We start from the raw sequence: 65,430 nt of genomic DNA, 5'->3' as shown, positions 1-65,430 counted from the left end.
CCCATCCCGTTCCCCCAACTCCCCATCCCATTCCCCCCCAACTCCCCATCCCATTCCCCCAACTCCCCATCCCGTTCCCCATCCCAACTCCCCATCCCATTCCCCCCAACTCCCCATCCCATTCCCCCAACTCCTCATTCCCCCAACTCTGCATCCCATTCCCCCAACTCTGCATCCCATTCCCCCAACTCCTCATTCCCCCAACTCCCTCATTCCCCCAACTCTGCATCCCATTCCCCCAACTCCCCATCACATTCCCCCAACTCCCCATCCCATTCCCCCAACTCCCCATCCCATTCCCCCAACTCCCCATCCCATTCCCCCAACTCCCCATCCCATTCCCCCAACTCCCCATCCCATTCCCCCAACTCCTCATTCCCCCAACTCCCCATCCCATTCCCCCAACTCCCAATCCCATTCCCCCAACTCCCCATCCCGTTCCCCCCAACTCCCCATCCCATTCCCCCAACTCCCCATCCCGTTCCCCCAACTCCCCATCCCGTTCCCCCAACTCCCCATCCCATTCCCCCAACTCCCCATCCCATTCCCCCAACTCCCCATCCCATTCCCCCAACTCCCCATCCCATTCCCCCAACTCTGCATCCCATTCCCCCAACTCCCATCCCATTCCCCCAACTCCCCATCCCATTCCCCCAACTCTGCATCCCATTCCCCCAACTCCCCATCCCATTACCCCAACTCCTCATTCCCCCAACTCTGCATCCCATTTCCCCAACTCCCATCCCATTCCCCCAACTCCTCATTCCCCCAACTCCCCATCCCATTCCCCCAACTCCTCATTCCCCCAACTCCCCATCCCATTCCCCCAACTCCCCATCCCATTCCCCCAACTCCCCATCCCATTCCCCCAACTCCTCATTCCCCCAACTCCCCATCCCATTCCCCCAACTCCTCATTCCCCCAACTCCCCATCCCATTCCCCCAACTCCCATCCCATTCCCCCAACTCCCATCCCATTCCCCCAACTCCTCATTCCCCCAACTCCCCATTCTAATTCCCCCAACTCCTCATCCTCCTCTGTTTATCGTTGTCTCTGATTGGGAACCATATTTAGGCAGCCATATTCTTGGATCGCAATCTACATGCTGCAGTTTGGTCCGACTCTCTTCACCACATGAAAACCGTTACAATACCATTGTTATGGTAAAATACTAAGGCAGTACACATTAATAGATGTGTTAACCCCTAATGTGACCTCATTGACCCAGTCCACTCTATCACTCCGCTGCTGAGTCAAAATAAATGTTGCAGAACTCTGATATTTCAAAATAAAAGAACTCTTGTTCCTAGACAACCTAGACTGGGAAACAACATCCCCCCTTTAAACTAACTTAATGGAATACATCTCTGTTCAGGAAATTAGTTCATGCATTTGTCATGTGTTTCTACATCTTAATTCAATTTCATGGCCAAGATGTAAACCTCACATAGCCTTCATTCTCAGGCTAAGTGATATATTTAATGAAATGGGAAGCTAACACAATGTGAACTCTATCTAAGATAAGAGGTCACATGCTAACCACAGATCGGATCAGATTACCCCATCTCCGAGCCTAAACTCAACCATAATACCAATCAAATATATCTGACCTCAGATCAGTGGTTACAGGCAGCTTCCATCCACTCCAACCAGCACATCTGGCATCTCTCTGTGTTTTTGGTTCTGTGACGCTGACAACACATGGCCGTATGCTGACAGCGATATTATGTTGGATTTATGCTGGCTCTCTGGCCTCATGCACCTGCCTGCCGGTGCTTTGGTTATCCCCCTTGATCCCTGGAGGAATCTGTCCGACACATTTACTGCCGCAGCTAATATAATGCATTCATTCCCACAAGTAGCCCAGAGGGGTATACTACATAGCAGGGTCAAGGAGCTAGACAGCCAACTTGGCTAAATATTTTCAAATAACTTTTTTATTTCTTTTGAAAAATAAGCTTGAAATTAGCATGATTTATTTTATCCAGCAACCAAAAACACATATCAAGTTTAGCATTCTAATGAACCAGAACATGTGTGGTTATTTCTGGTTGTTGATTAAAGTTAGTTGGATAACTCATTGATGCTTTGTAGTATAACCCCACAGGAGCCCCATTCAGCAGCTCTGAGGTCTGACTGAGGACCACTGGGAGAAGGTCCAGACTAGTCCAGACCCCAGGTAACAGGCAGTCTAGAATAGGTCTAGTCCTAGACCCCAGGTAACAGGCAGTCTAGAATAGGTCTAGTCCTAGACCCCAGGTAACAGGCAGTCTAGAATAGGTCTAGTCCTAGACCCCAGGTAACAGGCAGTCTAGAATAGGTCTAGTCCTAGACCCCAGGTAACAGGCAGTCTAGAATAGGTCTAGTCGTAGACCCCAGGTAACAGGCAGTCTAGAATAGGTCTAGTCCTAGACCCCAGGTAACAGGCAGTCTAGAATAGGTCTAGTCCTAGACCCCAGGTAACAGGCAGTCTAGAATAGGTCTAGTCCTAGACCCCAGGTAACAGGCAGTCTAGAATAGGTCTAGTCCAGACCCCAGGTAACAGGCAGTCTAGAATAGGTCTAGTCCTAGACCCCAGGTAACAGGCAGTCTAGAATAGGTCTAGTCCTAGACCCCAGGTAACAGGCAGTCTAGAATAGGTCTAGTCCTAGACCCCAGGTAACAGGCAGTCTAGAATAGGTCTAGTCCTAGACCCCAGGTAACAGGCAGTCTAGAATAGGTCTAGTCCTAGACCCCAGGTAACAGGCAGTCTAGAATAGGTCTAGTCCTAGACCCCAGGTAACAGGCAGTCTAGAATAGGTCTAGTCCTAGACCCCAGGTAACAGGCAGTCTAGAATAGGTCTAGTCCAGACCCCAGGTAACAGGCAGTCTAGAATAGGTCTAGTCCTAGACCCCAGGTAACAGGCAGTCTAGAATAGGTCTAGTCCAGACCCCAGGTAACAGGCAGTCTAGAATAGGTCTAGTCCAGACCCCAGGTAACAGGCAGTCTAGAATAGGTCTAGTCCAGACCCCAGGTAACAGGCAGTCTAGAATAGGTCTAGTCCATACTAGTCCAGACCCCAGGTAACAGGCAGTCTAGAATAGGTCTAGTCCAGACTAGTCCAGACCCCAGACCATGTCCTTGTATAGACCCAGTCCAGATCTAGTCTAGACAAAGTAGACCAAGTCAAAACTAAAACAGTCCAAATCTTTCCAGACCAAGTCTAGACCATAGAATCTCATTCTAGATCTCTGGTCCCGATCTAGTCCAGGCCATGTTTAGACAGACAAACCAGATCAAGTCTAGACCAAGTCTGGACCTAGTCCAAATCCATTCCAAGTCTTATCTGGACCCAATCCACACAGAAAGGTCAGATCTGGTCCAGGCCTAGTCTAAACCCAGTACAGACCCAGACCACTTTCAGTCTCATGACTCCACAGGCAGGTGAGGAGGAGTTGCATTTACACACATGCATCAGTTTACACAGGGCCTACGGCACTTCCTTGTACTGTACATCAACCGTATTTATTCATAGCTAAGCCTCCCAGCATTTTCACACATATTGAGTGCAGGTGTAGGCCTACTGCTCGGACAATGGTTGTGTTGTAAAGTGCCATGATATATTATATGTGTTGAGGACAAAACCCATTTCTGACATCAGATATATGTCACAATGACATCATCATACACTGAGTTCCACATGGCATAGGAATCAATATGGGTCATTTATAAAAAATGACTCCTATTCAAGCAGCATATTATCAATGTAAAAAGATATCCAGACCAGAAGTGTATGTGTGTCTGTGTGTGTGCATACGCCTGCGAGTGAGTGTATGTGTGTGTACAATATGGTATGTAGAGATGGAGAGAGTGTGTGTTAGTAGCTGACTGCTGGATATCTCCTCTGCATCGTCCATACCCTGGCTGTCAGAGGGTGAGATATGGGAGAGAAAGAAACGTCCACCCCTGGCTGTCAGAGGGTGAGATATGGGAGTGGGTGTGTCTGAATGATGTGGATGTTGTGCAGAGTCCACTATGGGAGGAGTGTATCTCCAGCTGCTTCCAATTCACCCCCATATGTCGGCCCCAGCAATGTGTGTGTAAAGCACGCTGTGTGTGTGTGTGTGTGTGTGTGTGTGTGTGTGTGTGTGTGTGTGTGTGTGTGTGTGTGTGTGTGTGTGTGTGTGTGTGTGTGTGTGTGTGTGTGTGTGTGTGTGTGTGTGTGTGTGTGTGTGTGTGTGTGTGTACAGTATGTGTGTGTCCACATTAAAATATACTATAGTATACTACGGCTAAATACTATAGTATTTACAGTAGTTTTTGCAGACTTTACTGTAGGATTCACTTCACTGTTTCTGCAGACTTTACTACAGTATTTACTGTAGTGTTTTGTGGACATTCCTGTAATATTTACTGTAGTGTTTTTGAGGTCTGTAGTATACTGTAGTATTTACTATAGTATACTACAAAATTATATAGTAAATCATGTGTTATTCTTTAGTAAACTGTAGTATTCTGTATTATTCTATAGTAAATACTGTATAGTAAAACTGAATGTTTTTTTCATGTGGGTGTGTCTGTGTGTTTGTAAGCTCTATCAGTGTGTGTGTGTTTATGTGTTTACAGTAGGTGTGTATGCATGCATGTACACCCTCTCTCCAGGGTGTGTGTGACATGCTGTGGAAATAGGAGCCATCCTCTGTTTGCTGATGGAGATGGAAGTACTGACAGACTGACAGACTCCCCCGGCCCCATGTCTTGGACTATGTCCCAACACTCTAAACTGGCTCCCCCTCCTCATCTCCTTCCCTAACCGACTGATGTCTTGGACTCTCCCAACACTCTAAACTGGCTCCCCCTCCTCATCTCCTTCCCTAACCGACTGATGTCTTGGACTGTCTCCCAACACTCTAAACTGGCTCCACCTCCTCATCTCCTTCCCTAACCGACTGATGTCTTGGACTGTCTCCCAACACTCTAAACTGGCTCCACCTCCTCATCTCCTTCCCTAACCGACTGATGTCTTGGACTGTCTCCCAACACTCTAAACTGGCTCCACCTCCTCATCTCCTTCCCTAACCGACTGATGTCTTGGACTGTCTCCCAACACTCTAAACTGGCTCCCCCTCCTCATCTCCTTCCCTAACCGACTGATGTCTTGGACTGTCTCCCAACACTCTAAACTGGCTCCCCCTCCTCATCTCCTTCCCTAACCGACTGATGTCTTGGACTGTCTCCCAACACTCTAAAATGTCTTCCTCTCCTTGCGTCCTTCCCTTACTGAGATATTAAAGCATTGGATCACACTGCGTTACAATGCACTCATTTAACATGTCATGTCAGATCAGTGGTTGTGAAAGAAACCAAATGAGGCAAGGGAGCTATTAAAGAATATTGGGACACATCCACAGTCATATGGTAATACCATTAACCTACAGATGAATCCTGCTATGGCCACAGCACTCTTGTATGTATACATAACGGTGTATTGAGTTGAGGGTATTTAGTTGGCATAAGTGCAAATACAGTCAGCAAGCATAGTGAAGCATCAATACTGTCAGATTGATGGAGAATCGTAGCCTTGTATTACCAGACTGATTACCTCTGAGCTATGGTTGTACGAGGTTAGGAGAATAGTAGCCTTGTATTACCAGACTGATTACCTCTGAGCTATGGTTGTACAGGGTTAGGAGAATAGTAGCCTTGTATTACCAAACTGATTACCTCTGAGCTATGGTTGTACGAGGTTAGGAGAATAGTAGCCTTGTATTACCAGACTGATTACCTCTGAGCTATGGTTGTACAGGGTTAGGAGAATAGTAGCCTTGTATTACCAAACTGATTACCTCTGAGCTATGGTTGTACAAGGTTAGGAGAATAGTAGCCTTGTATTACCAGACTGATTACCTCTGAGCTATGGTTGTACAGGGTTAGGAGAATAGTAGCCTTGTATTACCAGACTGATTACCTCTGAGCTATGGTTGTACAAGGTTAGGAGAATAGTAGCCTTGTATTACCAGACTGATTACCTCTGAGCTATGGTTGTACGAGGTTAGGAGAATAGGTGAATATAATATATATAACAATGATCATGGCTTTTAAGTTTGGATTTGAAGGATGTACTTTTGTCCTGTGAAAAATAACCTGTGAACAGAAGTGGTAATAAACATGAACATTTTCTAACTAACTGATAAATCCATACAGGAACTGAGGAAGACAAAACATCCTGGGATGATTACCTTCAAATGCTTGTCAGGGGCACAACTTTGTCTCCACCTAGTGACAACATATCACCATAACATACAATATATCCACCACAACTAGATGATTCAACCCAACCACAATCTTCCACAACATTAATAAATAATCTTATAAACAGTAATATATTCAGTAATATAGTATTCTATTTATTGAGTAAGGTTTAGAAACCATTTATATCATCATATTAGTCATACACTGCATCCCAATACCATTGTCACATCAGCTTTGACAAACACTTCCATTTGAGTCATTTAGCAGACGCTCTTATCCAGAGAGACTTACAGGAGTAATTGGGGTAAAGTTTCTTGTTCAAGGGCACATTGACAGATTAGTTTACTCTGCAACACTCTTAAAAGATAGACTACATGTCGCTGAAGATGAATGTGTCCATCCATATGCACTTCTTTCAAACATGGTCTGTGCACGTGTAACCTTCTTCATATCTCAGAGTATAAATATCAACATTTTATGATGTCTTAAAGTAGCAATAGTCATATACTGTAACAAAACATTCAAGACCTTGATGCAAAGACAACGGCAGGGAATAATAATACCAAACCACTGAATGATGTAGGAAACACAAATCAAGTTTATCCGGTTAAAGACTACCATCAACATCAATTCAAAAGCTATTATGACATTGTTGTTAAACAGACAAAGGCATACTTTGATTACTACAGTCTACAGTATAGAAAGAGCCCAGATCATATATGTTTTATTATATATTTTATATTATACTTGCTATAATGTTATATCATATTTTGACCCATTTCGATTAGAAAAATACATGAATAACAAGAACAGCTCTCTGTTGGTCACTAGGAGGAATAGAGAAAATACCATCTGTATACGTGTCTTCATCTCTTGGAAAACAGCTAAACATCCATACAACTTTGACAAAGGATTGTTGTCATTGTATCAACTGGAATTGGTCAGCTGACTTACCAGCACTCCTAAACAACAAAGACCCATGTCCTATCTTGGTAATGGGCAACCGATACTATTTGAATGTGTCCTTGACAATAGTCAAGCCACTGAAAGCTCTCTTGTGGAAACGTGTCAGACATTTTCTAAGTCGTAGTAAACAATAAAATGTAAATATATCTCCTGCCTTCAGAGGAATGTAGTTAGTCTTTAGAAGCAGTAGTCGATGCAAGGCTGCCTGGCTGCTCCACAACCGATCAGACAGAAATAGAGTTGCAAAATTTTGCCAACGTTCAAGATATTCCCTGGTTTTCCTGAAATCTCGGTTGGAGGAATCCTGGAATCTGGAGGAATAAGCAGACAATCTGGAATCCCCCAAACAGGATTTCTGGAAACCAGGGAATTTATTGAAAGTTCTCCAAATGTTGCAACCTTACACAGAATACTACAGGAGCACTGCACAGGAGTATATACCAATATCTACCACTGGATGGGGATACTAACCCACACCAGAGGAGAGGAGTCAACCATAACCCCTGAATCCTAATCTTAACCAGTAGCGTGACAGAGAAAGATCTGACCCTGTATCAGTGGTAAATGACAACATGTTTCTCCAGCATAATAAAAGTGGTCGTAAAACAAGTCAATTGGTCCTGGTATTGAAAGATGAGTGGTAGGTTTATATGGTACTGCAAGAAAGGCGATTTCGTTGACATCAACACCTTTAGCATAGCATACAACACAGGACCAGATTTGTTAGTCAAACTACAGAGGCAACACATACAGAAATGCTGCAACGTTACTGTCACGCCCTGGTCGAAGCATTTTGTGTTTATCTTCATGTATTGGGTCAGGCCAGGGTGTGGCATGGGGTTTTTGTATTGTGGTGTGTTCTGTCTTGGGGTTTTGGTGTGTATATATTGGGATTGTAGCTAGTGGGGTGATCTAGCAAAGTCTATGGCTGTCTGGAGTGGTTCTCAATCAGAGGCAGGTGTTTATCGTTGTCTCTGATTGGGAACCATATTTAGGCAGCCATATTCTTTGAGTTTGTCGTGGGTGATTGTCCTTAGTGTCCTTGTTCCTGTCTATGTTAGTTTTCACTAGTATAGGCTGTTTCGGTTTTCGTTACGTTCTTTGTTTTGTAGTGTTTGTGTTTTAGATTCGTGTTACGTTTTTTTTGTTCATTAAACATGGATCGCAATCTACACGCTGCGTTTTGGTCCGACTCTCCTTCACCACACCTAGAAAACCGTTACAGTTACTATTAGCAGCGTTTAGTGCTATTTTCATTCATATCAAGTACAGGTTTTCCCCAAATCTGCTTGATTATTCTGTGGATATCAATCAACTCATGATTGTTTTCTTTGTGACGTAGATCAAACATCGATGACCATGGGATTCCCTTTGTGGTGAACCATTCAATTGGTGTAACATTGCTATCAAAGAATACATGATAAAACAATGACAGAGGCACGTTGTGGGCCACATCCGTGACACACTGGATATAGCACTAACTGAATAACCCTTCGTAAGCAGCAACACCATGAGAGTGTGTACAGTACACTTGATTCTCAGTCACAACCACTTCGGGTTGCCTTCCAGTTGTGTGGAATGTTGTGAAATCTACAGTAAGGATTTGACTGTATTGACAACATACAGTAAAAACTACCTTAAATAAACAGCAGTAGGTTTACTACAGAAAAGAACAATACCATAATACCAAATCATCTCTTCTTCATTGGCCTTGTCTTTGAGAGAGGGGGGGGGGGGCTGTGCATGCATCCATGCTAAAGGAGAGGTGCAGAAGGATCCAGGAAGGTCCAGGCAGGGTTGGATCATAAGGTTCAGAGGTTAGGAGGGGTTAGAGGTCAAGGGTGAGTGTTCAGCAGGCATCGTTGCTCCCTGGCCCATAAGGCAGGATGGTGTTGGGGGGGCTTGACGGTAGGGTTCAGTAAGGATCCAACTTAATCCTTCTGTGTAAGCAGCATGTGAACACCATCCCACAGATCTGAAACACACACAATTACTGTGAAGGTCAATCAAGGGAAAAGGTGAGTCGTCATGGTAGCATAGTGGGATAGCATGAGGAGAGTGGGTTAGGGGTGAGGAAGTGTGTGGTTACTATGGGAACAGGAGTGCCGAGCAGCCAGCAGCAGTTGTGTAATTGGGCCTGTGGTGAATGTTATAAAGCTCCCACTATGACTGTTGTTGGAGAGAGATAATCTGTGAACAAACATTCATTTAGCAACTTCCATTTTTCAAAGGACATTTTTCTCTGAAGCCCTGCCAATGTTCTCAAAACCATAATGTAGTGTTATAATCCATTAATAATTAATCTACTAAAAATCACATGAGTAAACTGAGGAAAATATTGGGTACAATTAAATTGATGTTTTACAAAGTGAATAATGTTTTATGATGTTTTTGTCATTTTCTGTGAGGCATTTAAAATAATAAGATCTAACAAATTATGAATGTAACATATGTACATACTTAGAAAGGAGTCTATGGACACAAGGAGTGTGGCATTTTGGAGGTTTGTGATGCAAAACATTTTGCCTAGTGCACTCCCAATTCTCCCACTTGATGTTTCTTCTCCTTAAGTATTCTATAAAGTACATTCTATAAAGCACAAAGCTCCACTTGATGTTTCTTCTCCTTAAGTATTCTATAAAGTACATTCTATAAAGCACAAAGCTCCACTTGTGAGTTGGACTGCTTTAAGATCCTATGAATACTTTGTGTGTAGGAAAAAGAAAGAAGTGAAGTGATGCTGGGATACGACAGACCTGTGTAGGTACTTTGGTTGATCTGAGAACAATAAGTCATGTTCAGCTAACGGCAGGACGGTCAGAGAGCTTCAGTTGGCGCTTGTTTGGATGAAGGAGCCGACATCAATAAGATGAGATTAAGGTAGAGAAGAAATGGAAGGATACAACAGACCTTGACGCACACAACATAGCAACACACACACACACACTTGTGCTTTCACTCTGCCAAAAGCATTAAACTGTCCTTATTTCTAACAAGATCATCCCACGTCATCACTATTAAGGGATAGGGGATATGAAAGGTCTCATTGATCTGTGAGACAACAGCAGAGTTACAGTAATACACAGGGAAAAGGCTGAGAGGTTAGGACTTAGATGAGGCACATTCGCTGGACGTGTGTGTGTGTGTGTGTGTGTGTGTGTGTGTGTGTGTGTGTGTGTGTGTGTGTGTGTGTGTGTGTGTGTGTGTGTGTGTGTGTGTGTGTGTGTGTGTGTGTGTGTGTGTGTGTGTGTGTGTGTGTGACAGATGACAAACGACAAACAGAGGAGGGCTGAGATTCAATCAACGGCCCTCCTGCAAGTCTTCTCCTGTCTGAGGGTATTATCGACCGGGGTCACAACATGGGGAGGAGATTCGTCAAAGAAGGCCTTGGCGGCTCGGCACTCAGGGCGGTTTTATGATGCCTCTAACCCTGCCAGCACCACTAAGAATTCAGATGACAGAGTGAGGAGGTAGAGAATGAAACTCACAACTCACAGAGAGATGGAGGGAGCTGGAGAAGGAAGAGACGGAGGAGGAGGAGGAGGGACAAGGAGACAGGGGATCAAGGAGGAAACGGAGGAAGGAGAAGGAGGTAGGAGCAGCCAGGGGGAGGGAGGAAGCAAGGAAGGATGAAGAGACAGAAGCAAGGAGAAGGAGACAGAGGATGGAGGACAGAATGTGCTAAACTTCCTTTCTGCTCGTTAGTTTAGCATTTGGAATGACAAGGAATATATAGAAAGTAGTTTCCATGTGGCAGGTGAAGACACTGACAAGAAATAAGTTATCAAATGTGCTGCAATCATAAGAAACTATGAAGAAAGAAATCATGAAGATTACATTTAGCAGTGTCCTCTTTTCTTATTATTACCCAATTTCAGATGATGAGAAATGTATTGTAAGGGTTTCTTTCAAATCTGGTCCAGCACAGCTGTCATTCGCGTTTATTTGTGGGCATTAATCTCATAGTCTAGTCTGTGGGAGCACTTCAGTGAACTGTTTGTTTGTCCTTGGATTGTGGATAATGTTGTCAAGCCCTTTCAGCCATGCAAAGGTCAAAGGTCAACATGCATGTATCGGTCAGCATGGTGTCCCTATTGGGGTGGGCGTTGCTCGGCGGTACCGAGAATAAAGCATAGGCCAGCAATATAGCATGCATGATCTGTGATCAACTGTCTCTTTGTCTTCTTCACACACACACTCACATACAAACAGAGACACACACGCGCACGCGCGCACACACAGACACCCGCATGCACACACTCGCACACACACACACACGCACGAGTGCGCAAACACACAAACATGCAGACAACACATATCTACACAAAAGACACAATCAAAAAAATGAACACATAGACACACACAGAACACATTTCCCACAATGCCCTCCAACCTTGTCCCGTCCCCACTGAGTGTGACCAGACAGAGGCTTAGCCAATCACACGGCAGAGAAGTCCTCCTCCTCTTCTTTATACAGCAGATAGATAAAGCAGGCCGTCAACATGGCCCCCGGCCAGCTATAGAGGTCACAAACACACACAGACATACGCACACACACACACAAAGAAATACACACACATACAGACATACATAGACACAAACGTAAACACACACATGCATACATACAGACATACATAGAGATACACACACATAGACACACAGAGGGGTTAGTGACCTATATTAGACAAAGTATAGGGGAACACTGAAAGAGGATAGAGACTAAATTGATTAGCGTAATTACAACCAAACTAAGAACAAAGGTACAGAGACTATGACTATTTCAGTTATTAAAGACAGAGAGGAACAGTTGACACAGAGACGATGACTATTTCAGTTATTAAAGACAGAGAGGAACAGTTGACACAGAGACTATGACTATTTCAGTTATTAAAGACAGAGAGGAACAGTTGACACAGAGACTATTACTATTTCAGTTATTAAAGACAGAGAGGAACAGTTGACACAGAGACTATTACTATTTCAGTTATTAAAGACAGAGAGGAACAGTTGACACAGAGACGATGACTATTTCAGTTATTAAAGACAGAGAGGAACAGTTGACACAGACTATGACTATTTCAGTTATTAAAGACAGAGAGGAACAGTTGACACAGAGACTATTACTATTTCAGTTATTAAAGACAGAGAGGAACAGTTGACACAGAGACTATTACTATTTCAGTTATTAAAGACAGAGAGGAACAGTTGACACAGAGACTATGACTATTTCAGTTATTAAAGACAGAGAGGAACAGTTGACACAGACTATGACTATTTCAGTTATTAAAGACAGAGAGGAACAGTTGACACAGACTATGACTATTTCAGTTATTAAAGACAGAGAGGAACAGTTGACACAGAGACTATGACTATTTCAGTTATTAAAGACAGAGATGAACAGTTGACACAGAGACTATTACTATTTCAGTTATTAAAGACAGAGAGGAACAGTTGACACAGAGACTATTACTATTTCAGTTATTAAAGACAGAGAGGAACAGTTGACACAGAGACTATGACTATTTCAGTTATTAAAGACAGAGAGGATCATTTGACACATACTATGACTATTTCAGTTACTAAAGACAGAGAGGAACAGTTGACACAGACTATGACTATTTCAGATATTAAAGACAGAGAGGAACAGTTGACACAGACTATGACTATTTCAGTTATTAAAGACAGAGAGGAACAGTTGACACAGACTATGACTATTTCAGTTATTAAAGACAGAGAGGAACAGTTGACACAGACTATGAATATTTCAGTTATTAAAGACAGAGAGGAACAGTTGACACAGACTATGACTATTTCAGTTATTAAAGACAGAGAGGAACAGTTGACACAGACTATGACTATTTCAGTTATTAAAGACAGAGAGGAACAGTTGACACAGAGACTATGACTATTTCAGTTATTAAAGACAGAGAGGAACAGTTGACACAGACTATGACTATTTCAGTTATTAAAGACAGAGAGGAACAGTTGACACAGACTATGACTATTTCAGTTATTAAAGACAGAGAGGAACAGTTGACACATACTATGACTATTTCAGTTATTAAAGACAGAGAGGAACAGTTGACACGGACTATGACTATTTCAGTTATTAAAGACAGAGAGGAACAGTTGACACAGAGACTATGACTATTTCAGTTATTAAAGACAGAGAGGAACAGTTGACACATAGACTATTACTATTTCAGTTATTAAAGACAGAGAGGAACAGTTGACACAGAGACTATTACTATTTCAGTTATTAAAGACAGAGAGGAACAGTTGACACAGAGACTATGACTATTTCAGTTATTAAAGACAGAGAGGAACAGTTGACACAGACTATGACTATTTCAGTTATTAAAGACAGAGAGGAACAGTTGACACAGACTATGACTATTTCAGTTATTAAAGACAGAGAGGAACAGTTGACACAGACTATGACTATTTCAGATATTAAAGACAGAGAGCAACAGTTGACACAGACTATGACTATTTCAGTTATTAAAGACAGAGAGGAACAGTTGACACAGACTATGACTATTTCAGTTATTAAAGACAGAGAGGAACAGTTGACACAGACTATGACTATTTCAGATATTAAAGACAGAGAGCAACAGTTGACACAGACTATGACTATTTCAGTTATTAAAGACAGAGAGGAACAGTTGACACAGACTATGACTATTTCAGTTATTAAAGACAGAGAGGAACAGTTGACACAGAGACAGTACAGGGACATCACTGACAGACTGACATTACTGACAGACTGACATTACTGACATACAACTAACATACAATCAGACAGAGACCTTCAAGCCCAATAGAGAAGAGCCCATTTAGATCAAAAGCTGGTCTAAATTAGTTTGGGACAAGATGGGTGATTTGTCAATGAATCACTAACACATATTAAGGACGTAGCTACAGTAGTTATCTTATCTTATGCTTCATATATGTGTGTGGGAAAATGTCAGCGTTTTATTTGGGAATATTTTGTCTAATAGAGAGGGGGCTAATAAAACATTTGTTTTTCTTAGGAACCCCAAATTCCCATGTCGACAGTCGCCACGGTGACAAGATCACATGACTCCTCTGTGGAATTCCAATTGTAAAGCTATGGGAACACTGATAAGAGTGGGAACCCTGGTTGGTTGGAAGGAGTAGCCAAGAGGGAGCCAGTACCGTATGTTCAGGTTTGGTCTAAGCTCGGGTTGGGCCGATATATGATTAAATCTAATATCATGATATTTGACAATGACGATATATTGTGAAGTGCAAGACTATACTTGAATTAAAATGTACAAATCAAAACGGTGCAGTTTTATCAGTTAGGCTGTATCAAAATGTTAAATCAAATCTAAATGAATTAACAAAGCCTTGTTTTCTCGCCATACAAAGATCATTTATGGAGAATACGACAATAATATTGTAAATAAGCAAAGAAATGGTACAGTCTGGAATTATTAACAGAGTGAAGTGGTACCACAGCTCCTGACCGCAAAACATCTAGCCTGGTCCCAGATGTGTTGATGCCGTATTGTGTGCTGTATATAACTGACTGATATAGCATGACGAGAGTTGGCTACTAAACATCACCGGACTGCAATAAGAAACCTCTCAACCCGAGCATCACATCCCAAGCTTGACGAAAACACCAATCTATGAACAGCATTGGCTGAACAGTAAACCATTCTCAGGAGATTTTCAGGAGATCGTTCCATGCTGGGGGATGGAGAGTCCAGTCCCTGTGGAGATTATTTTCAGAGAGCAGATCGATGGTGGAGAGCAGCCGCCCCATCCAAGAGTTATTACAAAGCATGCTGGGAAAGAAAGGTATACAGTTTCCTGTCCATGGCCCCATCTCAATGTATCTTTCCTTGATTCTTTACATCCTATCTCCTCACTTCCTCTTCAAAACACATTGGTCTGAGGGGCGGGACCTTTTCTTCCGATACTGCTGAGAAGGGTTATATCGATCAGAAACGTTACGATACTGTAAACTACATGGGTTTCAAATATGGAAATGTGAAGCGCACATTAGGACTCACGGGTGTGTGGTTTGCTTGTATGACATCAAAGCATTATTTATTATAATCCTCAACGTCTCATCTTTCGAACATGTCGACTCCTCTCGATTTACAGCATTTCTCTCACTCAGACAACAACAAATATGCAAACGTAGCCCAATTAGCGGGAGGGATGGGGCATCTTCTTGTCGCGGGCTGTGCTCAAGTTAACGGCTGTCAGTCAAAACCCATACAGAGCTGTGAAGCAGAGACCCAGAGCTATGAAGTCAGGTATAGCATGTTACTGTACAGCCACTTCGTTCCAATTCAGGCGCTTATCAATGACAAAGTCTGCCATTTTGAAGCCGTATACGGGATGACAGGGGCTGTGAGTGGATTAGGCTACGAGCTTGGTCCATCTGAGACCGCAGCAAATTAAATCCCAGAATGTGAATGGGATCAGATTACAGCTGAGAGGATATAGGGAGGTAGAGTGCATTGAAAAGGTTGTCCGACCGGTAATAGGAGTTACTGGATGCATCTTTGAGGTAATAGGAAGATTATGGCCACATTGATGTTTATTTAAAAAATAAAATGTGGAAAGCCTTTTATCATGTGGATATATTTTGACACTGATATAAAAAATATTTTAAAAAATTCTTAAGCAATCGTCTCACCTCTTAACCCGTTACTCTACTAAGAGGAAGAAGCAAGGTTAACCTCGCCTTCTCTCTCTCTTTCTGTTCACAATCTCCCCTCCTATCCATCTAGATACTAGCTAGCATTGAAGACATTTCAACAGCAAGGTTACCAATATCCACAGTAGCAGATTATAGCCACTATTATCACTACATTATATTGATATCCACGACATCGGTGATACCCCAAATCCCCCCAAAACGAAATGATACTTTGTGATAGTCTGATAGTGATAGCTTGTGTCTGTTGTGAGGTGCTACCACAGTACTGAAATATAATAAGGCCTGGTCATTTCCTGTTAATAAAAACACTGGCCAGTGTTAGGGGACCGACCTGTAGACAGGCTACTCCTATCCCCACAGCTCCGATGATCAGCAGGTGGTCAGCCAGGAACTGCTCCAGCTTGGTGATGCAGCCACCCTGTGGGGCAAAGGTTACAGGTCAGGGGTCAAATCACTTCACACTCACACACACACACACACAAACACGCATGATGCACACATATACATTCTGAACACACACAGACACACCTGATTGGTGTAGTCAGTGTCTATCATATTTGGATCAATCCAATGCTTTTAAATCCTTGAGGGGTGTGAACAAGGAGAATTGAAATTGGGCTATGCTCTTCATTTACCATAGTATATTTATCAACCCTACCCTCTCCAGCCTTTTCTATGTCTGTCTCCAAATTGCTGCGGCAATTGTGTGTGCGTGTGATACAAAGTTACACTGCAGAGAACAAACTACAGTAAGATAAAGGACTTGGGCAGTGTAAAGATATTTTAAGGTAATATACAACACAGAGGACTAAAGGTCAAGAGGGAATTAACGATGAATGGAAATAGTGTTTTTCTGTAATAGGGAATGAATGATCAATGGGTCAGAGACATGGGAGGAATTTTGTCTATACATTGAGCCTGAAATAGGATACTTGTTATTTGGCCAGTGGCCCAGTTTATTTGCAAGGAATTCTAATTGGTCAACCCCAGGCTAGGGTTGGGTTATAAACTACATCCTGTCTCTTTGTCTGTGGAGAGAATCACTGAGGACAGGGGAGAATGAACATCTACCTCTCAGCATAACATCTATGATTTTATCTCCCCCTGATTTGCTTTGGGGTCTGTGTTATTGAAGAGTAACATCAACTGCTAACAGGCAGCCTGAGAGAAGTAGAGAGAACAGTGGGATTTATTAGGCCTCTCTCTGGAGGCTCCTTCTCTGACCACACACACACACACACACACACACACACACACACACACACACACACACACACACACACACACACACACACACACACACACACACACACACACACACACACACACACACACACACACACACACACACACACACACACACACACCACACACACAGATGTGGGTAGAGGGGGCATTGAGGAATCCATGGCTGGATGGAGTGCACGTCCATGTGCAGTCACCTCCGTACATCCAGTGTCATTCTGTTTTACCAAAGAGCTTTGACCGAGTAGGTTGTTTCAAACCATGTTGTGAGTCACAGTTCTGAGGACATTTTCAGAAACATCTCAGCTTCCTAGACAAGTGAAAACACATTGACGAGCACATTTTCAACCCAAGTGTTTTCCGAGTGTGTGGGGAGCTGTCAACCACAGCTGACTCCCTAAATGCACTGTAAATATTTCAGTTCCACCCATATAAACTTTGTTTAATTATAAAGAGATTTTATCAAAGTTGCACTCCTCTGAACTGGAGTGACATTGACAAGTGGAATGATGATAGCGGGTACCAAGGAGCGAGACGTGTGTGAGTGTGTGAAAGAAATAAACAAGCACAGACTTCTCCTGCTTGTCACAGATAAAAGCAAAAGGAGCATCTGAAATATTGTATGAAATATTCTCCGAGCTCTTACGCTCTCAGCCCTTACTGATAAGAAAGCCTGTCAAGTAGAGAAAAGTTGTTGGCTAAAGTGACTTTCCAAACCAGAGTATTTGACTGTTTCAGTTTCATTGACAGAATAAGAAAGGAGACAGTTGAGCTCTGAGGGACATATCATCTGTCTGTCCCCATTTCAGACATTAGAAATCATTTGATGCCCAATACAACCATCTGGTCCTGAAATATTTATCAATTGTTCCATGTCGAGATCCATTCATTTTTTTTGAAAGATTTATTTGAAGGAATATTTTCAGATCCAACTTGAATTGTATTGATCCATTAAATATGAACAAATGGTTAGATGTCATGATGGACCGTTCCAATCCACTGACAGTGCTGGGCTCTGCTGTCATCGCTATGACAAATGGTTAGATGTCATGATGGACCGTTCCATTCCACTGACAGTGCTGGGCTCTGCTGTCATCGCTATGACAAATGGTTAGATGTCATGATGGACCGTTCCATTCCACTGACAGTGCTGGGCTCTGCTGTCATCGCTATGACAAATGGTTAGATGTCATGATGGACCGTTCCATTCCACTGACAGTGCTGGGCTCTGCTGTCATCGCTATGACAAATGGTTAGATGTCATGATGGACCGTTCCATTCCACTGACAGTGCTGGGCTCTGCTGTCATCGCTATGACAAATGGTTAGATGTCATGATGGACCGTTCCATTCCACTGACAGTGCTGGGCTCTGCTGTCATCGCTATGACAAATGGTTAGATGTCATGATGGACCGTTCCATTCCACTGACAGTGCTGGGCTCTGCTGTCATCGCTATGACAAATGGTTAGATGTCATGATGGACCGTTCCATTCCACTGACAGTGCTGGGCTCTGCTGTCATCGCTATGACAAATGGTTAGATGTCATGATGGACCGTTCCATTCCACTGACAGTGCTGGGCTCTGCTGTCATCGCTATGACAAATGGTTAGATGTCATGATGGACCGTTCCATTCCACTGAGAGTGCTGGGCTCTGCTGTCATCGCTATGACATAGAATGACAACATAACACATTTTTACTGTGGAAGAGTCCAGTTATGACATCCTAAAGTCTGCTGGAACCCATTTGGCACATATTTGCTGTTGAATGATGATTTTCCAATGGTCCCACCCACCTCAGTCTTGTAGATGTTGGAGGGGTGGTCTCTGCGGCCACAGAGGGAGGTGATGGTCTTACAGCAGCTGTCCGGGACCACCCTGCCCTCCGACACAGCCGAGGTCATGTACACACTATGCAGCCAATCAAATGAGTTGTTGCTGCCACAGCACTTGAACTGACCAACAGAAGAAGAAAAGTGGAATTGCGTTTATCATTAGCAACACTTAGTTGATGTCTGAAAACCATCACATCTAATTCAAATCAATCAAACAACATAATGAAGAGGCACATTTGTAAACCAAGTCGTCATAACTACGTATTACAGAACCTCACATGCTTCAAGGTGAACACGGATGATTGTGTATGTGTGTGTGTCCTACAGCAGTTTTATCAGTTGAGTGTAACAACTATGTACCATAACTAGTATCAACCAGCTTTACCACTGGTGCTCCTGTCCCTTCAAGAAAAACTAAGCAAAGGCTAATGGGAGATTGAGTCCCTACATCCTGCTGTAGTCTGTCCACGGCCAGGGTGATGGCCTCTTTCCCTGGCTGGGCGTAGTTCTCTGTCATGGTCTCATTCAGGTGCTGCTTCAGCTCCTCACTGAGCTAGAGAGAGAGAGAGAGAGAGAGAGAGCTAGAGAGAGAGAGAGAGAGAGAGAGAGAGAGAGAGAGAGAGAGAGAGAGAGAGAGAGAGAGAGAGAGAGAGAGAGAGAGAGAGAGAGAGAGAGAGAGAGAGAGAGAGAGAGAGAGAGAGAGAGTGAACACCTCAGTTAGAGTTGCAGAGGAGAGTGAAGTGGGGTTGCCTTGCTTGTGTGATCAGGGCTCAGGGTTGAGCTCTGTCTGGAGATCAGGGCTCAGGGTTGAGATCTGTCTGGAGATCAGGGCTCAAGGTTGAGATCTGTCTGGAGATCAGGGCTCAGTGTTGTGATCTGTCTGGAGATCAGGGCTCAAGGTTGAGGTCTTTCTGGTGATCAGGGTTCAGAGTTGAGCTCTGTCTGGAGATCAGGGCTCAGGGTTGACCTCTTTCTGGAGATCAGGGCTCAGGGTTGAGCTCTGTCTGGAGATAAGGGCTCAGGGTTGAGTTCTGTCTGGAGATCAGGGCTCAGGGTTGAGCTTTGTCTGGAGATCAGGGCTCCAGATACATGGTCTTTACACAGGTATCATACACACACCAGGTAAGCATGCACACACATAGCCACTCAAATGCAATGGAGATCCAAGAACTGCACTCCAGACTCAATGAATAGATCAGTATTTAAAAATAAAACAAATATAGGGGGAGGGGATGGGTACACAAGAGGATAAAAGATGAAGGTGGAGAAGTAGTCACTTACCCTCTGGTAATACACGTAGGCCAGGACTCCTGCCACCAGCTCTATGAGAAAGATCAATAACAGACAGCAGAAATACTGGAGAGACAGAGAGACAGAGAGACAGAGACAGAGAAACAGAGAGACAGAGAGACAGAGAGACAGAGAGACAGAGAGAGACAGAGACAGAGAGACAGAGACAGAGAGACAGAGACAGAGAGACAGAGAGACAGAGTCAGAGAGACAGAGACAGAGACATAGAGACAGAGACAGAGAGACAGAGAGACAGAGACAGAGACAGAGAGACAGAGAGACAGAGACAGAGAGACAGAGACAGAGAGACAGAGACAGAGAGACAGAGACAGAGACAGAGAGACAGAGAGACAGAGAGACAGAGACAGAGAGACAGAGAGAGACAGAGACAGAGAGACAGAGACAGAGACAGAGAGACAGAGACAGAGACAGAGAGACAGAGACAGAGAGACAGAGACAGAGACAGAGAGACAGAGAGACAGAGAGAGACAGAGACAGAGACAGAGAGACAGAGACAGAGACAGAGACAGAGACAGAGACAGAGAGACAGAGAGACAGAGACAGAGAGACAGAGACAGAGAGACAGAGACAGAGACAGAGAGACAGAGAGACAGAGACAGAGAGACAGAGACAGAGAGACAGAGACAGAGAGACAGAGACAGAGACAGAGAGACAGAGAGACAGAGACAGAGAGACAGAGAGACAGAGACAGAGAGACAGAGAGAGACAGAGACAGAGAGACAGAGACAGAGACAGAGACAGAGAGACAGAGACAGAGACAGAGAGACAGAGAGACAGAGACAGAGACAGAGAGACAGAGAGACAGAGAGACAGAGAGAGACAGAGACAGAGACAGAGAGACAGAGAGAGAGAGATCAGTCTTAACACAGTTCAGTTCAACACTTACAGGCAAAACTCTCTCTTGAATATAAGACAAAATGCAGCATTAACTGCATGTCTCTGTTGAGAACAGTCTCACTTAACATCTTTACCAACACTCACTCTCAGACTCCTACCAAAAATCACTCAGTTATTGTGACAATGCAGATATAAAACGTTCCTTCAAGTGTCTTTGTATTGTCACGCACCCGCATTCCCAAAGCTGACAGAGAGAATGAAAAAAGACCAGAGGAATAGAGAGCAATATGACAGACTTTGCAGAATGAGGAGAAATGAATTTTGGGGTGTGAGATGTCTGTCATATATCTCCTAGCAGAGAAAGAGAGGGGGGAATAGGGAGCGAACCGAGTGTAGAGGGGGGGATACATTTAATATTTGAGAGAGAGAGCAAGAGAGATAAAAAAAATAAAAGCGAGAGAGAGGTTTTGATTTCCACCGCAGATAGCTAAATGTACTGAGAACTAAGAGAGACATAAAACACCACTATCTCATGAGGGAACAACAATGAGCAGAACACCACAAACCCTGCAACACCTCCAAACCAGTCCTCAGTAAATAACCCTGCAATACCTCCAAACCAGTCCTCAGTAAATAACCCTGCAACACCTCCAAACCAGTCCTCAGTAAATAACCTTGCAACACCTCCAAACCAGTCCTCAGTAAATAACCTTGCAACACCTCCAAACCAGTCCTCAGTAAATAACCCTGCAACACCTCCAAACCAGTCCTCAGTAAATAACCCTGCAACACCTCCAAACCAGTCCTCAGTAAATAACCTTATAACAAGCTAACAGGCTATCAAACAAGCTAAGCGTCAGTACAGAGACAAAGTGGAATCTCAATTCAATGGCTCAGACACAAGAGGCATGTGGCAGGGTCTACAGTCAATCACGGACTACAAGATGAAATCCAGCCCAGTCACGGACCAGGATGTCTTGCTCCCAGGCAGACTAAATAACTTTTTTGCCCGCTTTGAGGACAATACAGTGCCACTGACACGGCCTGCAACGGAAACATGCAGTCTCTCCTTCACTGCAGCCGAGGTGAGTAAGACATTTAAACGTGTTAACCCTCGCAAGGCTGCAGGCCCAGACGGCATCCCCAGCCGCGCCCTCCGAGCATGCGCAGACCAGCTGGCCGGTGTGTTTACGGACATATTCAATCAATCCCTATACCAGTCTGCTGTTCCCACATGCTTCAAGAGGGCCACCATTGTTCCTGTTCCCAAGAAAGCTAAGGTAACTGAGCTAAACGACTACCGCCCGTAGCACTCACTTCCGTCATCATGAAGTGCTTTGAGAGACTAGTCAAGGACCATATCACCTCCACCCTACCTGACACCCTAGACCCACTCCAATTTGCTTACCGCCCAAATAGGTCCACAGACGATGCAATCTCAACCACACTGCACACTGCCCTAACCCACCTGGACAAGAGGAATACCTATGTGAGAATGCTGTTCATCGACTACAGCTCGGCATTCAACACCATAGTACCCTCCAAGCTCGTCATCAAGCTCGAGACCCTGGGTCTCGACCCGCCCTGTGCAACTGGGTACTGGACTTCCTGACGGGCCGCCCCAGGTGGTGAGGGTAGGCAACAACATCTCCTCCCCGCTGATCCTCAACACGGGGGCCCCACAAGGGTGCGTTCTGAGCCCTCTCCTGTACTCCCTGTTCACCCACGACTGCGTGGCCACGCACGCCTCCAACTCAATCATCAAGTTTGCGGACGACACAACAGTGGTAGGCTTGATTACCAACAACGACGAGACGGCCTACAGGGAGGAGGTGAGGGCCCTTGGAGTGTGGTGTCAGGAAAATAACCTCACACTCAACGTCAACAAAACTAAGGAGATGATTGTGGACTTCAGGAAACAGCAGAGGAACACCCCCTATCCACATCGATGGAACAGTAGTGGAGAGGGTAGCTAGTTTTAAGTTCCTCGGCATACACATCACAGACAAACTGAATTGGTCCACTCACACTGACAGCGTCGTGAAGAAGGCGCAGCAGCGCCTATTCAACCTCAGGAGGCTGAAAAAATTCGGCTTGTCACCAAAAGCACTCACAAACTTCTACAGATGCACAATCGAGAGCATCCTGGCGGGCTGTATCACCGCCTGGTACGGCAACTGCTCCGCCCTCAACCGTAAGGCTCTCCAGAGGGTAGTGAGGACTGCACAACGCATCACCGGGGGCAAACTACCTGCCCTCCAGGACACCTACACCACCCGTTGTTACAGGAAGGCCATAAAGATCATCAAGGACATCAACCACCGAACCACTGCCTGTTCACCCCGCTATCATCCAGAAGGCGAGGTCAGTACAGGTGCATCAAAGCTGGGACCGAGAGACTGAAAAACAGCTTCTATCTCAAGGCCATCAGACTGTTAAATAGCCACCACTAACATTGAGTGGCTGCTGCCAACACACTGTCATTGACACTGACCCAACTCCAGCCATTTTAATAATGGGAATTGATGGGAATGATGTAAATATATCACTAGCCACTTTGAACAATGCTACCTTATATAATGTTGCTTACCCTACATTGTTCATCTCATATGCATATGTATATACTGTACTCTACAACATCGACTGCATCCTTATGTAACACATGTATCACTAGCCACTTTAACTATGCCACTTTGTTTACTTTGTCTACACACTCATCTCATATGTATATACTGTACTCGATACCATCTACTGTATGCTGCTCTGTACCATCACTCATTCATATATCCTTATGTACATGTTCCTTATCCCCTTACACTGTGTATAAGACAGTAGTTTTTTTTGGAATTGTTAGTTAGATTACTTGTTGGTTATCACTGCATTGTCGGAACTAGAAGCACAAGCATTTCGCTACACTCGCATTAACATCTGCTAACCATGTCATGCGGGTGAAAGAGGACCCAAACGCGACTTAACAGAAACAGAGTTTATTAATGTTCAAAACGGAATAACTGAAATCCTCTAGAATTGTAGAGGGGAAAACAACTGGAGAAGCGGCCACAGACTGCAGGTCGCTTCGGGTAGGCGCAGGCCGTAGTCGACTGAGACACCTGCTCACACGCAGCGTCTGAAGAAGGCACAAAACACGACAGGACAGGGTGATACACAATCACGGCAAAAAACACGACAGGACAGGGCGAAACGCAATCACAGCATGGTGAATACAATACAAGGAACCGACGGCACAGGAACGGATCACAAAGGAATAAATAGGGACTCTAATCAGGGGAAAGGATCGGGAACAGGTGTGGGAAGACTAAATGATGATTAGGGGAATAGGAACAGCTGGGAGCAGGAACGGAACGACAGAGAGAAGAGAGAGCGAGAGAGTGAGAGAGGGAGGGGGAGAGAGAGGGATAGGAGGGAAAGAACCAAACAAGACCAGCAGAGGGAAACGAATAGCATGGGGAGCACAGGGACAAGACATGACAATAAATGACAAACATGACAGTACCCCCCCACTCACCGAGCGCCTCCTGGCGCTCTCGAGGAGGAACACTGGCAGCAACGGAGGAAATCATAGATCAAACGGTCCAGCACGTCCCGAGAAAGAACCCAACTCCTCTCCTCAGGACCGTAACGAAAAACGATAAAAAGGGAAACTAGGGTACTACTCTAAAAAAAAAATGAGAACTAGGGACAGACTGAGACACAGCAAGGGCAGGGACAAGAACAGGAGAGATGCGATGGCAGGGAACAGACTGAGACCCAGCAAGACCAGGAGCAGAAGCAGAAAAAAATTACCAGACTTCTTCTGCGCGCAGTCTGAACACGCAGCCACGAAACGGCGCGTGTCACGCTCCTGAGTCGGCCACCAAAAGCGCTGGCGAATAGACGCAAGAGTGCCTCGAACACCGGGATGACCAGCTAACTTGGCAGAGTGAGCCCACTGAAGAACAGCCAGACGAGTGGAAACAGGAACGAAAAGGAGGTTACTAGGACAAGCGCGCGGCGACGCAGTGTGCGTGAGTGCTTGCTTAACCTGTCTTTCAATTCCCCAGACTGTCAACCCGACAACACGCCCATAAGGAAGAATCCCCTCGAGATCAGTAGAAGCCACAGAAGAACTAAACAGACGGGATAAGGCATCAGGCTTGGTGTTCTTGCTACCCGGACGGTAAGAAATCACAAACTCGAAACGAGCGAAAAACAACGCCCAACGAGCTTGACGGGCATTAAGTCGTTTGGCAGAACGGATGTACTCAAGGTTCTTATGGTCTGTCCAAACGACAAAAGGAACGGTCGCCCCCTCCAACCACTGTCGCCATTCGCCTAGGGCTAAGCGGATGGCGAGCAGTTCACGGTTACCCACATCATAGTTGCGCTCAGATGGCGACAGGCGATGAGAAAAATAAGCGCAAGGATGAACCTTATCGTCAGACTGGAAGCGCTGGGATAGAATGGCTCCCACGCCTACCTCTGAAGCGTCAACCTCGACAATAAATTGTCTAGTGACGTCAGGAGTAACGAGGATAGGAGCGGACGTAAAACGTTCTTTTAGAAGATCAAAAGCTCCCTGGGCGGAACCGGACCACTTAAAACACGTCTTGACAGAAGTAAGAGCTGTGAGAGGGGCAGCAACTTGACCGAAATTACGAATGAAACGCCGATAGAAATTAGCGAAACCTAAAAAGCGCTGCAACTCGACACGTGACCTTGGAACGGGCCAATCACTGACAGCTTGGACCTTAGCGGAATCCATCTGAATGCCTTCAGCGGAAATAACGGAACCGAGAAAGGTAACGGAGGAGACATGAAAAGAGCACTTCTCAGCCTTTACGTAGAGACAATTCTCTAAAAGGCGCTGTAGAACACGTCGAACGTGCTGAACATGAATCTCGAGTGACGGAGAAAAAATCAGGATATCGTCAAGATAGACAAAAACAAAAATGTTCAGCATGTCTCTCAGAACATCATTAACTAATGCCTGAAAAACAGCTGGCGCATTGGCGAGACCGAACGGCAGAACCCGGTACTCAAAATGCCCTAACGGAGTGTTAAACGCCGTTTTCCACTCGTCCCCCTCTCTGATGCGCACGAGATGGTAAGCGTTACGAAGGTCCAACTTAGTAAAGCACCTGGCTCCCTGCAGAATCTCGAAGGCTGATGACATAAGGGGAAGCGGATAACGATTCTTAACCGTTATGTCATTCAGCCCTCGATAATCCACGCAGGGCGCAGAGTACCGTCCTTCTTCTTAACAAAAAGAACCCCGCCCCGGCCGGAGAAGAAGAAGGCACTATGGTACCGGCGTCAAGAGACACAGACAAATAATCCTCGAGAGCCTTACGTTCGGGAGCCGACAGAGAGTATAGTCTACCTCGAGGAGGCGTGGTCCCTGGAAGGAGATCAATACTACAATCATACGACCGGTGAGGAGGAAGGGAGTTGGCTCGGGACCGACTGAAGACCGTGCGCAGATCATGATATTCCTCCGGCACTCCTGTCAAATCGCCAGGTTCCTCCTGAGAAGTAGGGAGAGAAGAAACGGGAGGGATGGCAGACATTAAACACTTCACATGACAAGAAACGTTCCAGGATAGGATAGAATTACTAGACCAATTAATAGAAGGATTATGACATACTAGCCAGGGATGACCCAAAACAACAGGTGTAAACGGTGAACGGAAAATCAAAAAAGAAATAGTCTCACTGTGGTTACCAGATACTGTGAGAGTTAAAGGTAGTGTCTCAAATTTGATACTGGGAAGATGACTACCATCTAAGGCAAACATGGGCGTAGGCTTGTCTAACGGTCTGAAAGGAATGTTATGTTTCCGAACCCATGCTTCGTCCATGAAACAACCTTCAGCCCCAGAGTCAATCAAGGCACTGCATGTAGCACCGAACCGGTCAGCGTAGATGGACCGACATAGTAGTACAAGATCTAGATGAAGAGGACTGAGTAGTAGCGCTCACCAGTAGCCCTCCGCTTACTGATGGGCTCTGGCCTCTTACTGGACATGAATTAACAAAATGTCCAGCAACTCCGCAATAGAGGCACAGGCGGTTGGTGATCCTCCGTTCCCTCTCCTTATTCGAGATGCGAATCCCTCCCAGCTGCATGGGCTCAGTCTCAAAGCCAGAGGAGGGAGATGGTTGCGATGCGGAGCAGGGAAACACCGTTGATGCGAGCTCTCTTCCACGAGCCCGGTGACGAAGATCTACCCGTCGTTCTATGCGGATGGCGAGAGCAATCAAAGAGTCCACATCTGAAGGAACCTCCCGGAGAGAATCTCATCCTTAACCACTGCGTGGAGTCCCTCCAGAAAACGAGCGAGCAGCGCCGGCTCGTTCCACTCACTAGAGGCAGCAAGAGTGCGAAACTCAATGGAATAATCCGTTATGGACCGTTCACCTTGGCATAAGGAAGCCAGGGCCCTAGAAGCCTCCCCACCAAAAACTGAACGGTCAAAAACCCGAATCATCTCCTCTTTAAAGTTCTGGAATTTGATAGAGCAATCAGCCCTTGCCTCCCAGATAGCTGTGCCCCATTCTCGAGCCCGGCCAGTAAGGAGTGAAATGACGTAAGCAACCCGAGCTCTCTCTCTAGAGTATGTGTTGGGTTGGAGAGAGAACACAATCTCACACTGCGTGAGAAAGGAGCGGCACTCAGTGGGCTGCCCGGAGTAGCAAGGTGGGTTATTAACCCTAGGTTCTGGAGGCTCGGCAGGCCAGGAAGTAACAGGTGGCACGAGACGTAGACTCTGGAACTGTCCAGAGAGGTCGGAAACCTGAGCGGCCAGGTTCTCCACGGCATGGCGAGCAGCGGACAATTCCTGCTCGTGTCTGCCGAGCATGGCTCCTTGGATCTCGACGGCAGTGTAACGAGCGTCTGAAGTCGCTGGGTCCATTCCTTGGTCGGTTCCTTCTGTCATGCGGTGAAAGAGGACCCAAACGCGACTTAACAGAAACAGAGTTTATTAATGTTCAAAACGGAATAACTGAAATCCTCTAGAATTGTAGAGGGGAAAACAACTGGAGAAGCGGCCACAGACTGCAGGTCGCTTCGGGTAGGCGCAGGCCGTAGTCGACTGAGACACCTGCTCACACGCAGCGTCTGAAGAAGGCACAAAACACGACAGGACAGGGTGATACACAATCACGGCAAAAAACACGACAGGACAGGGCGAAATCACAGCATGGTGAATACAATACAAGGAACCGACGGCACAGGAACGGATCACAAAGGAATAAATAGGGACTCTAATCAGGGGAAAGGATCGGGAACAGGTGTGGGAAGACTAAATGATGATTAGGGGAATAGGAACAGCTGGGAGCAGGAACGGAACGACAGAGAGAAGAGAGAGCGAGAGAGTGAGAGAGGGAGGGGGAGAGAGAGGGATAGGAGGGAAAGAACCAAACAAGACCAGCAGAGGGAAACGAATAGCATGGGGAGCACAGGGACAAGACATGACAATAAATGACAAACATGACAAACCATGTGTATGTGACAAATAAAATTTGATTTGATTTGATTTGATTTGAACACCTCCAAACCAGTCCTCGGTAAATAACCTTATAACACCTCCAAACCAGTCCTCAGTAAATAACCCTGCAACACCTCCAAACCAGTCCTCAGTAAATATACCTGCAACCCCTCCAAACCAGTCCTCAGTAAATAACCTTATAACACCTCCAAACCAGTCCTCAGTAAATAACCCTGCAACACCTCCAAACCAGTCCTCAGTAAATAACCCTGCAACACCTCCAAACCAGTACTCAGTAAATAACCCTGCAACACCTCCAAACCAATCCTAAAAAACCCTGCAACACCTCTAAACTAAACCAACACCTCCTAACAGTAAAAAACCCTGCAACACCTCCAAACCAGTAAAAAACCCTGCAACACCTCTAAACTAAAGTAAAAAACCCTGCAACACCTCTAAACTAACAGTAAAAAAACCCTGCAACACCTCTAAACTAATAGTAAAAAACCCTGCAACACCTCTAAACTAATAGTAAAAAACCCTGCAACACCTCTAAACTAACAGTAAAAAACCCTGCAACACCTCCAAACTAATAGTAAAAAACCCTGCAACACCTCTAAACTAATAGTACAAAACTAAGCAACACCTCCAAACTAATAGTAAAAAACCATACAACACCTCTAAACTAATAGTAAAAAACCCTGCAACACCTCCAAACTAATAGTAAAAAACCCTGCAACACCTCTAAACTAATAGTAAAAAACCCTGCAACACCTCCAAACTAATAGTAAAAAACCCTGCAACACCTCTAAACTAATAGTAAAAAACCCTGCAACACCTCTAAACTAATGGTAAAGAATCCTGTAACACCTCCAAACTAATAGTAAAGAATCCTGCAACACCTCTAAACTAATAGTAAAAAATCCTGCAACACCTCTAAACTAATAGTAAAAAACCCTGCAACACCTCCAAACTAATAGTAAAAACCAAGCAACACCTCCAAACTAATAGTAAAAAACCCTGCAACACCTCTAAACTAATAGTAAAGAATCCTGCAACACCTCTAAACTAATAGTAAAGAATCCTGCAACACCTCTAAACTAATAGTAAAAAACCCTGCAACACCTCCAAACTAATAGTAAAAAACCAAGCAACACCTCCAAACTAATAGTAAAAAACCCTGCAACACCTCTAAACTAATAGTAAAAAACCCTGCAACACCTCTAAACTAATAGTAAAAAACCCTGCAACACCTCTAAACTAACAGTAAAAAACCCTGCAACACCTCTAAACTAATAGTAAAAAACCCTGCAACACCTCTAAACTAATAGTAAAAAACCCTGCAACACCTCTAAACTAATAGTAAAAACCCTGCAACACCTCCAAACTAATAGTAAAAAACCCTGCAACACCTCTAAACTAATAGTAAAAACCCTGCAACACCTCTAAACTAATAGTAAAAACCCTGCAACACCTCTAAACTAATAGTAAAAAACCCTGCAACACCTCTAAACTAAAGTAAAAAACCCTGCAACACCTCTAAACTAATGGTAAAGAATCCTGCAACACCTCCAAATTAATAGTCAAGAGCCCTGCAACACCTCCAAACTAATTGTACAAAAAAGAACTGCAACACCTCTAAACTAATAGTAAAGAATCCTGCAACACCTCTAAACTAATAGTAAAGTTTCCTGCAACACCTCTAAACTAATAGTAAAAAACCCTGCAACACCTCTAAACTAATAGTAAAAAACCCTGCAACACCTCCAAACTAATAGTAAAAAACCAAGCAACACCTCCAAACTAATAGTAAAAACCCTGCAACACCTCTAAACTAATAGTAAAAACCCTGCAACACCTCTAAACTAATAGTAAAAAACCCTGCAACACCTCCAAACTAATAGTAAAAAACCCTGCAACACCTCTAAACTAATAGTAAAAAACCCTGCAACACCTCCAAACTAATAGTAAAAAACCCTGCAACACCTCCAAATTAATAGTACAGAACCCTGCAACACCTCCAAACTAATAGTAAAAAACCCTGCAACACCTCTAAACTAACAGTAAAAAACCCTGCAACACCTCTAAACTAATAGTAAAAAACACTGCAACACCTCTAAACTAATAGTAAAAAACCCTGCAACACCTCTAAACTAATAATAAAAAACCCTGCAACACCTCTAAACTAACAGTAAAAAACCCTGCAACACCTCTAAACTAACAGTAAAAAACCCTGCAACACCTCTAAACTAATAGTACAAAACCATACAACACCTCTAAACTAATAGGACAAAACCCTGCAACACCTCCAAACTAATAGTAAAAACCCTGCAACACCTCTAAACTAATAGTAAAAAACACTGCAACACCTCTAAACTAATAATAAAAAACCCTGCAACACCTCTAAACTAACAGTAAAAAACCCTGCAACACCTCTAAACTAACAGTAAAAAACCCTGCAACACCTCTAAACTAATAGTACAAAACCATACAACACCTCTAAACTAATAGGACAAAACCCTGCAACACCTCCAAACTAATAGTAAAAAACCCTGCAACACCTCTAAACTAATAGTAAAAAACACTGCAACACCTCTAAACTAATAGTAAAAAACCCTGCAACACCTCCAAACTAATAGTAAAAAACCCTGCAACACCTCTAAACTAATAGTAAAAAACCCTGCAACACCCTAAACTAATAGTAAAAAACCCTGCAACACCTCTAAACTAATAGTAAAAAACACTGCAACACCTCTAAACTAATAGTAAAAAACCCTGCAACACCTCCAAACTAATAGTAAAAAACCCTGCAACACCTCTAAACTAATAGTAAAAAACCCTGCAACACCCTAAACTAATAGTAAAAAACCCTGCAACACCTCTAAACTAATAGTAAAAAACCCTGCAACACCTCCAAACTAATAGTAAAAAACCCTGCAACACCTCCAAACTAGTAGTCAAGAGCCCTGCAACACCTCCAAACTAATAGTAAAAAACCCTGCAACACCTCCAAACTAATAGTAAAAAACCCTGCAAAACCTCTAAACTAATAGTAAAAAACCATACAACACCCTAAACTAATAGTAAAAAACCCTGCAAAACCTCTAAACTAATAGTAAAAAACCATACAACACCCTAAACTAATAGTAAAAAACCCTGCAACACCTCCAAACTAGTAGTCAAGAGCCCTGCAACACCTCTAAACTAATAGTAAAAAACCCTGCAACACCTCTAAACTAATAGTAAAAAACCCTGCAACACCTCCAAACTAATAGTAAAAAACCCTGCAAAACCTCTAAACTAATAGTAAAAAACCATACAACACCCTAAACTAATAGTAAAAAACCCTGCAAAACCTCTAAACTAATAGTAAAAAACCATACAACACCCTAAACTAATAGTAAAAACCCTGCAACACCTCCAAACTAGTAGTCAAGAGCCCTGCAACACCTCTAAACTAATAGTAAAAAACCCTGCAACACCTCCAAACTAATAGTAAAAAACCCTGCAAAACCTCTAAACTAATAGTAAAAAACCCTGCAAAACCTCTAAACTAATAGTACAAAACCCTGCAAAACCTCTAAACTAATAGTAAAAAACCCTGCAAAACCTCTAAACTAATAGTAAAAAACCCTGCAAAACCTCTAAACTAATAGTAAAAAACCCTGCAAAACCTCTAAACTAATAGTAAAAAACCCTGCAAAACCTCTAAACTAATAGTAAAAAACCATACAACACCCTAAACTAATAGTAAAAAACCCTGCAACACCTCCAAACTAGTAGTCAAGAGCCCTGCAACACCTCTAAACTAATAGTAAAAAACCCTGCAACACCTCCAAACTAATAGTAAAAAACCCTGCAAAACCTCTAAACTAATAGTAAAAAACCATACAACACCCTAAACTAATAGTAAAAAACCCTGCAACACCTCTAAACTAATAGTAAAGAATCCTGCAACACCTCTAAACTAATAGTAAAGAATCCTGCAACACCTCTAAACTAATAGTAAAAAACCCTGCAACACCTCCAAACTAATAGTAAAAAACCAAGCAACACCTCCAAACTAATAGTAAAAACCCTGCAACACCTCTAAACTAATAGTAAAAAACCCTGCAACACCTCTAAACTAATAGTAAAAAACCCTGCAACACCTCTAAACTAACAGTAAAAAACCCTGCAACACCTCTAAACTAATAGTAAAAAACCCTGCAACACCTCTAAACTAATAGTAAAAAACCCTGCAACACCTCTAAACTAATAGTAAAAAACCCTGCAACACCTCTAAACTAATAGTAAAAAACCCTGCAACACCTCTAAACTAATAGTAAAAAACCCTGCAACACCTCTAAACTAATAGTAAAAAACCCTGCAACACCTCTAAACTAACAGTAAAAAACCCTGCAACACCTCTAAACTAATGGTAAAGAATCCTGCAACACCTCCAAATTAATAGTCAAGAGCCCTGCAACACCTCCAAACTAATTGTACAAAAAAGAACTGCAACACCTCTAAACTAATAGTAAAGAATCCTGCAACACCTCTAAACTAATAGTAAAGTTTCCTGCAACACCTCTAAACTAATAGTAAAGAATCCTGCAACACCTCTAAACTAATAGTAAAAAACCCTGCAACACCTCCAAACTAATAGTAAAAAACCAAGCAACACCTCCAAACTAATAGTAAAAAACCCTGCAACACCTCCAAACTAGTAGTCAAGAGCCCTGCAACACCTCTAAACTAATAGTAAAAAACCCTGCAACACCTCCAAACTAATAGTAAAAAACCCTGCAAAACCTCTAAACTAATAGTAAAAAACCCTGCAAAACCTCTAAACTAATAGTACAAAACCCTGCAAAACCTCTAAACTAATAGTAAAAAACCCTGCAAAACCTCTAAACTAATAGTAAAAAACCCTGCAAAACCTCTAAACTAATAGTAAAAAACCCTGCAAAACCTCTAAACTAATAGTAAAAAACCCTGCAAAACCTCTAAACTAATAGTAAAAAACCATACAACACCCTAAACTAATAGTAAAAAACCCTGCAACACCTCTAAACTAATAGTAAAAAACCCTGCAACACCTCCAAACTAATAGTAAAAAACCCTGCAACACCTCCAAACTAGTAGTCAAGAGCCCTGCAACACCTCCAAACTAATAGTAAAAAACCCTGCAACACCTCTAAACTAATAGTAAAAAACCCTGCAACACCTCCAAACTAGTAGTCAAGAGCCCTGCAACACCTCTAAACTAATAGTAAAAAACCCTGCAACACCTCCAAACTAATAGTAAAAAACCCTGCAACACCTCCAAACTAGTAGTCAAGAGCCCTGCAACACCTCTAAACTAATAGTAAAAACCCTGCAACACCTCTAAACTAATAGTAAAAAACCCTGCAACACCTCTAAACTAATAGTAAAAAACCCTGCAACACCTCCAAACTAATAGTAAAAAACCCTGCAAAACCTCTAAACTAATAGTAAAAAACCATACAACACCCTAAACTAATAGTAAAAAACCCTGCAAAACCTCTAAACTAATAGTAAAAAACCATACAACACCCTAAACTAATAGTAAAAAACCCTGCAACACCTCCAAACTAGTAGTCAAGAGCCCTGCAACACCTCTAAACTAATAGTAAAAAACCCTGCAACACCTCCAAACTAATAGTAAAAAACCCTGCAAAACCTCTAAACTAATAGTAAAAAACCCTGCAAAACCTCTAAACTAATAGTACAAAACCCTGCAAAACCTCTAAACTAATAGTAAAAAACCCTGCAAAACCTCTAAACTAATAGTAAAAAACCCTGCAAAACCTCTAAACTAATAGTAAAAAACCCTGCAAAACCTCTAAACTAATAGTAAAAAACCCTGCAAAACCTCTAAACTAATAGTAAAAAACCATACAACACCCTAAACTAATAGTAAAAAACCCTGCAACACCTCCAAACTAGTAGTCAAGAGCCCTGCAACACCTCTAAACTAATAGTAAAAAACCCTGCAACACCTCCAAACTAATAGTAAAAAACCCTGCAAAACCTCTAAACTAATAGTAAAAAACCATACAACACCCTAAACTAATAGTAAAAAACCCTGCAACACCTCTAAACTAATAGTAAAGAATCCTGCAACACCTCTAAACTAATAGTAAAGAATCCTGCAACACCTCTAAACTAATAGTAAAAAACCCTGCAACACCTCCAAACTAATAGTAAAAAACCAAGCAACACCTCCAAACTAATAGTAAAAAACCCTGCAACACCTCTAAACTAATAGTAAAAAACCCTGCAACACCTCTAAACTAATAGTAAAAAACCCTGCAACACCTCTAAACTAACAGTAAAAAACCCTGCAACACCTCTAAACTAATAGTAAAAAACCCTGCAACACCTCTAAACTAATAGTAAAAAACCCTGCAACACCTCTAAACTAATAGTAAAAAACCCTGCAACACCTCCAAACTAATAGTAAAAAACCCTGCAACACCTCTAAACTAATAGTAAAAAACCCTGCAACACCTCTAAACTAATAGTAAAAAACCCTGCAACACCTCTAAACTAATAGTAAAAAACCCTGCAACACCTCTAAACTAACAGTAAAAAACCCTGCAACACCTCTAAACTAATGGTAAAGAATCCTGCAACACCTCCAAATTAATAGTCAAGAGCCCTGCAACACCTCCAAACTAATTGTACAAAAATGAACTGCAACACCTCTAAACTAATAGTAAAGAATCCTGCAACACCTCTAAACTAATAGTAAAGTTTCCTGCAACACCTCTAAACTAATAGTAAAGAATCCTGCAACACCTCTAAACTAATAGTAAAAAACCCTGCAACTGTCATGTTTGTCATTTATTATCATGTCTTGTCCCTGTGCTCCCCATGCTATTCGTTTCCCTCTGCTGGTCTTATTTGGTTCTTTCCCTCCTTCTATCCCTCTCTCTCCCCCTCCCTCTCTCACTCTCTCGCTCTCTCTTCTCTCTATCGTTCCGTTCCTGCTCCCAGCTGTTCCTATTCCCCTAATCATCATTTAATCTTCCCACACCTGTTCCCGATCCTTTCCCCTGATTAGAGTCCCTATTTATTCCTTTGTGATCCGTTCCTGTCCCGTCGGTTCCTTGTATTGTATTCACCATGCTGTGATTACGTTTCGCCCTGTCCTGTCGTGTTTTTTGCTGTGATTGTGTATCGCCCTGTCCTGTCGTGTTTTTTTGCCTTCATCAGATGCTGCGTGTGAGCAGGTGTCTCTGTCGACTACGGCCTGCGCCTACCCGAAGCGACCTGCAGTCTGTGGCCGCTTCTCCAGTTATTTCCCCTCTACAAGTCTAGAGGATTTCTGTTATTCCCTGTTTGGACTTAAATAAACTCTGTTTCTGTTAAGTCGCTTTTGGGTCCTCTTTCACCTGCATGACAGAGCTAAGGTCCAAGCTGTCAGTGATTGGCCCGTTCCAAGGTCACGTGTCGAGTTGCAGCGCTTTTTAGGTTTCGCTAATTTCTATCGGCGTTTCATTCGTAATTTCGGTCAAGTTGCTGCCCCTCTCACAGCTCTTACTTCTGTCAAGACGTGTTTTAAGTGGTCCGGTTCCGCCCAGGGAGCTTTTGATCTTCTAAAAGAACGTTTTACGTCCGCTCCTATCCTCGTTACTCCTGACGTCACTAGACAATTCATTGTCGAGGTTGACGCTTCAGAGGTAGGCGTGGGAGCCATTCTATCCCAGCGCTTCCAGTCTGACGATAAGGTTCATCCTTGCGCTTATTTTTCTCATCGCCTGTCGCCATCTGAGCGCAACTATGATGTGGGTAACCGTGAACTGCTCGCCATCCGCTTAGCCCTAGGCGAATGGCGACAGTGGTTGGAGGGGGCGACCGTTCCTTTTGTCGTTTGGACAGACCATAAGAACCTTGAGTACATCCGTTCTGCCAAACGACTTAATGCCCGTCAAGCTCGTTGGGCGTTGTTTTTCGCTCGTTTCGAGTTTGTGATTTCTTACCGTCCGGGTAGCAAGAACACCAAGCCTGATGCCTTATCCCGTCTGTTTAGTTCTTCTGTGGCTTCTACTGATCCCGAGGGGATTCTTCCTTATGGGCGTGTTGTCGGGTTAACAGTCTGGGGAATTGAAAGACAGGTTAAGCAAGCACTCACGCACACTGCGTCGCCGCGCGCTTGTCCTAGTAACCTCCTTTTCGTTCCTGTTTCCACTCGTCTGGCTGTTCTTCAGTGGGCTCACTCTGCCAAGTTAGCTGGTCATCCCGGTGTTCGAGGCACTCTTGCGTCTATTCGCCAGCGCTTTTGGTGGCCGACTCAGGAGCGTGACACGCGCCGTTTCGTGGCTGCTTGTTCGGACTGCGCGCAGACTAAGTCGGGTAACTCTCCTCCTGCCGGTCGTCTCAGACCGCTCCCCATTCCTTCTCGACCATGGTCTCACATTGCCTTAGACTTCATTACCGGTCTGCCTTTGTCTGCGGGGAAGACTGTGATTCTGACGGTTGTCGATAGGTTCTCTAAGGCGGCACATTTCATTCCCCTCGCTAAACTTCCTTCCGCTAAGGAGACGGCACAAATCATTATTGAGAATGTATTCAGAATTCATGGCCTCCCGTTAGACGCCGTTTCAGACAGAGGCCCGCAATTCACGTCACAGTTTTGGAGGGAGTTCTGTCGTTTGATTGGTGCGTCCGTCAGTCTCTCTTCCGGGTTTCATCCCCAGTCTAACGGTCAAGCAGAGAGGGCCAATCAGACGATTGGTCGCATACTACGCAGCCTTTCTTTCAGAAACCCTGCGTCTTGGGCAGAACAGCTCCCCTGGGCAGAATACGCTCACAATTCGCTTCCTTCGTCTGCTACCGGGTTATCTCCGTTTCAGAGTAGTCTGGGTTACCAGCCTCCTCTGTTCTCATCCCAGCTTGCCGAGTCCAGCGTTCCCTCCGCTCAAGCGTTTGTCCAACGTTGTGAGCGCACCTGGAGGAGGGTGAGGTCTGCACTTTGCCGTTACAGGGCACAGACGGTGAGAGCCGCCAATAAACGCAGGATTAAGAGTCCAAGGTATTGTTGCGGCCAGAGAGTGTGGCTTTCCACTCGCAACCTTCCTCTTACGACAGCTTCTCGTAAGTTGACTCCGCGGTTCATTGGTCCGTTCCGTGTCTCCCAGGTCGTCAATCCTGTCGCTGTGCGACTGCTTCTTCCGCGACATCTTCGTCGCGTCCATCCTGTCTTCCATGTCTCCTGTGTTAAGCCCTTTCTTCGCACCCCCGTTCGTCTTCCCTCCCCCCTCCCGTCCTTGTCGAGAGCGCACCTATTTACAAGGTACATAAGATCATGGACATGCGTTCTCGGGGACGGGGTCACCAATACCTAGTGGATTGGGAGGGTTACGGTCCTGAGGAGAGGAGTTGGGTTCCGTCTCGGGACGTGCTGGACCGTTCACTCATCGATGATTTCCTCCGTTGCCGCCAGGATTCCTCCTCGAGTGCGCCAGGAGGCGCTCGGTGAGTGGGGGGTACTGTCATGTTTGTCATTTATTATCATGTCTTGTCCCTGTGCTCCCCATGCTATTCGTTTCCCTCTGCTGGTCTTATTTGGTTCTTTCCCTCCTTCTATCCCTCTCTCTCCCCCTCCCTCTCTCACTCTCTCGCTCTCTCTTCTCTCTATCGTTCCGTTCCTGCTCCCAGCTGTTCCTATTCCCCTAATCATCATTTAATCTTCCCACACCTGTTCCCGATCCTTTCCCCTGATTAGAGTCCCTATTTATTCCTTTGTGATCCGTTCCTGTCCCGTCGGTTCCTTGTATTGTATTCACCATGCTGTGATTACGTTTCGCCCTGTCCTGTCGTGTTTTTTGCTGTGATTGTGTATCGCCCTGTCCTGTCGTGTTTTTTTGCCTTCATCAGATGCTGCGTGTGAGCAGGTGTCTCTGTCGACTACGGCCTGCGCCTACCCGAAGCGACCTGCAGTCTGTGGCCGCTTCTCCAGTTATTTCCCCTCTACAAGTCTAGAGGATTTCTGTTATTCCCTGTTTGGACTTAAATAAACTCTGTTTCTGTTAAGTCGCTTTTGGGTCCTCTTTCACCTGCATGACAGCAACACCTCCAAACTAATAGTAAAAAACCAAGCAACACCTCCAAACTAATAGTAAAAAACCCTGCAACACCTCTAAACTAATAGTAAAAACCCTGCAACACCTCTAAACTAATAGTAAAAAACCCTGCAACACCTCCAAACTAATAGTAAAAAACCCTGCAACACCTCTAAACTAATAGTAAAAAACCCTGCAACACCTCCAAACTAATAGTAAAAAACCCCGCAACACCTCCAAATTAATAGTACAGAACCCTGCAACACCTCCAAACTAATAGTAAAAAACCCTGCAACACCTCTAAACTAACAGTAAAAAAACCCTGCAACACCTCTAAACTAATAGTAAAAAACACTGCAACACCTCTAAACTAATAGTAAAAAACCCTGCAACACCTCTAAACTAATAATAAAAAACCCTGCAACACCTCTAAACTAACAGTAAAAAACCCTGCAACACCTCTAAACTAACAGTAAAAAACCCTGCAACACCTCTAAACTAATAGTACAAAACCATACAACACCTCTAAACTAATAGGACAAAACCCTGCAACACCTCCAAACTAATAGTAAAAAACCCTGCAACACCTCTAAACTAATAGTAAAAAACACTGCAACACCTCTAAACTAATAGTAAAAAACCCTGCAACACCTCCAAACTAATAGTAAAAAACCCTGCAACACCTCTAAACTAATAGTAAAAAACCCTGCAACACCTCTAAACTAATAGTAAAAAAACCTGCAACACCTCTAAACTAATAGTAAAAAACCCTGCAACACCTCTAAACTAATAGTAAAAAACCCTGCAACACCTCTAAACTAATAGTAAAAAACCCTGCAACACCTCTAAACTAATAGTAAAAAACCCTGCAACACCTCTAAACTAATAGTAAAAAACCCTGCAACACCTCTAAACTAATAGTAAAAAACCCTGCAACACCTCCAAACTAACAGTAAAAAAACCCTGCAACACCTCTAAACTAATAGTAAAAAACCCTGCAACACCTCCAAACTAATAGTAAAAAACCCTGCAACACCTCCAAACTAGTAGTCAAGAGCCCTGCAACACCTCCAAACTAATAGTAAAAAACCCTGCAACACCTCTAAACTAATAGTAAAAAACCCTGCAACACCTCCAAACTAGTAGTCAAGAGCCCTGCAACACCTCTAAACTAATAGTAAAAAACCCTGCAACACCTCCAAACTAATAGTAAAAAACCCTGCAACACCTCCAAACTAGTAGTCAAGAGCCCTGCAACACCTCTAAACTAATAGTAAAAAACCCTGCAACACCTCTAAACTAATAGTAAAAAACCCTGCAACACCTCTAAACTAATAGTAAAAAACCCTGCAACACCTCCAAACTAATAGTAAAAAACCCTGCAAAACCTCTAAACTAATAGTAAAAAACCATACAACACCCTAAACTAATAGTAAAAAACCCTGCAAAACCTCTAAACTAATAGTAAAAAACCATACAACACCCTAAACTAATAGTAAAAAACCCTGCAACACCTCCAAACTAGTAGTCAAGAGCCCTGCAACACCTCTAAACTAATAGTAAAAAACCCTGCAACACCTCCAAACTAATAGTAAAAAACCCTGCAAAACCTCTAAACTAATAGTAAAAAACCCTGCAAAACCTCTAAACTAATAGTACAAAACCCTGCAAAACCTCTAAACTAATAGTAAAAAACCCTGCAAAACCTCTAAACTAATAGTAAAAAACCCTGCAAAACCTCTAAACTAATAGTAAAAAACCCTGCAAAACCTCTAAACTAATAGTAAAAAACCCCGCAAAACCTCTAAACTAATAGTAAAAAACCATACAACACCCTAAACTAATAGTAAAAAACCCTGCAACACCTCCAAACTAGTAGTCAAGAGCCCTGCAACACCTCTAAACTAATAGTAAAAAACCCTGCAACACCTCCAAACTAATAGTAAAAAACCCTGCAAAACCTCTAAACTAATAGTAAAAAACCATACAACACCCTAAACTAATAGTAAAAAACCCTGCAACACCTCCAAACTAGTAGTCAAGAGCCCTGCAACACCTCCAAACTAATTGTACAAAAAAAACTGCAACACCTCTAAACTAATAGTAAAGAATCCTGCAACACTGCAACACCTCCAAACTAGTAGTCAAGAGCCCTGCAACACCTCCAAACTAATTGTACAAAAAAAACTGCAACACCTCTAAACTAATAGTAAAGAATCCTGCAACACTGCAACACCTCCAAACCAGTACATTCAGTACTTCATTCAGTGGAGCAACAATAACACCAGAAAACAACAGCACTATTGACAGAATCAAACAGCTTTGATCCAGGGATGAGCTCCTGTATGATTATGTTGATATAGAGCTGAAATAAAGGCTTCCTGGGAGACAGACTACGGGTAAGACTTTCTTTCAGTCACTTCTGGACAATTAATAACAATACTAATAACTCATTTTAAATGATTTAAATACCTTTCAATAATGAGTTATATATGATGCACTGGAGGCACACATACATTTATATTCACTCATATGGATCATCAGCCATTATGAATGAATCAAGTGTTATAATGCATTGTACCACCAATGTCCATCCAACACATTCCTAAAAGGAGCTATGAGCTGTTATGGATTTTATTCCAGTAATGCTTATAAAGTCTATGTTATGGGGTGATATAACTAAGGTGCTATAAATGAATCTACTGTGGATGTTTCATAGAAATCGTTGCCACAGAATGCAACATTAATAGAAAAACACTTTGTTAAAACAAAACCATCATTAGTATGCTACTGGAGAAGAGAGGACATCACACAAGTCTCAGTGGCCTTATTAGCACCTTATTGGCCAATTAGTCTGGAAGATATCAATATGTGTATTTTATCAATGAGAAATGGGGGTGGCTGGGGGATAGGCGGTTCCAACCAACCATTATCTGCTGTGTAAAATCTTCTTCTGTATCATTGTGACGTAACACTGTTTGGAGTTAACAGCAGAGTATGTAAATGGTGAGAATGTTTCACCCACACACATACACACACAACCACAACCACACACACACACACACAACCACACACACACACACACACACAACCACACACAACCACACACACACACAACCACAAATAACCACACGTACACACACAACCACACAACCACAACCATACACACTGTTATGCAGGTGAATGAGGACCCAAAAGCGACTTGGCGAAAACAGAGTCTTTAATCCAGTAAAGTAAAAATACAATCAAATAAAACTATTTCCACTCGTAATGACGAGAACCGACTGGAGACTTGATCTTGAACTGCAGGTTGCCTCGGGAAGGCACTTGAACGTAGCAGACTCAGACACCTGCTCACCACGCAGCATCTGAGGGAAACACGACACGACAGGGCGATACATAGACACAGCACGGTGAACAATAGACAAGGATCCGACAGGGCAGGAACGGAAAACAAGGAGAGAAATAGGGACTCTAATCAGGGAAAAGGATCGGGAACAGGTGTGGGAAGACTAAATGATTGATTAGGGGAATAGGAACAGCTGGGAGCAGGAACGGAACGATAGAGAGAAGAGAGAGAGGGAGGGGGAGAGAGAGGGATAGAAAAAGGGAACGAACCTAATAAGACCAGCAGGGGGAAACGAACAGAAGGGAAAGCATAATGACAAGACAATATATGACAAAACATGACAGTACCCCCCCACTCACCGAGCGCCTCCTGGCGCTCTCGAGGAGGAACACTGGCGGCAACGGAGGAAATCATAGATCAAACGGTCCAGCACGTCCCGAGAAAGAACCCAACTCCTCTCCTCAGGACCGTAACGAAAAACGATAAAAAGGGAAACTAGGGTACTACTCTAAAAAAAAAATGAGACACGGGTAGAGAACTGAAAACTTTAGAGCAAACAGGACCAAACAGGCCAGGAGAGTAACAACTAGGGACAGACTGAGACACACAGCAAGGGCAGGAACAAGAACAGGAGAGATGCGATGGCAGGGAACAGACTGAGACCCAGCAAGACCAGGAGCAGAAGCAGAAAAAAATTACCAGACTTCTTCTGCGCGCAGTCTGAACACGCAGCCACGAAACGGCGCGTGTCACGCTCCTGAGTAGGCCACCAAAACCGCTGGCGAATAGAAGCAAGCGTACCCCGAACGCCGGGATGGCCAGCTAACTTGGCAGAGTGAGCCCACTGAAGAACAGCCAGACGAGTAGAAACAGGAACGAAAAGAAGGTTACTAGGACAAGCGCGCGCGACGCAGTGTGCGTGAGTGCTTGCTTAACCTGTCTCTCAATTCCCCAGACAGTCAACCCGACAACACGCCCAACAGGAAGGATCCCCTCGGGATCGGTAGAAGCCACAGCAGAACTAAAGAGACGGGATAAAGCATGAGGCTTGGTGTTCTTAGTACCCGGGCAATAAGAAATAACGAACTCGAAACGAGCGAAAAACAACGCCCAACGAGCATGACGCGCATTCAGTCATTTGGCAGAACGGATGTACTCAAGGTTCCTTTGGTCAGTCCAAACGACAAAAGGAACGGTCGCCCCCTCCAACCACTGTCGCCATTTGCCTAGGGCTAAACGGATGGCGAGCAGTTCGCGGTTAGCCACATCATAGTTACGTTCCGACGGTGACAGGCGATGAGAAAAATACGCACAAGGGTGGACCCCATCGTCAGTATCGGAGCGCTGGGACAGAATGGCTCCCACGCCCACCCCCGACGCGTCAACCTCAACAATAAACTGTTTAGTGACGTCAGGTGCAACAAGGATAGGAGCGGATGCAAAACGCTTCTTAAAGAGATCAGAACAACAATCATACGACCGGTGAGGAGGAGAGGAGTTGGTTCTGGACCGACTGAAGACCGTGCGCAGACCATGATATTCCTCCGGCACTCCTGTCAAATCACCAGGTTCCTCCTGAGAAGAGGGGACAGAACAAACAGGAGAAATAGCAGACATTAAACACTTCACATGACAAGAAACGTTCCAGGAAAGGATAGAATTACTAGACCAATCAAAAGAAGGATTATGACACACTAGCCAGGGATGACCCAAAACAACAGGTGTAAAAGGTGAACAAAAAATCAAAAAAGAAATGGTCTCACTATGGTTACCAGATACAGTGAGGGTTAAAGGTAGTGTTTCACATAATATACTGGGGAGAGGACTACCATCCAAGGCAAACATGACCGTGGGCTCCCCTAACTGTCTGAGAGGAATGTCATGTTCCCGCGCCCAGGCTTCGTCCATAAAACAGCCCTCTGCCCCAGAGTCTATTAATGCACTGCAGGAAGCTGCCGATCCGGTCCAGCGTAGATGGACCGGTAAAGTAGTACATGTACTTGACGGAGAGGACCGTCTAGTAGCGCTTATCAGTCGCCCTCCGCTTACTGATGAGCTCTGGCCTTTAACTGGACATGAAATGACAAAATGACCAGCGGAACCGCAATAGAGACAGAGGCGGTTGGTGATTCTCCGTTCCCTCTCCTTAGTCGAGATGCGAATACCCCCAGCTGCATGGGCTCAACACCTGAGTCAGTGGGGAAAGACGGTAGTGTCGGAGAGAGGGGAGACACAGTTAACGCGAGCTCTCTTCTATGAGCTCGGTGACGAAGATCTACCCGTCGTTCAATGCGAATAGCGAGTTCAATCAAAGAATCCACGCTGGATGGAACCTCCCGAGAGAGAATCTCATCCTTAACCTTAGCGTGGAGTCCCTCCAGAAAACGAGCGAGCAACGCCTGCTCGTTCCAGTTACTGGAGGCAGCAAGAGTGCGAAACTCTATAGAGTAATCCGTTATGGATCGATTACCTTGACATAGGGAAGACAGGGACCAGGAAGCTTCCTTCCCAAAAACTGAGCGATCAAAAACTCTTATCATCTCCTCTTTAAAGTTCAGATAATTGTTAGTACACTCAGCGCTTGCCTCCCAGATAGCTGTGCCCCACTGCCGAGCCCGACCAGTAAGGAGTGATATGACGTAGGCAATCCGAGCTCTCTCTCTGAGTATGTGTTGGGTTGGAGAGAGAACACTATATCACACTGGGTGAGAAAGGAGCGGCACTCAGTGGGCTGCCCAGAATAACATGGTGGGTTATTAACCCTAGGTTCCGGAGGCTCGGAAGACCCGGAAGTAGCTGGTGGCACGAGACGAAGACTCTGATACTGTCCTGAGAGGTCGGAGACCTGAGCAGCCAGGGTCTCAACGGCAAGCCGAGCAGCAGACAATTCCTGCTCGTGTCTGCCGAGCATCGCTCCCTGGAACTCGAGAGTAGAGTAGAGAGAATCCATAGTCGCTGGGTCCATTCTTGTTCGGATCCTTCTGTTATGCAGGTGAATGAGGACCCAAAAGCGACTTGGCGAAAACAGAGTCTTTAATCCAGTAAAGTAAAAATACAATCAAATAAAACAATTTCCACTCGTAATGACGAGAACCGACTGGAGACTTGATCTTGAACTGCAGGTTGCCTCGGGAAGGCACTTGAACGTAGCAGAGGGAAACACGACACGACAGGGCGATACATAGACACAGCACGGTGAACAATAGACAAGGATCCGACAGGGCAGGAACGGAAAACAAGGAGAGAAATAGGGACTCTAATCAGGGAAAAGGATCGGGAACAGGTGTGGGAAGACTAAATGATTGATTAGGGGAATAGGAACAGCTGGGAGCAGGAACGGAACGATAGAGAGAAGAGAGAGAGGGAGGGGGAGAGAGAGGGATAGAAAAAGGGAACGAACCTAATAAGACCAGCAGGGGGAAACGAACAGAAGGGAAAGCATAATGACAAGACAATATATGACAAAACATGACACACACAACCACACACACACACACACACACACACACACACACACACACACACACACACAACCACACCCACAACCACACACACACACAACCACAACCACACACAACCATACACACAACCACACACACACACACAACCACACACACACACACACAGCCACACACACACACACACAACCACAAATAACCACACACACACACACACAACCACACACACACACAAAGCAACAATGGACTAACAAGACAGGTAGATGAGCTTTTTAGAGAGCTATTCACACACGCACATTCATGCACATTCACACACACACACACACACTCCCACACGTACACACACACACACCAAGGCTAATTAGGCACACCTGTTGTAGAGGCGGGACACAAAGCGTTTGGCGTGCAGCTCAAGGCCATCACCGGGAGACAGATGCTCATTCCCAGCCTGGCACTGATGTGACGCGTGGAGGTGAGGAAAAACAAAGCTATGCCAAAACCATTGTTTATCACACACACACACACAGAGATGCAGGGGAGCCTTCATTTAGGAGACCATAGTCTATAACAGAGTTAAAGCAGCCATTTCCTCTTTACCTTGCAGGCTACTGTCGTGTCTTTGGCATCATTAAATTGAAGACTGTTATTTTATCAAATCAATTCTGTAATTATTATTACGTGATTAAACTAATCAGGGCACCAAGGAAAATCTTCACATTACAAAGTTATAATTTTTCTAATATAACTTTTCAGATATTTTAATGTCTGATCAATTAGTCTTCTAATTAATGAATTGTTCTTTACCTCACGTTAGTCTCATTCCAAATCAAATCAAATCAAAATGTATTTATATAGCCCTTTGTACATCAGCTGATATCTCAAAGTGCTGTACAGAAACCCAGCCTAAAACCCCAAACAGCAAGCAATGCAGGTGTTGGAAACGTTGTAAGTTGTTGGTTATCTGCACGAACCCAGTCTTCACTATGAGTCATCCATAAAAGTAGATATGGTTACAAGGAAATGATGGAGGATGTGCCCTAGTGGGCTAAACCGATATGACGGTTTGGTAGACAAAGGGACTGAGAAGGGCGCAAAAGACAAAACACACTACAAAGTTGATAAGTATAATAATTGAAATGCTAATCCTTTGCACATGAACGCTCAGTCATTCGGGAATAATTGCAATCAATATATATATTTATGCCCAGTGTGTCGTCATGATCTCTGATCGAATCGTCTGTCTTTCTGTTGGAAAGTTCATCTGAACTTCTCTTTGCGTCCCTGGAGTCTTCGTGGTTAGAATGGATACTTCAGAGTTCCATTCAGAAATGTTCCTACAGAATAGATGTTTCGGCGGATGTCGGTCTTCGCATTCAATGGTACATAATTCCTAGCTGCAGACTAGTAATTAGTATTGAAGAGTTGCTCTTATTCTGTCGGTACTGATAGTCTCAGAGTTTAACCACGTGGTATAGTTAAGAATTCAGCAACCATTACAACCTTAGCTTGTCCTGAGGTTTTCCTGGTCTCTACTCAAACCTTAGCTCCCTCAGCTGACCGAGGTAGGCATGGTCTAAAGAGGATTTCTCCAGGTGGGGGTTTTATTCAGAACTGTGGAAAAGCTGTCCCATGACGCCAGATCGATGTCTGTGCTCATGGGGGCGGGCCAATGTCTTAGTGAAACTTTAAACAGAAATACAATTCTCTCACATTAAGGGTTTAAAATCACATAACAGCATTTCACAAATAGTTTCATCTTTACTCATTCATTTTATACAATAATTAGATGCAAGCCTCAGAACGGAGGCTCCTGTATAAACAGAGTTATGGTAATGTCGCTGTATTGTCTTTCCTGAGGTCACAATCATAAAACAAAATGGACCGGGTCGTACCTGGATTCTCCACCGACCGTTTCCACATTCTCCAAAACATGGATATTGTTCAGTTCTCAAGTTCTGTGATGTAGAAGAAGTTCATTTGTTCTACTGTGAAACTCTCTCTCTATACTGCCTGGCCATGAGGAGAGTCTCCTCTAGGAATTTACGACCTGAGATAACAGAACCTGGGTGTAAGAGGGAGAGAGGGGGAAGGCACTCGCTATACCCAAAGAGGGCCACGTCATGACACTACACACACACGTGCACCCGCATAGCCACACGCACAAGCACACACACATCATCAACAAACACAGTGTGTGTGTGGTAATGCCAGAATATTGGTTATGGCAGATGGAGGAAGGTGGGAGATGTATTATTACACACCACACTAAAGCTAATTCCTAACAGCCATTGTTGATTGGCAATAACATTGAATTATATTGTATTCTACACAAACACACACAGACACACAAACACACACACACACACACATCTCTCTTTCATACAACTCCACAGCCATAGTGATCAGATGAACACCAACTCTTCACTCAAGCCTCTCCTTTAAACACACACTCACACTAACCTCACAACCAAAACACACCCTCCACCATTGTAGGTAAAAGTACTCAATTCTCATACTTGAGTAAAAGTAATGATAGCTTAATAGAAAATGACTCAAGTAAAAGTGAAAGTCACCCAGTAAAATACTACTTGAGTAAAAGTCTAAAAGTATTTCGTTTTAAACATGCTTAAGTATCAAAAGTAAAAGAATAAATCATTTAAAATTCCTTATATTAAGCAAACCAGGCAGCAAAACAGAAGGCACCATTTTCTAGTTTTTTATTTATTTACGAATAGCCAGGGGAACACTCCAGCACTCAGACACAATTTACAAATGAAGCATGTGTGTTTAGTGAGTCCCCCAGATTAGAGGCAGTAGGATGACCAGGGATGATCTCTTGATATGTGTGAATTGACCCGTTTTCCTGTCTTACTAAGCATTTAAAAGTACTTTTGGATGTCAGGGAAAATGTAAGGAGTAAAAAGTACATTATTTTATTTTGGAATGTAGTGGAGTAAAAGTAAAAGTTGTCAAATATAAATAGTAAAGTACAGATACCCCAAAAAACTCCTTAAGTAGTACTTTAAAGTATTTTTACTTAAGTACTTTATACCACTGCCCTCCACCACCCAAAGCCCCCTCTCCCCCCTCCATCAGTTTCATGTATGACTACTAATGCCTGACTATAACCAATCCTGCTGCAGTAGCAGAGTTAGTGGCTCACCTCCGGCCTGTTCCTCTCCTGCCTGGCCTGTCTCTTTAAAACAATGAGGACGGTATTGTCAGCTCATTTGTCAGCTCCCAGCGTACACACACACACACACACACACACACACACACACACACACACACACACACACACACACACACACACACACACACACACATGCTCGCGAGCACATGCACAAGAGAAAGACACAAGTGGAGTTGTGAGAGCAGGGGTGCAGGGAAGGAGCGTCAGGTACAGGGACGTTTCAAAGGAAACTGGTATCTGGGGTAAAGGAAAGTATACAATGTACCCAAAAGTGATGAGTGCAACCAAGGTGAGTTTGAATTGGAACAAGCTAAACGGATGTTCTAAATGAACATTCCCTGAAGGAGAACAGAGTGCAGATAGCTCCATTCTCCTTGTTTCATTGTGTGCTCTCATTTCACCCACAGTATATAACCTGCCCCTTTCTTATGCAAACACCAACACTGCCATTAAAGAGATATCGCACACAAACTACAGCATTAGTTAGTATCTTACCCAGAAAGTTATCTATGAGCCATACACTACTTTCAATATAATGCATCTAACTAATGGTGTAATATGTGAAAACTATCCCTTTAATCAACATAAACATTTCGAAGACCCAGGGGCCTTCCAGACATCCAGAAAGCCTGGGTAGTCACCCTGCCCAAGGAGGGCTCCCTCACCGTGGACAGGCAGCTCCTCTGCTCCCTGATGACGGCGCAGCAGCCCAGGAAGCCCGTGACCATGACGAGGGCCCCGGCCAGGATGAGGATGTAGGCGGACACGGCGAAGGTGCTGGAGGCCAGCAGGCTCAGGTAATCACTCTTGTCTATCAGGGTCCAGATGCCCACGCCCATCACCGCCGCTCCACCAACCTGAGGAGAGAGACAGGTTGAGGTCATGTGTTCCCATATGTTTGTTTTGGCTTTACATGTTTCATGCCAATCTAATTGAATTGAGGAAGAGAGAGAGAGAGAGTAGGAACAGTGACAGGAGGGGTGTGAGGGGGAGAGTGTTGGCTGTCAACAAGTGAGTCAGAGAGGGAAAGGGGATACAAAGACCAAGAGAGGGAGAAAGAGACAGAAAAACAAAGAGAGGGAGAAAGAGAGACAGAATAACAAAGAGAGGGAGAAAGAGACAGAAAAACAAAGAAAGGGAGAAAGAGACAGAAAAACAAAGAGAGGGAGAAAGAGACAGAAAAACAAAGAGGGAGAAAGAGACAGAAAAACAAAGAGAGGGAGAAAGAGACAGAAAAACAAAGAGAGGGAGAAAGAGACAGAAAAACAAAGAGAGGGAGAAAGAGACAGAAAAACAAAGAGGGAGAAAGAGACAGAAAAACAAAGAGAGGGAGAAAGAGACAGAAAAACAAAGAGAGGGAGAAAGAGACAGAAAAACAAAGAGAGGGAGAAAGAGACAGAAAAACAAAGAGAGGGAGAAAGAGACAGAAAAACAAAGAGAGGGAGAAAGAGACAGAAAAACAAAGAGAGGGAGAAAGAGACAGAAAAACAAAGAGAGGGAGAAAGAGAGACAGAATAACAAAGAGGAGGATGACAGAGAGAGAGAGAGAGAGAGAGAGAGAGAGAGAGAGAGAGAGAGAGAGAGAGAGAGAGAGAGAGAGAGAGAGAGAGAGAGAATAACAAAGAGGAGGAGGATGAGAGAGAGAGAATAACAAAGAGGAGGATGACAGAGAGAGAGAGAGAGAGAGAGAGAGAGAGAGAGAGAGAGAGAGAGAGAGAGAGAGAGAGAGAGAAATAACAAAGAGGAGGAGGATGAGAGAGAGAGAATAACAAAGAGGATGAGAGAGAGAGAGAGAGAGAGAGAGAGAGAGAGAGAGAGAGAGAGAGAGAGAGAGAGAGAGAGAGAGAGAGAGAGAGAGAGAGAGAGAGAGAGAGAGAATGCAGTGTCAATAAAGTGAGTCAGAGAGGAAGGGGATATGCACAAAAACAGTGAGAGAAAAAGAAAGGACGAGAAAAAGAGAGAGAAAGGAATTGAAAGAGAAAGGAAGAGAAAAGAGAGAGAAAGGAAGAGAAAAAGAGAGAGAGAAAGGAAGAGAGCAGAGTGACAAAAAAGGAGAGAGAGCCAAACAGAGCCAGAGTGGAGTGATTTGTTTCCATAAACAATGGTGGCCACATCAGAGGGGTGACGTGGCCATGCCATTAATCTGTTTTCCCCATCTCTGTCATCTATGACACACCCGGACGTGCAGGAAATCCCAGGGAGAGTTGCTCCTATTCAGCCTTCCATCCCTTTCCTCCTCCTTTACACGCCAAGCCCCTACTCCCAAACAACAAGCACTGCTGCTACAGATGTAGGATCTTAATGTGATCCTCCTGTTGCTGAACTTCCCTGCAATGTAGGAAGTGTATTTTAGGTTTAAAAAGGCTTCTGACGTTTGTCATTTCCACTGGAAAATGTATCAACCCCTATAAAAATGTCCATTAATTATAATTTGCATAATAACTCACATGTCCTGTTGCTGCAGGATTATTGGATTATTTTCCTTCTGTAGCAAACTGGCTCAAATTCAGATCTGACATCTGTAGTGCTAAAACACCATGCCATGGGAAAACGTGATAGTTTAAAGGAATGGGCAACTCTGGAGTATTAGTAGGTAGTATCTTTGGGTGCAGAGTTACAATATAGAGAAACAGGGAGGCTGGGGCTGTGGCCGTTGGGGAAAGTGGGAGGCATTACTGTTATGCAATGTGGGGTTTGAAGGGAAGTCGTTAGGTTAGTGTGAAATGTAAAGCGAGAGATATAAAAGAGAACCTGTTTGAATCTGATCCCTTCCTCTGTAGACAGAGAACAACTGTTTTCAGGCCCAGCAGAACATAGCTTTAATAGTTAACTGTGTTATTAAACATTAAACGTACACCAGCTGCCAGGGGCCAGGTTTGATCCACAGCCCATCGGTTCAACACCGACAGGCCATAAATATTAGAGTACACTGGGCCAAGTCCATTTCTTTGCGCTCCTAAATGTAATCTCCCACTCCATTTCTCTGTCATGTTTTTTCTCTCCCTCTGTGTCTCTTTTTCCTCACTCTGTAACTCTCTCCCTCTCGTTCCTCACCGTAACTCTCTCCCTCTCGTTCCTCACCGTAACTCTCTCCCTCTCGTTCCTCACCGTAACTCTCTCTCTGATTCTCTCTCTTGGCTAAGAAAGAGCAACACAAGAAGTCACACAAAAAGTCTAACTTTGATGTAAAAACCTGTCAAATATCATTCTTCCCTGTGCATGCCTTCGTGAACGTTAACCCAATTCACTCTCTCCCTGAGTCCCCTCTTAAATAAATCAACTATGATCCTGTCACTGGAAGAAAACTATTGTTTCTGTGTACTAGAGGTTTAATAAAGCCTGATCCCAGATCTGTTTTGTGCTGTAAAGCCAACTCACTTAGTCTTTCCCAACACAAAAAGATCTTACCAGGCCAGTTTACCAGGCCATTTTACCAAGCTAGATTGCTACTCACCCAGAATAGAAAGTTGAAGACAAACAGGAGGGCTTGCTAATTTGCTATAGCCTGATCCCAGATCTGTTTGTCATGTATAGCAAACTCCTATGACCAACTCCCATGGTTGTTGGCTACTGCAGCACAAACAGATCCAGGGTCGCTTACTAGTGCTACTCACCCAGAAGAGGACATTAAAGACGAAGAGGAGGTACTTGAGGCAGACGGTCATCCAGTCACCCTGGTCGTCTTTGTACACGGCCGTCATCTCCCCTCCACAGCTCTGGACAGACGGGGCACAAAACTTCAACTGGCAGTTCTGAATCTGAAGTACTTGACTGTTATCATTACAGTCAGCAGGGTTGAAAACAGGGTAGAAAACCTCAAGCAGTAGTTCTCACAGACTTTCTGTTCTCACAAGATTCTCCAAAGTTTGAAGAATATTCTAAAACTGATTCTAAAAAATCAGGCCAGGAGTTCTGAGTACTTGACAGTTCGCAAAGCATTTCAAGTGGCTGAAAAACGGTCTAACAACATGCAAACCGGTTATTCTAATGCAAATTAAGACATCAAATGTGGGGACATTTTGAGGACAATAACACATCACACAAGGTATGACATGAGCAGAAACAATCACCCAAATCACAGTCAGTCAAAGTGTTGTTGGTTACTTCCTTCTGCACAATAACTAGCAACTGTAGCCTTGTAGCACACCAGACAAGGGACATGGACTATCCTCACACTCTGTGAACACCCTGTGAAGAGGCGTTGGGTGTTATAACAAAAGCCAAAACAAAGGTATTTGTGGAGACATGCACACGCACACGCACACACACACGCACACGCACACACACACGCACACGCACACACACACGCACACACACACACACACACACACATTCCAATTAAATAGAGGGAGAAAGATGCTGCCAAGCCTCTGAAGGTCTTTGATCGACACATCGCCATGACAGTATCACTGGACAGCATCACTGAACAGCATAATCTAATATGACATGGCTATCCACTTCTTCATTTCTCAGACCTGTCAATCATACGACTGAGCTACTAACAAGAGTCAACTATTCCTGTAAGACTGTCATTATAGACTAGTTATGCAATTTTCATCAACTAATTTCATTAAGGTTTATGTCCATAGAATGGTTCTAGTCACTGCCACACACTGTGCCATGTGGATAGTACTTCTAGTTGCTGCTGACCACACACTGTGTAAGAGTCAGTACTTCTAGATGCTGCTGACCACACACTGTGTAAGAGTCAGTACTTCTAGATGCTGCTGACCACACACTGTGTAAGAGTCAGTACTTCTAGTTGCTGCTGACCACACACTGTGTAAGAGTCAGTACTTCTAGATGCTGCTGACCACTCACTGTGTAAGAGTCAGTACTTCTAGACGCTGCTGACCACACACTGTGTAAGAGTCAGTACTTCTAGATGCTGCTGACCACACACTGTGTAAGAGTCAGTACTTCTAGATGCTGCTGACCACACACTGTGTAAGAGTCAGTACTTCTAGATGCTGCTGACCACACACTGTGTAAGAGTCAGTACTTCTAGATGCTGCTGACCACACACTGTGTAAGAGTCAGTACTTCTAGACGCTGCTGACCACACACTGTGTAAGAGTCAGTACTTCTAGATGCTGCTGACCACACACTGTGTAAGAGTCAGTACTTCTAGACGCTGCTGACCACACACTGTGTAAGTGTCAGTACTTCTAGATGCTGCTGACCACACACTGTGTAAGAGTCAGTACTTCTAGATGCTGCTGACCACACACTGTGTAAGAGTCAGTACTTCTAGATGCTGCTGACCACACATATCCAATAACAGCAACAGGTAAATAAATAATTCACAGAAGTGGACTTGACTAGAAAGACATAAATCATTCATTAAGCACACACTTGCAGCACTTTAAATAAAAGGTGAGCACTTAAGCCTGCCACATTGATCTGCCAATCAACAGACAGCAACGAATGCCACTGCAAGACTTTGGAGACTTCTCTCAGTTCTATCTCAAGCTAATAACAGTGTGTGTGTGTGTGCGTGTGCGTGTGTGTGTGTGTGTGTGTGTGTGTGTGTGTGTGTGTGTGTGTGTGTGTGTGTGTGTGTGTGTGTGTGTGTGTGTGTGTGTGTGTGTGTGTGTGTGTGCGTGTTTGTGTGCGTGTGCGTGTGCGCGTGCGCGTGCGTGTGCGTGTGCGTGTGCGTGTGTGTGTGTGTGTGTGTGTTTGTGTGCGTGTGTGTGTGTGCATCCTCCCATGAGAAAATATGGCAAGCTGCTAATTATAGATTAGCCACATTGATGCCTAGGAGGAGTTTAGCTCATGCCATTACAGCCCAACTATACACATTGCAGTAACACATCTGCAAAAATGGCTTTGTCTATCAGCTGGACTAGAACTAAACACTAAACTGCATCAAAACGGTTTTGTTTTTTTGCTATCTGTATCTTTAATTGTGCTGGTATGTGTTTATAGGCTACGGCTGCAACACCTAAAGCTCCCTTCTATTCTATTTTACACGGTTTGTTTTATATATTCTACTCTTTTCTGTATTCATTCTATTCTACTCTTGGGGAGATTTTGATATTCTACTGTTTGTGTTCTATACTCATGCTCTACTCAGCTCTTGTCCTATTCTATTCTATTCTATTCTAGGGGAGTTCTTTGTGAAGTTGCTGGCTCAAACGTTATTCAGCACAATGGGTGTACTGTGTGTACTGCTCCTTCAAACCAGTGGCTTTGGGCTATAGGGAGTTCCAGTACACAGGGAATGGGTTGAACTGTCTGAACCTGCATTATCAAAGCGCACAAGCTGTGAAATGTGACTTGCAGGCTACCGGTACGTCGTTCACTGGTTGAAAACAAACGAGCTGAAAGTTTTGTCCTCGGACTAATAAATCCGGTACTGTGTAACTTTGATGGGACAGACAAGAAACAGAAACAGAACATTCTAGAATATGCTTTGGACAGAATGTTTCACAAGTAGGCTACCTATGCAACCAGCCAGGCCAGCCGGCCAGCGACATGTAGCCTGTAATATTATATCCACGATAACATGGTACATGCAATCACATTTAGGCTACCACCCTGTGTGAACATATGTGATGGATGTATGTTTACGGGCACTTGTACGACCAGAAGGCAGGCAGGGTCCGCGAAATCGATTTTCCCCAGCATAAAAAAATCCACGAAGAGATGAGTGCTTGATAAGCTTCATTTCAGAGAAGGGATCCCCACCGTCAATATGAAAATCTAAATTGCCATAGACCATCACGTTTGTCTATCTACGTAGCGTCCATTTCGCTCGCTGATCGGTGGAATAGGCTGGACGTTGGTTTTCAGACTCACTTTTAACGTTCTGACTGTCTACAAAACCGAATAAGGAAACCGGTGCCTATGCACTAGACAATATTTTCAAAACATAAAAAATATGATTTCATTATTAATTTCCCATAACGTCTTGCTACATTTGGAGGCCATGGACACTGAGCAGGTTTCCCTATCAAAACATCGCACACTGGATGCACTTGCATTGAGCTGCGTGTAGCAGACAGAGTTCACGAAATTGCTTATATTTTTAGGATGCATCTCAATTTAGGAAATTAGCCTTAATTACCTCACTCACCAAATGCACGGCTTGCTTCTGAGGGAAAACGGACAAATAGCCGTCTCGTTATTGTAGCATAGGCTATGTGATTCAATCAAGCTTGTTGCTTCCCTAGCGTCCAGTCCGTGGAGAAGAATGAGGGGTCATTATGGGGTGAAAAGGAAATGAATGAAACTACCCGCCCCCATTGGATTGGATACTATTGAAGCCGCAAGTGCAACTGTTACAGTGCATCGGCCTATAGGCATATACAATGTAACAGGCGGTTATTACATTGTTTTTCTGTGTTTATTCACACAAGTGCAAGTCTAGTAAGTTTGTTACATATTGTCTTGTTTTGAGTCTTATTTGGTGATAATATCAATCGATTGAATCAAGTGCACCCTGTAGGTGAGGTTTATGGGGTTTCAAAATACACATTCTGGGAAAATATTGTTATTTACCCAAGCAAAGTGTGGACTAATGCAAATCATTTCATTTGACCCCTCATGCGGTTAGTGCATATTTTAGAGACTGATCGGTGGTAATTTGAGGTTTAAAAAACACTTCACGTCATCCATTCTGATCAAGTGGTCAACAAGGAGGCGCGGGCGGTTCTATCAACAACAGCTCCTCTTCATTATGCAAACTAGTCTGCCTGTTGATGAAGTAGCCTGCTCTCCGAACCCCACAGGCTAAGGTTAATTTGGTATTTCAACAGAGAGCAGAATATCATTGATTTGACTGGCGTGGTCAATTATTTTAAGAATGCTGAAAGTGAAAATGAGTTTGGGTCACACAATGAATACAAAGATGACGTCGAAAAACAAATCGGAGGTAACAGCAGTATGATTGGAAATCATGGTGTTTTTCTGCAGGGGGAGTTCAGGTCGAAGCAAACCTCCCCAAGCACAAATGAACATTCCTAGGCCTCAGCATGGCTGTGGGTTCTACATGACAATTGCAGGGCACATGGAAATATGTTGTAGTTTTGGAGAAAGTGCCACATAAGATTATAATTCAGGTGTGTATGTGAGGGAAATAGTTTGGGTGAGAGGCCTCCAGTTGAATAGCTAGGGCAATTGGGAAATAATTGCCCAAATGTCATTGTGTCAGATTTGTAAACCTTTAATCTTTCCCAAATATGAATTGATTGAAAAACAATAGAGAGGGCCTATCTAGAATTGTTTACGGCTACAAGCCTATTGATCCTAGACTGGTTGCAGATCTGTCTGTGATGTCTTGTAAACGAGGTCATTGTCACGCTGGGGTTGGAATGACAGCACACACAGATTCTGGAACCAGGTTATATTTATCCTCTTGCTCAGCTCTACGTTGATTTTTTCAATGTTGTGTTCTCCCCAGTTTTTCCACATACATTGTCTTCAGATTGCTTCCTTTCTAACAAACAGGATGACTATTGTGTATTCCCCTCTAACCTCATCTCAGTAACCCAATAATCCCCACAGCCCATTAGGAACAGATGAAGTGCCACCAAGAAAGGATGTGTGGATGTTACCTGCTACAGCAACATCAGTCTCCCCAAACTACATTACAGAAGGGGATGCTATGATCCATCATGGCTTCTGTGTTTCACTGAACTAATGGGCAGAAATCACAAACACAGCAAATTTCTATGAGAGGGAGATCATCACCGCTCTGAATTTGAAGCCAATTTTAATCACACTCTGGAGATTTGTGTCTCAAATGAGAGAGAAATAAACAGCGTAAGTATACTTCCTTCTCTCAGAACTCAACTCATTTATATTCCTCGCCAGCACCTGTCTGTCCCTTCCCATTCCACCGTCATTATCGCCCATCGTTTGTAGCCCGCTAAGCTCTTTAATGCCTTGTATCGCAGGAGGGGCTAAGCTTGGGCCACGGTCGGGCAGACAAAGTCAAAGACAGGACTGGCAGAGGAGACAACAAACATATCTATCTGTCTGTGTGTAAAGGGGGTGGGGGGGGGGGGCTGTGTGTGTATATATAGAGTGTGTCTTTATGTGTATCTGTGTGCGTCTCAGTTAGCTTCACTGTAATGACAGTGGCATCTGTGTGATCATAGCTAACAGTGTGTCCCTCTCACTGTGACAAAAGTTCACAAAAAGCACTTTAGGAGCATTCACACTGCTTTTCGCCTTCTTGGTATTCGTTATGTGACCAGTGGCAACCCACCTGTTTACGTAAATATATATATATATATATATATATATATATATATATACAGTTGAAGTCGGAAGTTTACATACACTTAGGTTGAAGTCATTCAAACTCATTTTTCAACCACTCCACAAATTTCTTGTTAACAAACTATAGTTTTGGCAAGTCGGTTAGGACATCTACTTTGAGCATGACACAATACATTTTTCCAACAATTGTTTACAGACAGATTATTTCACTTAGAATTCACTGTATCACAATTCCAGTGGGTAAGAAGTTTACATACAGTCAACTAAGTGTGCCTTTAAACAAAATGATGTCATGGCTTTAGAAGCTTCTGATAGGCTAATTAACATAATTTGAGTCAATTGGAGGGGTACATGTGGATGTATTTTAAGGCCTACCTTCAAACTCACTGCCTCTTTGCTTGACACCATCAGAAAACATAAAGAAACCAGCCAAGACCTTGTAGACCTCCACAATTCTGGTTCATCCTTGGGAGTACATTTTACTAGGATTAAATGTCAGGAATTGTGAAAAACTGAGTTCAAATGTATTTGGCTAAGGTGTTCGTAGACTCCCGACTTCAACTGTATATGTACTACCTCAGTCCTAGCTCGCACATTAATGTCTTAATTGAAATGATGGATTGCCTCTTATCAGCTAGTCGTTCCCTTATAGTTTGTACATCTCAATTGTCAGTAGAAACACCATTTGTTGAAGCAAGTCAGCCATGTCAGCTAGGTTTATTTTAAAGGCAGTAAATGAGGCTGTTTCGCTGCCAGACAAGGCTCTGCTGATAGCCAGGGTAGTGGTGGTAAGGATTCACTCCATGGTGCTGAAGGAAAGCTCTGCTGTTGGGACAGCTTTATGTAGGCCCTAACCGTTTGTCACACTTTTTGTCACCATTATAGTGCAATTCATGTATTGTTTAGTGTTGTGTAGTGACTTTGCTGGCATGTATCTATAAAAATAAAATAAAAATTGCCCCACCAAGATGTACATGCTAAAATCGCCACTGTGACCCAATCTCCTTTTCACTTCCATCGTTATTTAATTGACAACGCCAGTCAAATCAATGATGTTCTGCTCTCTTTTTAAATATCAAATTAACCTTTGTCTGTGGGGGTCGGAGAGACCACCACTTCATCAGCAGGCAGACTACTTTGCATAATGAAGAGGGAGCTGTTGTTGATAGAACGCCTCCTTGTTGACCACATTTTTTAGAAACCTCAAATAACCCCAAACCAGTCTCTAAAATATTAATTTCACGCATGAGGTGTCAAATGAAGTTATTTGCTTCAGTCAACACTTTGCTTGGGTAAATTACATTATTTCACCAGAATATGTATTTTTTTAACTCCCAAAGCTTCATCTACAGGGTGCACTTGATTAATTAAGTTGAAATAGTCAACAAACAAGACTCAAAACAAGACACTGTGATTAAAGGACACAACACGTGAGGGAATGCACTTTACGCGCATTCACTCTGCACCTTAGCCCAGGGCTAATAGCCCTGAGCTAAGGGAGATTTAGCCAGGGCTAAGCGAGTGTTCACACTTGCACATTCTAGTGGGTTAGCACCAACCTTAGCCTAGAGCTATCTGGCCCTGAACCAGTGCCTGTGCGTTATATATATGTTTAATGCCCAGAAAGCGCCAATTCAAACTCCCATTTACTAGCTCTGCATGCGTTATAATGTCAGAATAAGTTTGTTGATCACCAAGTTTTGCTGAGCAACTATTTTCATTTACTCCCATTAAGGCTGGCCGGTATGTACTTCCAGAAAAAGTACAAATAAAAATGTACAAGCAACTGAAAAAATGCTTTTTCGGCACCTCCAATATAAATCACTCATTACTGCCACGCACAGGTCTGAAGTTTACAACAGCTCAATACATTGGAGGCGCCGAAGAGGCGTTTTTTTTGGTTGCTTGTACATTTTTATTTGGACCTTTTCTGGAAATACATACCGACCATAACCCAAGTAAATTAAGATAGTTACTCAGCGAAACTCCATATTTGATGATCAACAAACTGATTTTGAGAAAGCCTATATGTTGGAGGTCAGAGACCCAGCAGTCTGTGGCGTGTATTCCTGACAGTCAGTGGTGTGTGTTTTGGGGAATCCAGGCTTCCCCAAAAAATTGACAAAAAAGAATAATAATTTATCTTTCCTCTCTGTGTTGGCCATCTATCTGATGCTGTCTGGTCCAAACGAGTATGACATTGTTGCCGCCCATAGCATTGAAGGCAAGGGATGCCAGCGAGAATCTGGCCTCCCATGACAAAAAAAAGTATAAAAAATGTGCAAATCAGCGTTGAGCTAAACTGAGCCCGCTCAACTGTGAATGGTCCTGGCACATCCTTCTGTAGCTCAGTTGGTAGAGCATGGCGCTTGTAACGCCAGGGTAGTGGGTTTGATCCCCGGGACCACCCATACGTAGAATGTATGTACACATGACTGTAAGTCGCTTTGGATAAAAGCGTCTGCTAAATGGCATATATTATTATTATTATTACATGAAAAAAAGTGTCAAGGGAAGCTAGGTTGGAATTGGCTTCACTCCTAACAAATCCCATTGAGAGCATGTCATTGACAGCAAAACTTGAAATGTTTCATCTCGTTGTGTTGTTGTCCTCAGATGGCTAGTTAGCCAGCTACCTAAAATTGACCCTTTCCTAAATTAGCCATGGATGAAAATAGGTATTTTTGACTTGTGGTTTTACTTAATTCTACTGGCCAATCTAATGGCGATTCTGATCCAACCATACATTGTTGTGCCCCTGGCCTGAGAGGATGGAAGTTCAATATGTAGCTAGATGTAGAAGGCTAATGTTAACTAGCTAACGTTGCTGATGAATGGAAGTTAGGCTAGCGAGCAAGCATTTGATCCAGGTAGCATAGGACAACAAAAAATAAAAGCGTGTACTGTATGACAGAGTGATAGACCAATTCGGCATTGGTCGTTTCTCTACAGTTAGGATGAGTCAACATGTTTTTCTACTGTGCGGCTAACGCGCACGCACACACACACGCACACAGAAATCATAAACACGGACAGCCACATCATATTTAACTTACGTTTATTGGACTGAATTGTTTTTGGTATCTTTTGGTTGAGGTGATTTGATGATGTTGGATTGGTGAAGTTGAAATGGTGCTGGAATAGTGGAGGCAGCTCCTACTTTCTTTGCGACTTGCAGTGGTTTTAACTCAATAGTTGTTTAGTGGTCCTAAAATGTCAGAAACATTAACTTGCTTGACCATGCTATAGGTCATGTAGCTGTCTGTTACTGTACATGCAACATGATTTGTGGACTTCACTGGACAGAGGTTGCTATCCAGTTTTGTGATAAAACAAAGTTGGGGTTGAATTTATTCTGCCACTGTGCCTTCTTATCATCTCAGCCTTTAGGCCTACATCATGGTCGCAAGGAATATGAATTAACAGGTTATAGAGCAAACAACGCAATTACCACAACACATAGGTTGTCATATGGATTTTTCTTGGGGGGCTACTGCTGGCGGTGTGGTTCCAGGACAATGACCTCAGAAAGACATAGTAGCTGATCGTGAACTACAGGAAACGGAGGGCCGAGCACGCCCCCATTCACAACGATGGTGCTGTAGTGGGGTGGGTCGAGAGCTTCAAGTTCCTCTCTGTCCAGATCACTAAGGATCTATCATGGTCCACACACACCAACACACTTGTGAAGAGGGCACGACAATGCCTCTTCCACCTCAGTAGGCTTAAAAGATTTGACAGGGGCCCTCAAATCCTCAAAAAGTTCTACAGCTGCACCATTGAGAGCATCTTGACTGGCTGCATCACCGCTTGGTATGGCAACTGCTTGGCATCCGACCGCAAAACGCTACAGTGTGTAGGGCGTACGGCCCAGTATATAAGCTCCCTGCCTTCCAGGACCTCTATACCAGGCGTTGTCAGAGGAAGGCCCTAAAAATTGTCAATGACTACAGGCACCCAAGTCATAGACTGTTCTCTCCGCTACCGTACGGCAAGTCTGGAACCAACTGGACCTTGAACATCTTCTACCCCTAAGCCATAACAATGCTAAATTGTTAGATAAATAGATAAAAGTTGTACTATGCAAACATTTCTCCATGGTTTTCTGGTTCAGTTTGTGACAGAACAAGCATGTATATTGTAGAGAATCATTGTACCATCTAAACCGCTGTGAAATATATTTTCCATAACCCAAAATATTGTTTTTTTCAGCTGTTTGAAGCTCGTGTACGTACAAAACCAAAAGTAAGAGATACAAAAATTCAACTTAAAGAAAGGAAGCACATAATACAGATCTACCGCTTCTTAGAGTTGCTTTCAATTCGGATGACAGATCTACAGATCTATAACCCCCCCCAAGGTCAAAACTTTGTAGCGACACATTTTGCAGTAATTATTCTTGTGGTAAGTCTCTATAAGTTTGCACATCTAGCCACTTGGATTTTTGCCCATTCTTCAAGGCAAAATTGCCTCAGCTCCTTCAAGTTTGCTGTACACCAGCGGAACCCATCTATCTTTAAGTCACACCACAGATTCTCAATTGGATTGAAGTCTGGGTTTTGACTAGGCCATTCCAAGACATTTAAATGTTTCCCCTCGAGTGTTGCTTTAGCAGTATGCTTAGGGTCATTGTCCTGCTGGAAGGTGAACCTCTATCCCAGTCTCAAATCTCTGGAAGACTGAAACAAATTTCCCTCAAGAATTTCCCTGTATTTAGCGCCATCCATCATTCCTTCAATTCTGACCAGATTCCCAGTCCCTCCTGATGAAAAACATCCCAAGAGACCAGAGCACCTTCTTCCATATGTTTCGGGAGTCTCCCACATGCCTTTTGCTGAACACCAAACGTGTTTGTTTATTTTTGTCTGGCCACTTCCGTAAAGCCCAGCTCAGTGGACTGTGCAGCTTAAAGTAGTCCTATGAACAGATACTCCAATCGCCGATGTGGAGCTTTGCAGCTCCTTCAGGGTTATCTTTGGTATCTTAATTTCCTCTCTGATTAATGCCCTCCTTGCCTGGTCCATGCCCTCCATGCCTGGTCCATGAGTTTTGCCCTCTCTTGGCAGGTTTGTTGTGGTCCCATATTCTTTCCATTTTTTAATAATGGATTTAATGGTGCTCTGTGGAATGTTCAAAGTTTCTGATATTTTTTTATAACCCTGATCTGTACTTCTCCACATCTTTGTCCCTGACCTGTTTGGAGAGCTCCTTGGTCTCCTTGGTACCACTTGCTTGGTGGTGCCCCTTGCTTAGTGGTGTTGCAGACTCTGGGGCCTTTCAGAACATGCGTATATATACTGAGATCATGTGACAGATCATGTGACACTTAGATTGCATACAGGAGAACTTGATTTAACTAATTATGTGACTTCTGAAGGTAATTGGTTGCACCAGACACCCCCCCCCCCCTCTTTGCATTATTTGAGATTTCTGCTCTTCACTCCGTTGTCAGTTTAGCCTATATTTCACTTATCTTGGTAGCAGAAAGCATTTTTATTTGTGTCCTTCAAGGCAGCTGTTAATGATCACATTAGGCTGCGATTCATTTTATTATTTGATGGTGGTTTGATCGCGGGGTGGCACTCGTAATGTCTGCAGTTTTCGGTTTGGTGTATTAGTCTATAAATAAATATTTTTGCCAAAATTAATCTCTCCCATGTCTTATTCTATGCTGACGTGAAGTTTGTTCTATAGAAATTATTTGACACTGATGTGTGCTACAGAGAGTATTTGATTCTAGCCACAAAATTGGTGATTTAGGCAAGGCCATTGTTTTGGCACAACACCTGTTGCATGTTGTGTTTGTCAGTTAGCCCAGGGCATTGGAATACACATGTGAATCCTTAGCCCAGAGCTTAGCATAGACTTAACAAATGCTTGTGTGAACACAAGATAAGCTAGCCCATGGCCAGTCTTCCCTGTGGCTAAGAACAACGCTGTGTGAAAAGGCCTTTTATTGTTTCACATCTGAGACATTGATATTGTGTGGTGTATTGCAAGCTGGTCTCAACAAAGTAATCAGTATAGGCTGACTCCCACAGGGCTCTGGTCAAAAGTAGTGTATAACTGTGCAGAGCCGTGGCTGAGTGGGTTGCATCCCAAATCTATCCTCTGGAGACCAGCATTCAGTCCCTGCATCTACTTTATACACTGTTTCTCCATCCTGCCTGGATATTTGTTAAAATACCTTTCATTTAAATTTAAAAATGTAAACGTAGTGCACTAGAGAGAATATGGTGACATTTGTGATGCAACCCTAGAGTCTTTAACATCATAATGCTTGTCATTGTAATTAGGCTAATATTGTAGCAACAATGCTACTGCTATGTATGTCACTAACACAATCAGAGTGCAGACTTGAGGTATCATCTAACAATGATTTTCATACTAATGCAACCGTAGATACTTATTTCCTCAACATTTGTGAACCTTGTAAAAAGCAATCAATGATAGTCCATCTCCCACTCCCTCTCATGGTACACAGACAGATGTACTGGTACTTCTACTAAAAAGCTGCCCAAGGCTATTGCCACCCACAGCTGTTGTGATACTGTCATGGCGATGTGTCGATCAAAGGCCTTCAGAGACTTGGCAGCATCTTTCTCCCTCTATTTAATTGGAATGTGTGTGTGTGTGTGTGTGTGTGTGTGTGTGTGTGTGTGTGTGTGTGTGTGTGTGTGTGTGTGTGTGTGTGTGTGTGTGTGTGTGTGTGTGTGTGTGTGTGTGTGTGTGTGTGTGTGTGTGTGTGTGTGTGTGTGTGTGTGTGTGTGTGTGTGTGTGTGTGTGTGTGTGTGTGTGTGTGTGTGTGTGTGTGTGTGTGTGTGTGTGTGTCCTTGAGGTTGTTGCACGGGCTGGTGTCCTTGAGTACAACCAGGAGGACGGACAATTTCTGGATTTGTCCTTGTGTAATTTTATTGTTTCTTCTTTTAAATGGCTTAAGGAATATTTATTGGAATATGGTTTGATGCTGTCTGTCTGTCTGTCTGTCTGTCTGTCTGTCTGTCTGTCTGTCTGTCTGTCTGTCTGTCTGTCTGTCTGTCTGTCTGTCTGTCTGTCTGTCTGTCTGTCTGTCTGTCTGTCTGTCTGTCTGTCTGTCTGTCTGTCTGTCTGTCTGTCTGTCTGTCTGTCTGTCTGTCTGTTTGCACACTTGTATATTACCATTCTATTATTATTATTATATTATTATTATTCTCAGCATCTGTGAATGGAAGCATGGCTCCCCAGTTTACTTCAACAGCTGCCACTGTTGAGGCATTACACAAGCAGGGAAGTGGGAGGCAGGCAGGCAGGCAGGCAGGCAGGCAGGCAGGCAGGCAGGCAGGCAGGCAGGCAGGCAGGCAGGCAGGCAGGCAGGCAGGCAGGCAGGCAGTGGCGATGTGGGGGAAGCTGCTATAGCTGCCTAACAATAAACTCACACCTCCTCAATCTATAATCAGGAACAGGCTCGAGGCATCTGCTCCAGAACAAGATTTCGCTTTAGTCGAAAGACACTTAGTCATATGGTGTTT

The 65,430-nt window shown here is 43.7% G+C and overlaps 1 protein-coding gene across 2 annotated transcripts; it reads right to left on the bottom strand.

Moving 5' to 3' along the window:
* Positions 1–8,300: 8,300 nt before the first annotated feature.
* LOC124023289 (tetraspanin-11-like) lies at positions 8,301–55,906 on the bottom strand. 2 transcript variants are annotated; one of them, XM_046337794.1, is made up of 8 exons: positions 55,773–55,906; positions 52,309–52,410; positions 49,360–49,551; positions 20,265–20,339; positions 19,432–19,536; positions 18,945–19,103; positions 16,235–16,321; positions 8,301–9,174 (listed from the first exon to the last, which is right to left on the bottom strand). In XM_046337794.1, the coding sequence occupies exons 2-8, from the start codon at positions 52,393–52,395 to the stop codon at positions 9,115–9,117; spliced, it is 765 nt and encodes a 254-aa protein (XP_046193750.1). In that variant the 5' UTR covers positions 52,396–52,410; positions 55,773–55,906; the 3' UTR covers positions 8,301–9,114. The 2 variants fall into 2 exon arrangements, with proteins under 2 accessions (XP_046193750.1, XP_046193749.1); XM_046337793.1 differs by having other exon boundaries at positions 55,764–55,899.
* Between the last annotated feature and the right edge of the window lie 9,524 nt (positions 55,907–65,430).

Source organism: Oncorhynchus gorbuscha, unplaced genomic scaffold (genome assembly GCF_021184085.1).
Source record: "Oncorhynchus gorbuscha isolate QuinsamMale2020 ecotype Even-year unplaced genomic scaffold, OgorEven_v1.0 Un_scaffold_1569, whole genome shotgun sequence".
NCBI classification, from domain to species: Eukaryota; Metazoa; Chordata; class Actinopteri; order Salmoniformes; family Salmonidae; genus Oncorhynchus; species Oncorhynchus gorbuscha.
The sequence above is the reverse complement of the archived record's forward strand: the minus strand, read 5'-3'. Positions and strand labels throughout refer to the sequence as shown.

Excerpts from the sequence above, each read along its gene's own strand:
- LOC124023289 (XM_046337794.1), bottom strand. The coding sequence starts at position 52,395 with ATGACGGCCGTGTACAAAGACGACCAGGGTGACTGGATGACCGTCTGC. Across the intron at positions 20,340-49,359 it reads AGAGGAGCTGCCTGTCCACG|TATTTCTGCTGTCTGTTATT; the intron begins GTGAGGGAGCCC and ends CTGTCTCTCCAG. Across the intron at positions 19,104-19,431 it reads TGGACAGACTACAGCAGGAT|TTCAAGTGCTGTGGCAGCAA; the intron begins GTAGGGACTCAA and ends TCTGTTGGTCAG.